Here is a 70,275-nt window from a genome sequence, read left to right as displayed (position 1 = left end):
AAGCACCTGGAGCAGGTATGTGACTCCTTCCCACTCCCCCTCACGCGTCGTGGTGCTAGAAGGGGACTTCCCCCCAGGGTCAGATTTTGCAGGGCATTTAGTCACCTGAGACGTAGCTAGGCACTTGGTGGGGTTTTCCAAAGCAGCTAAGCGAGTTAGGCACCTCCCATTGTGATCAGTGGCAGTTGGGAGCCTGACTTGGTTAGGTGCTTTTGAAAATCCCAGGAGGCACCTTTAAAAATCAAGCCTTAAGTGACTTGCCCAAGGCCATGCAGGGAGGCTGTGGCAGAGCAGGGAGTGGAACATAGGTTTCCAGAGTCCTACAGCAACCCCTTAACCACTGGAGCATCCTTTCCCATGAGATTAGGCCCTTCTCTCTGAGGGGCAGCCTGTGGGACCCCTTACTCTCTTTAACTCCCATTGGAGGAGCTAGGCATTTAAAAACTCCAGTGAGGAGATGAATTGTCTCACCAGTGGGAGTTAGAAGCTCTCATTGAGCCCACAAGAGAGCAGCCTCTGGTCGCTCATTCTCAAGAAAGAAAAGATTTAGGGTGTTTCCCCCTCCCCCCCCCCCCCCCAGGTGTGAGAAGGTGAAGTTCGAGAAACCAATGGCTGTGTCACAGGATGTGAGCGAGAGAATTGGCGTCTCTTCCCAAAGAAATGTTTGTCTACAGGAGGCTCTGAAGAAATTCAAAGGTAACTTAACAGTTATTTGGGCTCATGATATGGCGATGGCACATCGAGATGTGCCTCTGACTGTGGAAGGAGTTGGACTCTGGCCTATTAGTTCTCAGCTCGTCACAGCTAGACGTCTGTGGGTGGGATGGGGAGGGCTCAGGGCTGATGCCAGTTTGCCAAGCCTCCACTTGGATTGTCTCAGACCCAACCATGGGTGTCAAAATTGGCCACTCAGCATTTCAGAGACACACAATCGCCAGATGTTTTAGAAAATGTTGAATTTCACCTCCATGGCTGGGATTTTCCAAGGGACCTAGGGGATTTAGGCCCCATCTCTCTCTGACTGTCAATGGGAGTTGGCCACCACGTGGCCTCAGCCCTTTTGAAAATGCCAGACTCTGTACCTCAAGTTCCTCCATCTTGAAAAAGGAGGAAATAATGGCCAACCTACCTTGTTGTGCTAATTAGTGAATGCCACCGAGTGCTTTGAGATCGTTGGAGTAAGGCAGGAGATGGACGATATATTTTGGACGATGATTTCACTTTAGTTTGGTCTCACTGGAAAGGTCTCCCCATTCCGACCTGCCTCTCGTTCTGTGGTCTTTTCCTTTGGGCTGTCTCTCAGAATTACAGCACGGTTCCATGCCGTGCTGCGACAGCCGTGTCAGCCCCAGGATATTAGACAGGGTGGGGGAGGACATAGCTTTTATTGGACCAACTCCTGTTGGTGACAGAGACAAGCTTTTGAGTTACACGGACCTGAAGAAGAGCTCTGAGTAAGCTCCAAAGCTTGTCTCTCTCAATCACGGTTACATTAATTAACGGTAGAAATGTCACCAGAGTCAAGACAACATGAAATCACCTCTCTTCCAATCCTTCCTTTCTCTTGAGACCCAGCCCTATGAACTGAGCTCAAATGCAGAGAGAAAGGGTATGGGCTAGATTCACAAAAGGACTTGGGGTGAGGGGGTCTACTTGCCATTTTAGGCACCTCAGTCCCAGAATCAGACCACACTGGGATTCACAAAGACCCCCCACTCAGCTGCAACCAAACCTTGTAGGTGCCTAAAATTACTCATCACCTCTATTTTTGCGGTAAAAGTCCCCTAGGCACCTATGTTTCTGCCTCTGTGCATGCGCACTGCAGTTCCAGTCCAGCTACCAAGACAGCTAAGCCCCAGAGAGATACACGAACTGGGGAAAGAAAGGGGTTCCTCCTCCTAACTCACCTACAGGGCCACAATCTGAAATGCCTGCTCTGAGCTCGCTTACTGACTCGGGCCCTATATGTGAACTTACCCAAAAGAACCAGGCTCTAGGGAAAGAGGAGCTCCCTTATAATGTATAGTTCTGTGATTTGGGTACTGACCTGGGATGTGGGAGATCCCCAGTTCCAATCCTCTGTCCCCCTGAGGGGAAGAAGGGATTCCAACAGGGGTCTGATATAGGCCTCTCTGTTGCCCCTTTTGAATCTGATCCACTGTGTATAAATAATTGAGCAGCGGGACAGGCTTCTGGGCATCCCTCCCAAGAGCATGCTCTAACCACCTGGGACGTTCTCATGATTTCTCTCTGCCTCTGGCCCAATGAATTATTGATTATCCCCAGTGGAACCTCTCCCACAGGAGAGCATGTGGGCACCCAGTATCAGACAATCCTGCAGCCCAGAGATTAGGGCACTCCTTGAGAGGTGGTAGATCCCATTTCAAATCCCTGCTCCCTCTGCGGCACAGGCTTGACTTGAACCAGGGGTCTCCCAAAGGCCAGCTGAGTGTTCTAACCACAGGGCTAAAAGTTACAAGCGAGGTGGGTTTCCTTCCCCCGCCAGGCTTCTTGCCAAAAAAAATGGCACAGGTGCCGGTCATCAAGAGAGGGCTCGCAGCTGAGAATCCCACGCCGAGGGAGGCGCCTACGGTGCTGCCCAGATTCGGTCGCCGAACTCCCTGAGCGGGCCGGGGCTTAGCACACCCCCGCACCTTGGCATTTCCCACTGGCTGGCGTAAGCAGGGAGTCGCCTAGCATGCTGGCTTTTATGAAGCTCATTCCAAGGCGCATCTCTCTCCCCATTCATGGTGCAGATTGCCTGGGAGCCTGACTCTGGCTTTGTGAATCACAGTGACTTTCTAGGTGCCTAAGCGTTGGGTGTTGTGATGCTAAGCGTCAGCTTGCCTAAGTTTCTTTGTGAATCCAGCCCCGTTTTCATGAGGCTATTTTCCTACAAGAAAGGGGCAAATCACCTCTCCTCTGATCTTTTCTTCCTCTAGAGACCCTGCCCTATCAACTGAACTTTCTGATCTCCAAGGCAGAGAAAGAGGGTAAGTTTTCATAAGGATATTTTCCTACGACAATTATTAATTAAAATCTCCGGATTAATTTTTTAGAAGACACTTCTGAATTCAAACAAGAGAGGTTTCCACCAATACAGAGCTATGGATTCCAAGGTTAGAAGGAACCATTACATCATAATGGCCAGACTGGGTCAGACCAAAGGTCCATCTAGCCTAGTATCCTGTCTTCCGACAGTGGCCAATGCCAGGTGCCCCAGAGGGAATGAACAGAACAGGGAATCATCCAGCCCATCGCCCATTCCCATTTTGTGATGTATGAACGTGCACATACTATTTACAATTGGAAAGTAGGGTACATTTTTTAGGTCCAATAATCAGCCTTTAGGGCACACTCAGGTCACATTTTTCTGCTTCTCTCGGCAATTATAAGGACTAGAAGTTTGCTCAATTTTTATTTTTTATATGAAAGACAAGCTTCACTACTGGAAAACATCATTAACACAGAGTGCAGGTTGACCATCAGTGCCTTGTACTCTCCCAGAACATGAAAGGAACCCATATTTCAACCTCTGAAAACTGGGAAATAAAGAGTTAAGGAAGTGTCTCCCACCAGTTCCTGTGCTATACTTCCCTCTCACCCTAGCGTCAGGAGCATGGACTTGTGCTGGGCTCTATCCATCCCCAGCTGGTGGAAGGTCCCTTGCGGGGAGACCACGCTAAGGCCAGTACTGAACCAGGCAGAGAATCAGGACTGCAGCGGCAGTCAAAAAAGCAAACAGAATGTTGGGAATCATTCGGAAAGGGGTGGATAATAAGACAGAAAATATCATATTGCCTGTATATAAATCCCTGGTACGCCACATCTTGAATACTGCGTGCAGATGTGGTTGCCCCATCTCAAAAAAGATATATTGGAAAAGGTTCAGAAAAGGGCAACAAAAACTATTAGGGGTATGGAACAGCTGCCATATGAGGAGAGATTAATGAGATTGGGACTTTTCAGCTTGGAAAAGGGACGACTAAGCAGGGATATGATAGAGGTCTATAAAATCATGACGAGTGTGGAGAAAGTAAATAAAGAAGTGTTGTTTACTTCTTCTCATAACATAAAAACTAGGGGTCACCAAATGAAATTTCAGAGTAGCAGCCATGTTAGTCTGTATCCGCAAAAAGAAAAGGAGTACTTGTGGCACCTTAGAGACTAACAAATTTATTTGAGCATAAGCTACAGCTCACTTTGAGCTGTAGATCACGAAAGCTCATGCTCAAATAAATTTTAGTCTCTAAGGTGCCACAAGTCCTCCTTTTCTTTTTTCATATTTTTCAAATTAATAGGCGATAGGTTTAAACCTATAACGCGCTGCCCCTGGACCAGAGCATGAGGAAAGGGAGAGGTAGCACTACTGTGAGAGGGGAACCCCCATCGTCGCGCTCTGTTACCCCTGGGCCAGGAGATGGGGAAAGGTAGAGGATGGGGAAAGGTGACAGGTAGCAAGTTGCGATGGGAATGCTCCCTCTGGACTGCAGGATGGGGAAAGGCAAAGGCAGCAAATTGTTTCATGGCAGTAAAAGGGAGAATAGAGATGTCAGTAGCAACTACAGGTCGCAAATTGTGCAGGCAGCAGTTCGTAGCGTTGAACTAACAACTTAAAATGCCTTGTTCCAAAATTTTAAGTAACATTTAACTTTTAAACGCCTGAACAGCAAATGTAACTTTTCTTGTCTGCAGAGTGAACACTGGCATTTTTGTCTGTTTGAATAATCAAAGTGGTGCTTTCCATGCCTTCTTGGCTGCAAAGATTTGAACTGCTTCCTGCTGAAGGTCCACCGTCTGGGCCAGCTCATGCTCTGTTGAGATGGTTGCAAGGCCGACCAGCCTATCCTGTGTCATTGTGGAGCACAGATGTGTTTTTATTAACTGCAGCTTGGAGAAGGTGCGTTCTCCACTGGCAACTGCTACAGGAAGTGTTAGAAGTATGCGCAGAGCAACAAAAGCATTTGGAAAGAGGTGACTCATCTTCTTTGTGCACATATATTCCAGGACAGCCTTTGGAGTTGATCCTGCTGAAATGTATCTTGAAAGGGCTTTCAGTTCATCACCTAAATCACTCGCATCAATATCATCATGTGTCAACACTGTCTCTAGTGCCCTGCATTGCTGGTGTAGGTCTTCTTCAGGGACAGTGAGGAGTTTTGGAATATCATACAACATCCCAAACATACTGCTGTGTTCCTTCAGCTGCATGAAATGTTCTTCAACTGACCGTATTGCACAATCTAGCACCTGGTTAAAGAATTCAACTTTGAATTATTGTTTGGGGTCTCTGATGGGATTATCCCGTGCCTCGTCATCAAAATGTCTTCTTCTGTGGTGACTCCTATATCCTTGAATGGGTGGGAAAATAGCTTCAGTGTCAAGTTCCTCTAACAACTTCTCTGCACTTTTCAAACATTTTGAAATCCCTCATCTGAGCAATAAAACTGTAGGTATGACTTTGCTTTGTCCAGTTGTTCCATTGCTCCAGATATGTCAAGGTCAACACCTTGGAGTCTCTTGCTTACAACATTTATTTCAAACATTATGTCATGCCACAACACTAAGCTACACAGAAATTTGAAGTTATGTATGTTTCTGGTGATTCCATTTCCCTCTGCCACTGTTCTCCCACAAACAGTTCCTGTCATAGCATTATCCTCCATAATAGCAACTATGGCATCATCTATCTTCCCAATTTGGTGTTTGATAGGCTTTATCGCCTCCACTCAACTTTCCTATTGTGTGGCTGTCACGGAGTCCCTGGGTGATGCTCTGGAACTGCTCCCTACGAAGCCAGTCAGGACTCTGGGGAAGTCTCCTTTCTGGGAGCAGACTGTCTGCAGGACACACAGCTCACACAGCTTCCACCTTCCTGGATCTGACCTCAGAGCATTCAGCATCCTCTGCCACTCCGTGCGCTTCCCACAGCGAGTCCGCCCAGGCAGGCTCCTGGGGAAGCCAGAGGGTCCTGCACTCCAACTCCGCAGTCAGATGTGACTCTCAGCCAGCCAGTAAAACAGAGGTTTATTAGACGACAGGAACATGGTCTAACACAGAGCTTGTAGGTGCAGAGACCAGGACCCCTCAGCTGGGTCCATTTTGGGGGGCAGTGAGCCAGACAACCACATCTGTACTTCACTCCATGTCCCCAGCCAGCCTCAAAACTGAAACTCCCTCCAGCCCCTCCTCTTCTGGGCTTTGTCCATTTCCCAGGCCAGGAGGTCACCTGATTCCTTTGTTCTCCAACCCTTTAGTTCTCACCTTGCAGGGGGAAAGGGCCCAGGCCATCAGTTGCCAGGAAACAGGGTGTTGGCCATTCTCTGTGTCCAGACCCTGCACATACCTGCCCTCTAGGGCTCTGCAACGATCATATGCCCTTATCCCACCACCTAGATACTTAAGAACTGCCTAGGGGAAACTGAGGCACCCCCACAATATTCAGAGGAAACACTACGAACAGTCCCGCTTCGTCACAGTGGCACACAGTGGTTTCAGTATCAGAGAGGATGTTCCCAGATGTTGCTTCAAAATTTGCCATCGATGAGTTGATGCCGAGAAAAATACATAGACGCTTTGAATTACATTAAAAAATTCAGCAGCCTCACTAGAAGCTGATGCTGCATCACTGACCACCAAGTTCAATGAATAAGAACTGCATGGGACAAAAAAAGCTCGAGGGTTTAACTCTCGGATCCGTGTCTGTACTCCTCTGTTCTTTCCTCTCATGTTGGCACCATTATCGTAGCCCTGACCTCTCATGTCAGCTATCGCAATTCCCGTATCTTCCAGCTTTTTAAGAAGCACATCTGTCATACCAGCTCCTGTGGTATCATCAATGTCAATAAATTCTAGAAAATGCTCTCTGACAGTCACCATTGCAGGGACATTTTCACTAGGTTCTGTTGTTGTTACAAAACGCACCATTAAAGTCATTTGTTCTGTATGGCTGATGTCAGGTGTGCAGTCCAGAATAACAGGGTAATATCTTGCTGACTTCAGATCTGCCACCATCTTCTGTTTGACTTTTGTTGCCAGTAACTGTATGATCTCATGTTGAATTGTTTTTCCAAGGTAGTGGTGTGTACACGTTTCTTGGGTGGTGACTCTTCTTAGCTGCTCCTAGAATACAGCATCAAACTCAGCCATCAGCTCCACAATTTTAAGGTCAGTTAAGGTTAATTTCCATTGTTTGGCACATGCAGCTGATCTGAAGTGCCACGCAGTGCTCGGTTTTGGGTAGCAAGCATTCTCACAATGGCAATGAGCCTTTTCACAACATTTTGCCAGTAAAGAGACTCTGATGCAATCTTCTCTTGATGCTGATCATCTATGGTGGCCTTTAACCTTAGTCTCATCTCATGCTCTTTCCACCTATGGAATGCTCTCTGGTGATTTGCTGCCTTCTCATGGCATGCCAGATTTCTAGCCAGATTTTTCCAGTCCTTTGTTTCTGTAGAACCCAATGTGGCTGGAACATTAGACGGGAAGAGTTTGCAACAAAACCAGTATGCAGCATTCTGGGGTTTTGAGTACATAAGCCATGGCCTCTCCACTTTGTCACCATTGGGGATTTCACGCCAGTAAAGTGTTGGATGGAAACTTCTCTTTTCATTGTCTTTGGGGAACATGAAGTTTTTCACTTGTTGAGGCCAATGCAGTACAAGGAAGTCCCTTGGGTTACTGCTCAAGTGGGTCCACAGTCCTGGATCATCTAGACTTAAGGAACTAAACTCAGGAGCAGCTGTTTCTTGCGCCTCCACCACACTCTTCTCTGATCTACACTTTTCTTCTGGAATGTGCATGGTTACATCCATTTGAGATGGAGACAGGGATGCTGCAGTAGCTGCCAGGTCACCTGCACTCCGACTAACTGGAAGATCAGACATCTCCTCACCACTCACATCCTCACTGGGGCCGGAAGGCTCACCGTGAACATTTGTGTCTGTGTATCTCAGGAGAGCTCCTTCCTGCTTAGATAGAAAAGCTTCCTTCACTTTCTTTCTTTTTCTGAGTGCTGCCCCAGAGGGGGCGTTTTCTTCTTTCACTCATGACTGCTGTTCTGTGCCAGCTATAGTGGCCTTCAACACTCAGTTGAAGGGGACAAATAAGCAGGCTGGTAACAGGCCTGAGTGAGGGAAGATATCAGCGTCTTAAGGGCCTAACTGGCTCCTACTGTTTCAGTTGACTGCCTGTTCTCCCCAGGTGGGTTCAGGGAAGCAGCAGGAAACAGGAAGCTGCCTGAGAAGCTGGGGTTAATCAGTCCAGGCTCCTGGGGGTGCTAGAGAGGTACATAAGAGGCTCCTCCTCCTCTTTCTCCCTGCAGCTCCTGCTGCTTTCTGCTGTTCTCCTCACCTTTTCTCCTGCCTGCCTGTTCTGTCTCTTGTTCCCTCCTTCCTCCAGCACAGCACTCCCCCATCTCTGGGCATCTCGAGCAGAGAATACAGATGCCCCAGCACCAGACACAGTTTTCTACGCTCTGGGTCCTAGTGGTGCCTCCCCACAGTCTGGCACCTGAGGCGGCCGCCTCAGTTCGCCTCATGGTCAGGCCAGCCCTGGACCCTGACCACCTCCCATCCAGGGCTTAATTTGTCCCCCAGCTTGCTGGGTCTGAGGAAGGCTGCTGTGCAAAGTGATATTTGTATGTTTGTGAATCACTTTTCGCTGCCTCCCAGCTCGCTAGCAAGTCTCCTGCTGTGAGACGTGATATTAACAAACGTACAAACATCACTTTTCACAGCAGCAGACTTACTTGCTTGCAAAAAAAAAAAAAAAGCAACCAAAAAAGCAAAAGAAACAACAATTAAACAAAGACAAGAACATGCAAAGCACCTTACTTGTGTTTCTATTCGGTGCCACAAGTACTCCTTTTCTTTTTACTGTAAGGAGAGTGATCACTTAAGATGAGCTAATACCAGCAGGAGAGCGGGGGTCGGGGCGGGGGAGGAGAAAACCTTTTGAAGTGATAATCAAGGTGGGCCATTTCCAGCAGTTAACAGAAACGTCCGAGGAGCAGTGGGGGGTGGAGGGGAGGAAATAAACATGGGGAAATAGTTTTATTTTGTGTAATGACCCATCCATTCCCAGTCTCCATTCAAGCCTCAGTTAATTGTATCTAGTTTGCAAATTAATTCCAATTCAGCAGTCTCTCGTTGGAGTCTGTTTTTGAAGTCTTTTTGTTTGAATATTGCGACCTTTAGGTCTGAGATCGAGTGACCAGAGAGATTGAAGTGTTCTCCGACTGGTTTATGAATGTTATAATTCTTGACATCTGATTTGTGTCCATTTTTTCTTTTACGCAGAGACTGTCCAGTTTGACCAATGTACATGGCAGAGGGGCATTGCTGGCACATGATGGCATATATCACATTGGTAGATGGTAATGGCTGCTTTGCCGGGCTCACCTTTCTCCCTCCGTCAGGTTGGCCGATGGGGATAATGAGCCTGGAGATCTCATTCCCACTGCTCTGAGTGCTGCCCATGTGCACACGACCCAGCTCAGCTCTTCCTGTATCCCAGGAACGTCTTCATCTTCTGGGATCCTCATGGCAGCAGTGGGATGATTTAACGGAGTCCCTTAGTCATGGGGCCTTTCTCTCGCTTTTGTTTCAGAGCCAGCGTCCTGGAATCGTCTCCTGGTGCGTGGAGTGGTGGCAGTGGTGGGGGTGCTAGTCTTACTGTACCGATGTGGGTTTTGGAAAGGTAGAGGAAAAGTGTTTGCCTACTCGCAACTCGTCTTCAGGAAGCTGCTGACTCATCCCTCCCCGCAGCCTGGAAGTCGGCAGGATTCCCAGGAACCGGAGCTCCCCGCAGTGTGTGACAGGGACGGGGACCAGGCCCAGGGAACCAGAAACAGGAATCAAGACCCAGCCCTGGAGAATGGGGAAGGAGACCTGCTAATGGAGGACAGACGCTTCCCCCAGGAACCCAGAGGAAGGGGTCCATTAGGTGGGGACACGGGTGTGGCCCAGGAAACTGGAGCAGCGTTGCCAATCCTCCAGGGTGACCGGGAGTCTGCAGGAATTAAAGATTAATTTTGAATGAAAGATTATGTCATGTGATAAAATCTTCAGGAATACGTCCAATTAAAATTGGCAACCCTAAACCGGAGTGGGGGGAGGGGCCCATTAAATGGAGACAGACTTGGGCTCGGGAACCAGCGAGAAGAGCTGATCCCTCCTACGATGCCCCTCAATGGTGGGGACTAGACTGGGTGAAACTTTTCATCTAAACCTATTTGAGGTGAAAAATGCAGATTCAGCAGTTTGCGAATTCGTATCCGGTCTGCTGAATTGTTCACGTCCAGACCCTCCCCCCCGTTCTTCACAAGTCAAAGCATTTCGTTTAGACACTTTCCAAACAAACCATTTTGATTTTTCAGCTTGAAATAATTTTTTGTTTAAAAATGTCTTTCAGTTTTATTTTAAAAATTCAAAAAGTTACAACCCTTGAAATGTTCCTGGGTGGTTTTTTTTTTTTAAGCTTTTTGGTTCCTCAAAAATTTGGAAAAATGTTAGTTTTGTTCAGCCTGAAACCAGTTTTTTTCCATCTCTTTTTTTGGAATTGCCAGCGACCAAAAAATTCTGTTTGCCCAGCTCCAGGGGCGGGTGAGGATTTTGGCAGTTCTATTGTGGGTCTCTGAGTCTCCTTGTTGCTCAAAGTTTTCTTACTGTAATAAATTAATTTGGGATGAGGGCAGGATGGGCAAAAGCTTCCTAAAAGTGTGGGGGGGCTGCTGGCACCCAAACTGTGGCCCAGCCCCTCTGCCACCCCTTCTCCTCGAGGTCCTGCCCCCTCAAACTGCCCCTTTCCCTGGGGCCCCCCCTCACGCAGCCTTTCTCTCTGAGCTCCCACTTCACACCGCCCCTTGCCCCCAAACAACCCCCCACCCCCCCATTCCCTTCTCTCCCCACTCATCCAGTCGCTCACACTTATGGCCAGTAAAAAGTGGTGGGCCCTGGTCTCCCCTCTGGATGAGAGTGGATGAGAGTGGCACCCCTGGATGAGAGTGGGAGAGGATGAAGAACTCCTTTCAAATATAACTCCCCCCACCTCAAAAAAGCACAATTTGCCAGCAACAGCAAAACATGCACCTAACCAACCCGTGCCAGTTAGGCTGTGTTGTGTGTTACATTCCCGTCCTGGGGCAGTTTATGTCTTTGAGAATATGAACCCTGCAGGCCTGGGTGTTTCTCTGTGTAATGTGACCTCAGTGCTCCTCATGAGAGCCGTTGTTTGTAAATGTTTCAGTAGCAGACATATTTATTATTCATGTACATACAGACATTTATTCACAATTAGAACTGGTCAAAAATAGCAAGGGTGGAGAGGTTCATGAAAATTGAAGAAGAAACCACTCGCCCCCCTGCCCCCCCCCCCCGCATAGTCTTCAAACTTATTTGCAAATGTTTTTAATGATCAAAGTTTTGTTTAGTTTTGGTGGGAAAAACTCCACGTTCTCTCTCAAGTGGGCAGAGAAATCCAAAATGTTTTTTTTAAAAAGGGAACTTTGTTCAAATGGTCAATGTAATCCAAAGTGGCATTTTTAGTTCAAAGGTTGCATTGTCAGTGTAAAACCCTTTTGAACCAGCTCTATTACTGTATAAGAGGATGAGTTTATTTTTCGTGATGCATTGTTTGGGCCAAGTTCCGAGTGGCATTTCAGTTTTTGCACAGCTCTTCTCTTCTTGCGTCTGCACCTCTCATAAGCTGTGGCCTTAATCTTGGCCCTGGAAACACTTACGTGCATGTTTCACTTTAATTACTGCTGTGAATACTTCCATTTCAATGGGACAACTCTGAGGCCGGGTTTACGCTACAGCCCTATATCAGTGTAACTACGTCATTTATTTAATTTTCTTTCTTTCATATGTGAAAGTTCTTGAGAGGTTAAAGTAGGTAAAATACATGAACAGGTTGGGACAGTCCAAGTTTGTCCGTGCAAAGTGACAGCAGAGATGTGGGATCTGCTAGTTTTCCATAAGTCTCTCAGGGTTCCCCAGGATAACTTTGGGAATCTCTGTCTTGCATCGGGAATGTTCCCTGAAAGTGTCCAAACAGCTCAGAGATACAGAACCATTCCCTGGATCCATTCTTATAGCTGTCTTCCCCGGAAAAGAGTCTGGCAAGTGTTTCTGTCAGCTCATTGCTAAGTTATCTGTCAAAACACTAGAGTTTTCAGGTGCCTAAGTAGCCCCTGGAATCAGGGTGAAATTATCCTCCCCGCCACCACCAAAATTGGAAATGGTGCCCCGGAGTGCACGGTACCCTACCGTTCTTCCCCCATGGGAGCTGCATTAACAGGCAACTCTGCAAGTTATCTGCATGCCTCTGCACGTGACCCCCACGCCTCTCCATTTCCTTAGCCACATGTATCCTGTCCCCATGCTGGTGGCTAATTCAGAAAAAGAGGGAAAGAGCTCACCACTGCTACCACCTGAGGGATGTGTTGGGTTGAGATCAGCTGGTCAAAGCAGGCAATAGGGACAGAATCTGAGACTTGAAGCTCCTTGAGTGACCTCTGACCTTTCTAGACCTGCCCTTCAATCAGACACAGCGATTGTAAAGTTGAATGTGATTGTAACTAGACCCATTTTAAACCCTTCACCACACAAGAAAAAGCCCGTAGGTTTCATCATGAACTATTTATTTCTCCTCCCCTGGATTCCTGCACCCATCAGCCACCTTGGAGCTTTCCCTGGTCTGTCCCAGGCTGGGCTCACTTGATTGCAGGAGCTCAGCGGATGGTCCAGCTTTGCTCTTTCGCTTCCATTCTTCACGTCTTTGGATGGCTGCATTTGCAACTGAGCAGCCTGATGGAAACACTGAGTCCTCTGTCTCTGCAGGCAGGCCCAGCCGCCAAAGCCAAAGACTCCCTGAGAACAGGGGGAGGTTCGCCTGAACTCTTAGGAGTGGAGGCTGGGCCAATAGGGTAGGGTTACCATATTTGAACTTTCAAAACAGAGGACACTCCGGTGGCGGGGGGGGGGGAGTGGTAGCCCTGCCCACTATCTCCTCCCTACCACTTCCTGCCCCCTGACTGCCCACCACAGGACCGCCAACCCATCCAACCCCGCCTGCTCCTTGTCCCCTGATCGCCCCCTCCCAGGACCCTGCCCTCTATCTAAGCCTTCCTTCTCCCTGTCTCCAACTGACCCCTCCTGAGACCCCTCCACCCTAACTGCCCCCCTAGAACTCCACCCCCTACGTGTCCCCTGACTGCCCTGCCCCCTATCCGCACCCCCGCCCCCTGACAGACCCCCGGCTCTCCCACACCTATCCAACCACTCCCTGTCCCCTGACTGCCCCCGCAGAACCCCTGACCCATCTAATCCCCCATGCTCCCTGCCCCTGACTTCCCCCCAAACCTCCGCCCCATCCAACCCCCCCTGCTCCCTGTCCCTTGACTCCCCCATCCCCTCTCCATATGCCCACCCCCTGACAGGCTCCCCCCAGAACCCCTGACCCATCCAACCCCTCCCTGCTCCCTGGCTGTCCCTTGGGACCCCATGCCCCTTCTCCAGCCCCCCCAGCCCCCGTACCCTGCGGCTCAGAGCACTGTGTCTGGGGTGCGGAGCCAGACACAGTTCAGCGCTCTCCCGCAGAGCGTGCAGCTCCCCCCCCCGGCCTCCAGAGTGCTGCATTGGGAGGGAAATCCTGGACCTTTGGAGAGTTTGACAAATTCCTCCCGGAGGGCAATTTAAAACCCCAAAAGCCTGGACATGTCTGGGAAAATCTGGATGCATGGTAACCCTACCACAGGGACTCCAGGTTCGGCAGCTGCAGCCACCTGTATGGTGAATCCTCCGACTCATCGCCAAACAGCTCTTCCCCATTCTGCAACCTGGCCCCACGGTCTGACCGTGCAGGAGAACAGAAACCCTTTGGGACAGCAGGAGAGTCTCTTCAATGCCACACCGTCACCGTGAAACACGACTACGCTGCCCCCAGGAGTCTCTCAAGGAGCTGCCGGCTCAGTCACTGGGCACTCTTGCTGGGAGAGCAGAGCTGGAGAGCAGAAAAGGGCATTGGAGGAATTGAAGAAAAGTCAGTGTCATGGCTGGGTCATGGGCACCCAGACCTAGTGGTCAGAGGCAGAGTCCACACTCACAAGACAGGAGTCGAGAGTCAGCTGGGTCAGGACACGGGAAGAGCAGAAGCAAAAAACCAAATTGTGTTCAGAACCTCAAATCAGATGAGTCAACCCGAGTCCGGATGCCAGGAAATCAAGCCTGGGGAGTGGGAGCAGGAACAGCCAACAAACGGTCCAGAGCCGGGGAGGAGCGCGGCTGTTCAGACAGCTTCTTGTTCCTGCTGCTGGTTTAATGAGCTCCTGGGGGCCATTTAGCTGCCCTGGGACTCTGCCAATAGGAGCCTCAAACTGGGTCTGGACTTCGTCAGCCGAGCTTAAGCAGTTTTTCGTAGGCTTCCAGGTGGCGTCCTGGAGGGTGGCTGCTCCCAGAAACCCTGCAGACCCGGGTTAATGACCCATGGGTCATGACAGTGAGTGATCTCTCCCAGCTCAAACCTCCTGCATGAAACAGTCTCCAGGGTCCCGGATGCATCCTCTGAGAAGAAAAAAAACACAGTCATGAGGACAAATAGGCTATGGAACAGGAGCCCCCTCTTTGTTGCAACAGCCCCAAGTGCCCAGAAGAGTGGACAGTTCTTACCTCCAGGAGATGCCTGGGATCTTCCATCTAAGCCTCAAGGGGACCCCTGTTGCTTGGTCTGACAGGAGGAGATCATCTGTCCCCACTGCTCCCTGTGCTGGGCTGGCTGCAGCACACATCTGTGTAAGAGGCTGGGCCAGAGAGATGTTACAATCAGGGTCCAGGCACCCCAGAAGGAGAACAGAGGGTCTGAAACCAGAAGATGAAGCAATCAAATCAGCGGATTCGACAGAGAAGTTTTCTACCCTACAGGGACATCAAAGAAGGTCTGTTAGGAAAGCTGAGATGTTAGTCTGGAAACTGCTAAGGCAAAGGTTGTGACTTGTTAAGATTCAGTTTTAGTCATGACAAAGTGTGTTGTGTTTTGTTTCTCTCTTTGAAATTTGTCTCTTTCTCTTGCTTAGTATCACTTAAATCTCTCTTTGTCACTATGCTTCCCAAAGCACCTCAGTGTTGTGTGTTCCAGTGAAGTGTGAGTCTCCAGCCTACCTAACAGGCTGAGCTGTGCCCTGTCTCTCTGAAGGTAGCGAATAATTTCTGAGCAGTGCTGGGCCCAGAGTCCAAGGGCAGTTCACCAGACATCTCGTGTGAAGCCCAAAGAGACCAAAGGAGCAGGAGAGATTCCGGCCCCACTGACCCATGGGAACTTCCCACAGAAGAGGCTACCAGGGCTCAAGACACAGCCACTTTGGGTGTGTACCAGAGTTCACTCACCGCTAGATGCTGACCAGGCCTCGTGTCACCGCTTTCTCGCTGGGCTAGCAACCCCGCTGATACTCACTCTTGCACTTTGTTGGCTGGGAACTCAGCCCTCCAACCAGGTGACTGTCCTTTACTCCACTCCTTCCTGGGTCAAGCTCCTTGCAAACAAAGTCCAAAAATGTCTTGAACAGAAACAAGGCCTTCCACCCTCGTGGGGAGTTCTTCCTCAGCCTGATTTTGCTTCGGTCTGCCCTTCTTGGTTTTAGGGTCTTCTATGTCCCCTTCCTTAGGGACGGTGAGAGAAGCCAGTCCTACCCTGGACTCCAGGGTTTGGACCAAGGCCGTCTACTGAACAGCTCACTCTGCTTCTGTACTTTTGCTGCTGTTTTCGCTTGTGTCCCCTCAGGTGGGGCTCACTTGGTCATCAATTTGGCCTAGCCCCAGGCTAGGCAGCCATAGGCCAAGCCACCCTGTTAGATACCCTCCTCCTTCAAATCCGGTCCAGCCCAGCTGACAGCTTGGCTGAAGGGGATGGTGAAACCCCATTGCTGATCAGAAGGAGGTCAGAGTCTGTTCTCTGGGAGCTGAAGGTCCGTTTCTCCCGCTGCGGGAAGTGGAGCTGGAGAGCGGAGATGTTAGGTGAAAGACGTTAGGTGATGGAGTTGGAGACTGAGGGACGGGAGCCTCCTCCCAGAAATGCTCCCAGGAGAACAGGTTTGAGGAGCTCTCTGAGGAGCCTCTTGCTAGGAAAAAAACAAGGGTGGCACACTGATGGAGATGTCTCTGTCCCAGGAATGGGGGAAGCTCCCAGCCAGGCTATGCAGCAGGGATCCCATTTCTCCCCCAAGAAACCCATATGCCCAAAGAAGTCAATGGCTCTTACCTCCATGAGGGAGCGGGCTCTTCCCTCTCAGCCTCTTTGAGAACTACCACTGCTTGGTTTCCTAGGACAAGGGACCTGTCCCCACTGCTCCCTGAGGTGGTTCAGCTTCTGACTGCACCCATCTGGGAGGGTGTCACACACTCCAGGGCCTAGAAGATACGGGGGGAGGAGGCTCCTCTTCATGTCAGACTCTGAGAGCCCAGAGAAGGGCCAAAGGAAGAATAAAGGGCAGGAGATGAAGCTAGCCCAGAGCCTCTGTCCCATCCTCACCTCCTCAAATGTTGAGCTTCCTGAGCTTCAGTTGGGCAGACAGTCTGTTGCCCTGACACAAAGGTCCTTCTGCGCCATATGGGGCAGGAAGATCTCTGCCTGGGAGCACGGGGAATGGGATGGGGGTGAGATCAAGGAAAGAGGGGAGGGATGTGGGTGTGAGGGAAAGAGCTCCTGCCCCAGATGAAGGAATTTGGGGGGCCGAGGGAAGGACCCAGCTCCACAGAGAGGAGAGAGTCTCTGTGAGTGCCAGGGGCCTCCATTTCTGCTTCCACTAGTCCCCCATTTATAGTGAGACACAGCAGTACCTGCAGCAGGGAGCGGGACTTGCTGAACAGGGAGAGGAACCTTTAAGAGCATCAGATGAGCCACAGCCCTTGCAGCGCCTCGGGCATCTGGTGCAAGTGCCGGATGATGTGAAGCTGGCCCATGACCTTGGCTGTGACATCCTCGTGCTGCAGGGGAACGAGAACATGTCAGAGACTGAGACACTCCCCAGGAATCAGGGAGGATGAAGGGCACCTGGAACCAGCGCCATCATTTCCACCCAGCAGCTGCTCATGTCTGAGTGGTGGATTCACCCTCCTGACCCCCAGGATGGAGGCTTGCTGTCCTCTCTAGTGACCTCCAGTGCCAACCCCCCTCCTTGTCGGGTGAGCTCCTGCCACCTCCCCATCAGTGCCCCTGACAGCTGTTCCACCTCCAACACACCTGGGGACACCGCTCAAGTTCGGAGAACCCTCTCCTCCACCCCCACCTCCATCCCCACCCAGGTAGGGCAGAGAGGGGGCTCTAGAAGGGTGGCGGGGGGCAGGAGGGATTCTGGCAGCAGTGACGTGGGATGGGGAGAGCTTGAGACCTTTCCCCAAGTCACCCCAGTGACAAAAGCTGATGGCAGCCCTGGTGAACGGGGCAGGTCAGCAACCCCTGCTGACTGAATCCTCCCAATCTCTTGAGAGCGGGTCCAGCCCTACCAGCAGCAAGACCAGCTTCCCACGCCCATGTGCCTCAGCCCTTCCTGCTCAGTCGCCATCACCAGTCAGTCCTTGGCCTCCCAGGCTGCCAGGGAAGGGAGCAACTCTCAATAGTGGCTCGGGTGACATGGACACTAGGCCATGGGGAAATGGGTGCAGCTCTGTGGGGCAGGAAAGGTTCACAGAGGGCACTTAGGGGACTCTCCTGTCCTTCCCAGGAGTGGTAGCAGAGCACCACATCCTAAGAACAGAAGTCCTCATAGTCCAGAAGTCCCCACTAGGCTCCTTGCTACCAGGCCAGCGAATGCCGATAGGATGGGAATGGGGCCCTGGGCCCCACCCCAAGCTCCTCAGTCGATTGCAGCTGCTTACTGTGTCCCCCATCAGTTGCTGGGCTTCCCCCAGGAGGGAGTAGACAAGCACCAGCCCAGCCTGGCTGATACGCAGCAGGGGGTCGTGGATGGCCAGCACTGCTGTCCGCAGGAAGGATCTTCTCTGCTCGATGGAGAAAAATTTACCAAAGACCTAAAACCAAGAGGACACAAGGATCAAGCAGATTGCCCAGAGCCAGCCTCCAAGTCCTGGCAGTACAATGGTGTCTAGTGCCCCAAAGGGTGGGGAAGAGAGCTGCTGTGACCAAGGCACTTCATTCCCCAGGAGGCTTTCAGGGTCCCAGGGCTCAGGGAAGCCCCTTTATTAAAAGGTCGCAGATGCTGAGGGACCAAAGCCTCCGGTGGCTCTTTCGGGAAGCCAATTTATGGCAGGGGCCAGGATGGGCTGGAAATGGATCTCTAATGTGTGTGAGCAGGCCCACTCTGCTGTGCAGGGCACAGAGACGACAGGGGACCCTGTCTTGCTTCCAGCAGAGAGATCTCCTGCACCTCAGCGGCTAGAGGAGTTTGTGTGTGCTGTTGTGGGGGGGAGGGGGTTGGAGCTGACAGACCAGAGGTCTCTTCCCCCAGCTAAGTAATTTCTCTAGTTGCTGTCTATGGCCTCTGCAGCTCCTTGGTTTCTTCAAGTGAAATCCAACCTGCAGCCTGACAAGGACAAGGAGACTCATGGCCCAGTCCCCGTCCCAGATGCTCCTCGGAGACTTTTCTTCTGCTGCAGCAATTCAGCTTGTGGGAGGCGGGACAAGCTCACACAGTCTCTCTCACGGGGCGTCTGTGGAGGAGCGTTCTGTAGATGCCCTTGTCGATCCAGGAGCCATTCCAAGGCCTCCTCTGTGATGTTGTGGAAATCACCCATTTCACCTTTGACTCCAGTCTGGGGGCCCTGTGTTCCGGTGTGTTCGAAGGTTTGGATATTCTCACCACAGTTGTGAGACGGGGGTGGGAGGTGTCTTTGATTTTCTACTTGTGCAGCAAGGAGCCGCAACTTGGCTCAGTGACAATGTGCTTCTTTGGAACAGTGGCTGAGGTCCAGACACTCTGCCATTCCCTGGCCAGGTCTGGAGACATGAGGGGGGCCCATGTGGTCCATATTGGCTCTGGAGCTCACTATGTCCCCTACCCAGTTCCCAGGTTGGGGCATTCTGCTTCCTGACCGGCAATGGAATTGGGCAAACCCCACCTCCTTTCTCTGCTTCTACAGGGTGCAGGGAATGAAACAAGGGTCTGATCAAGCAATCGTGACTGGCTGAGCCAGTGCTCTCCTCTCAGACACTTGGGGATCAGCCAGGGGGACAAGGAGCAGAGAGACACCCAGAGCCATAATCCTATCTTAACTCACCCACGGGAGATTCTCCTCAAATCACGGCAACTAGCGAGGTTCCAATGTGGGACCTTTAGCACCAGCCTGTCCCACTGGCTGCTGGATGAGGAACTCTGAGCTGGAAATAAGGAGTGGGCTCTTTTCCTGTCTCCAGGAGGCATCCACTACAGGGAACCCAGCCAGCCCCACTCCCTGAGCTGTGTCATGCCCTGGCACAGTACCCTTACCTCCCCCACTCTGGCTGTGTTCTTGTAGCCCAAGAGCCTGCTGTCCTGGTGCCAGTCATAGCACCAGAGATCTTCCGCCTCATGTATGGTCAGGCCTGGAAGAGAGAGAGAGAGAGAGAGACTTTTCTCCTCATTCTGGTTGCAGTTTCCATGTCCTTCCAAGCCCATTGGTGGCTGCACAGTGGAGTGGAGAAGAACAGAGGCAGAGAGAGACTTGTCCTCCGGCTGGGGTCAGTCTGAGAGAAATGGTCTGGGGTCCCATTATCAACCTGTGGTCACTCTCAGTCCCCTGTTGGGTTCCGTCTCCCAGCTGGGTTCCTTACCCCTCTGTTGGAGCAGCAGCTGGTAGAGCCGGTAAGTCCCCTCCCTGGCCTGCCGGCTGATGTCCTTGTCTGGATCACTGACAAATAGAGCCAGCTGGGCCACATGGTGACCCATCCGAGGGAACTCGGCTGAGATCTAAGGGAAGGGAGAGCAGAGGGGACTCCATCAGCATTTTCCTCTCAGCTCCCTGTCCCCCCTGGGCCAGAGGGCTCCTTCCTCTTAGCCCCTCTGCAGGAGATGCTGGGGGACAGGAGCTTGAGATCGACCCTTCATTTGCTCTGCTGCCAAGGGAGCCCGCACCTGCTTTGGGATGCCAAGCAGGGGCTGGAGCATGGTCCCCTTAAAGGCCCAGGGACAACACTGAACCAGGACAAGAAGAACTTGACTCAAGCCTAGCTCAGTCCTGCTCTGACTCTGCCTCCCCATGAAGAACCCTCCTAAGCCACAGCCCCGGCAGCAGCAGCAGCAGATCCTGCAGCCCACTGGAGCCAGCCCGCCTCCCCCTGGAGCCAGCAAGCTGGGCTCGGAGCTCACTTACGTCAAACTCAGGGAGGGTGACTGTGTATCTCAGCAGGGCTGTGCTGCTCCTGATAGCCCTGGCTCGCTCCTGCGACACCCTGGACACGACCCAGAGGTTGACATGCTGTGGGGAAAGGAGGCAGGTCAGACTCAGTGGCCAGCTGCACCTGCTTTGCAAATGAGCCCCATGCCCCCAGCCCCAGGGGCCTGAGACATTCTGCGCGTGGGGGAATAGCTGAGTCATTGATGGCAGAGCTTTAGAAGGGGATTCTTTCCCCCAGGACGCAGCTTGTACCCTTCAGGTCACAACTTCTCAGCTTCTCTCTAGATTGGGACAATGTTCGGGGTCAGGGCTGGTACCATCCTCCCAGAACTCCTGATTCCTGAACAGTTCACCAGAAAGGAGACTGAACCCTCAGCCCTTCCTTGCTACGCAAATCCTTGGGGGGATGTAGGGAGTGACTGAGAGCACAATCCCCCCAGGAATTTCAGAGCAGATCAGAGGAAAGGGCTGATTCCCTGGGCTCCTCCTGTTTCTCTAGGAAGGAGCATGTGCCTCTGCTCTGAGAACCATCTCCCGAATCTCATGGGCTCTGTGTGTTGGAGGGGTGGGGGAAGGGTGGGTTTTCAGACTCTCACTCCCCAAGACAGCCAGGAGCCCTGTGCTTAGTGCTCAGCAGAACCAGGCAGAGCTCTGGCTTGGAGTCCCAGCTCCTTCCTCTGTCCCTCAAGAAGGAAGGACCTGACACTACATTGCACTGACCTCCCCAACCAAGGACGGCCCACTGGGGACCCAGCTAGGAGGACAGAGTAGAAAATGGATCTTCCAGTCTCTCCTTACCAGTCCCCCTAAGAGTTAAGATAAAATGGGGCTCACCTCCAAGATGAAGTGGAGCCTATCTGTGTCTGGGGACTCTGCCAGCAGGTTCCCCAGCATGGCTTCCAGGACCTCTGGGATGACTTTGTGGAGAGCCTGCAAAGCATGGGTCAGAGTTAGGGAACCTGGGCCTACACCTGCCACAGGATGGGAAGTGGGCTCTCTGGGAAGCACTGGGGAGACTCCCAAACACATCTCCTGGCCTCTCTCCTTCACATCGCACTGCAGGCAATTTGCAAGAATTGATGACCTCTGGACCTTTGATCCATGAGCTTAGCAGGTCTCTGCAGAGGGCCTTGTAGGCAGAAGAGTATGAAACAGCCAAGTTGCTTTGGATGGAAGCTGGGCTTCTGGGCAAAACACGGCTTATGAAAGAAAGAAAGAAAGAAAGAAAGAAAGAAAGAAAGAAAGAAAGAAAGAAAGAAAGAAAGAAAGAAAGAAAGAAAGAAATCCCCCAGGGAGGGATAATCTCTTCCCTGCTGGAGGGAAGGATCCAATCCTGCAGCTTGTTCCATCTCCGCTGCCCCATCCCTAAAGCTGGAGCTCCAGCGAATCAAGGGAGCAGGGACCAAGGACTACTCTGGAAGAGGAGGAGGATGGAGGACGAGGAGGTACCTGGATGCCGGTGGCGTCCTTTTCCGTGCCCAGGGTGAAGACGGAGTGAAGGGCAGCTCGCAAGAGGTGGGTCTCTAGGGCTGGCTCCAGGGCAGGTTTCATGGTGCTGGCAAGAGAGAGGAGCTGGTATTAGACTGTGCAGTACAGGGGTGGGACTGTCGCCAACACGGACACCAAGCCACAGGGATAGAGGCACAGGCTGGCGAGAATGGAAACTGAGGCACTTAGCTCGGGAATGACAAGGCCAAGGCGTCCCAGACAGACAGTGGCAGGACAGGAATAGCTCCTGTTCCCTGGAGCCTGCTGCCCCTCCTGTATCTGAGCCCAGGAGTGAGACCCTCCCCAAGGCCCCTGTCATGGAGAGAGTGAACCTTCCCACCCCACCATCTCTGCTAGAGGCCCCACTCTGGGGAGGTGACCTGGGAGGGACAGTGACGGTGACTCCCAGCCTTGGGCCTGAGCAGCACTGGGGTGAGGGGAGCCGGCGGGGTGGGGGGGTGGGGCTGTCTCGGTACCAGAGGTAGCCCACTGCAGCCAGGGAGTGAGCGAGGACGGCGCTGGGTGACGAGTCATCGGGAAGCTCCTCGATGAGCTCCTGTGAGAGGTGAAAGAGACAAAGGAGCATGTGAGATTAAGGCCCGACTGACACCTCCCAGTGAGGAGATGACACAGCCAGTGCCCCACATGGCCAGCAGGATCCCCCACCACCTCCCGCTCCTCCGATTCCTTCCTGCCAATCAAACTTGTCCCCCTTCCCGGATTCCTGGCCAGCTCACTCCCAATCCCCTTCTCTCCTCCTCCCTGTCAAAACTGCCCCCATTCAGCCCCATCCCGACGACCGAGCTGGAACCATGTGATTCCTTGTTCCCAACTCTCAGCTGCCCTCCAGCCCCACAATTCCCCCCCTGCCCACGACTGACCAATCTCACAATTTCTCCCTTCTCTTCTCCCAAGTCTTCAGCCCCAGCAATCCTTGTCCTCTGCTGCCCCCTCCAACACCACCCGGCCCCCACCCATTAGCCCGGCCATACCCCTGCCAATCCCATGTCTCTCTCCTCCCTCCAGCTGCCATATGGCGTGTCTCACTCACCACGATCCTCTTCACCACAGCCGCCTTGCAGCAGCGAGGCTCCAGCGTGTCCTCCCCTCTCTCCTGTGCAGCCAGACATGCGGGGTAGATGGCCTGAAGGAACAGGAGCTGCTGCCCCTCATCCTGGACCCACTGGGAGTGGGGTATAGTGAGAGAGAACCTGTTAGCTTGGGACCTTCCTGCCCCACCCAAACCAGCTCCAGGGCTCAGGCCTCAATGGGGGATTGTGGGGACCCGCCTATTGTCCAAATCCCCCACCACTCCTACACAAGCAGGATCAGGAACTGGGACAGTGCCTGTGGGGGGAGACGACCTTGGCTGTTGTGGGACAAACACCCCCATCTTGGGGTCCCACATCATGGATGTAAAAGGGCCCCATTAGGGGTGGTGGATCAGGAGGGACAAGACCCTCGGCAGGGGGTGGGGATGCTGGGAAGGGACAGGGCAATCTTGGTTCCAGCCCAGGTGGGCAACATTTGTACCTTATCTCTGCACTGGAGCTGCTCTCGGATGAGCTTGAGAGCAGCTTCATCTTTGGCCACGTCCACCCCTTCCTCCTGCTCCGAATCCAGGGGGGTCCCTGCACCAGGGAGGGAAGGACAGGGGCGTGGTGGGCAGAGCAGGATTCAAGACCCCCCTTCCCACCTCAGGCACCCAGGGAAGATGGGGCCCGAAACCTCCCTCTCAGGGATGCCTTCAGCCCCCAACAGCTTCAGAAGCCCAGAGCAGAGCCCCCCCTCCGCTGGCCAGGACTCCAGGGGAGGTGACGATTCCCCCGGCCCCGGAGCAGCAAGGACCAAAGTGGCAGCAGCTCTTCACGCCCCCACCCCCAGGTCCCCGTGCGGAAGGGGCAGCTGTGTGACGGCTGCTGCTCTCAGTGGGGTTCGCGGGGCTCAGGCCAGACACCTGGGCTGGGGACCCCCCCCCGTATCCCTGGGAAAGCATCAGGGCCCAGGGTGTTCACATCCCGTCCTCACCCCTCCCGGAGCCCAGCCTGGCTCCTCACCTGGAACAAAGCAGTGGCCTCCATCGGCCTGGCTGCTGCCAGAGGCCCAGGTGCTGCCGCTGTCCCAGGCTGAGCTGCCGGTGCTGGGACAGGGACCTTCCCCCTCCTGGCCGGCGGGGGCTGGAAGGTCCTCAGAGACCGGGCAGGGCGATGCCTCCTGATGGGAACGAGGGCTGGGCTCCTGGGGCCGCTGCTGCCCACACAACAAGCCCCAGAGCCACCCTGCCCGGCGCCCCTCCTGGGCTGGGTCCTGTCTGCCAAACCGCAGCCTGGGCCAGCTCCACTGGGGCCTGGTTGGGGCCTCTCCCAGCTCGGCGCCTGCACCGGGAGCCGGGGTCCTTTTCCAGAAGGCCGGGCACTTCCGCCGTCTGGCCTGGACGGGACCTGCTTCCCCGCCAGCGGGGACGCAGGGCTTGCTCTGCCCCTTGGGAAGGTGGCAGCTGCTTCCCTCAGGCTCTGGGGCCACCTGCAGAGCCTTCCTCCGCAACATCCGCAGGAGCCTGGCCATCCTGGAACCGAGCGGGGAGCAGGGGTGAATCTGGGCTCAAGGCAGCCTTTCACTCATGGGCCTTTTCTGTCCCTCCTCCTCCCTGCTCCAACCACAGCCGCCCCCTCTGCCCCTACAGGAGTGCAGGGAGTGCCATCTACACACACAAGCAGGAGTTCATTGCATGATCTGCTCCCAACGTTCCCCCTCATAATCCCTGCTGCTGCAATATCCAGGAAGTCTCATCCTTTTCGAGCAGTGGGGTCAGTCCCAAACACCACCGGTTCCTCTGGACAAGCAGCCCGCTCCTGTCGTCCCAGGCCACTCTCCCACCCAGGCTAGAGAAGGAACAGAACCCAGGAGTCTGGACTTCTCCTGGGAAACCATTCACCACGTCAAAGTCACAAAGAGCCTAGGCACAGGAAGACCAGGGCCTTCCTCGTTCCCCATTGATTTCCAGGCTCAGCAGCTCACAGGGAGACTCTCAGCCTGGGGAACAGTGTCCCACAAGGGAAGGGCTGGGAGCCCCATTGCTGGAACCTTTCCAAACACACTGGAGATGGCTCTGGAGAAGCCCCTGCCTGGCCTAAGAGTGAGGGGCTCTTGGGGGCTGTTTGCAAAGGAAATCCCCCTTTGGAGATAGTCTCTCCCCGTTTCTGCCTCTCCCCAGACAGACAGGGGAAGCCACCGAGGAACCCGAATGCCACTCACTTGCTCTCAGTGATGGGATGATGGATGGCGGATGTTCAGGGTCAGCAGACGTCCCTCGCCCTCCTCCTCACTCTCCAAGCCCAAGGCAGGCTGGAGAGGGTGGTGACCTCAGGAGTTACCCTGCCCAGCCAGCAGGCAGGGTGATGACACGAGGGCGATCGACTGGCTGTGAAAACAAGAGTCTGTCTGATTGCCAAGGGACGGAGAAACTCAGCCAGCAGCAGGGGGGTGCAGAACACGGCCCTAGGGTGGAGGTGACAGCGCCTCCGGGATCCTGACATCCCAGCACTTTACACACCTTCCTGGAGCCTCCCAAACCCACTGGGCTGTAGCCATGGGACCCCAACCCTACTGATGGCAAACGGGCCTCAGCTACCGGCTCAGGGCCACACTGAGTGTCAGAGCCATGGATGGACCCCTTCACTAACCACTGCCGCACACTCCCTCCCACAGCTGGCAATTGCAACCAGGCCCTAATGTCTGGTCCCCCTGACTTTGAGAGAGAGGGTCACTCCTGCTTCCATTGCTGCCTATTGATCTGTGGGACTTTGGGCAAGTTGCTCCCCCTCTCTATGGCTCTCTGGGACTCACATCCCTGAATGGGCTTTAAAAAAAACAATGGTTAAAGTTTGGCCCCAACTAGTTCTTGTTTCTCAAGACTAGCCATTTTAGCAAAGTTTAGAATTCTTGACATTCATCACCTGGAAACATCCCTTTCTCCTTCGCAGATGGCCTTAACATCCCTTATCTCACCCAGGCTCCCTGCTGCCTGGAGTTAGAGAATTGACCCTGTTCCCATTGGACCTACCCAAGGTGTCACACAGCAAAGCGGTGACAGAGCCAGAAAGAGAAGACAACAGTCCTGACTCCTGTTCAAACAAACAGACAACAACCCCCCAGAGGCAGGATAAAGCCCAGGAAATCAGGTGTGAACATTTTCATGGAAACCATTTTCTGTCAGAAAATCCATTCAGACGAAACCACTTTGTTTCTTGAAATCATAAGAAGTAGGATGAAATTTCTTTGCAAAAATATTTGTTTGCAAAATAAGAGCATCTCCTGTTTGTCACAGTGCATTAAACTGTCTCGTCGTTCACAAAGGGGAGACACTATGATCTAGCAAAAAGAAAAAGGAGGACTTGTGGCACCTTAGAGACTAACGAATTTATTTGAGCATAAGCTTTCGTGAGCTCCAGCTCACTTCATCGGATGCATCTGTATCTCACGAAAGCTTATGCTCAAATAAATTGGTTCGTCTCTAAGGTGCCACAAGTCCTCCTGTTCTTTTTGCGAATACAGACTAACACGGCTGCTACTCTGAAACCAACTATGATCTAGAAAATTAGATGAGATGCTTCAGTCTGAGCTAAGTAGTTGCTGCTCTTCACAATTTCAAAAGAATAAAATACAAAACCAATAGAATATTAGGTCATAATCGGATATGGCTCAGTGTGATAGGACACCCCTAGTCTGCACTGCTCCGAGTGACACTCTTCAGTGGATCCCCAGCATCCACCCATGGCGAGGTAGGTGGGAGAGGATTGTTATTCGTTCTTGACAGAAGGAGAAACGAAGGCTGAGAAAGGAGCAGGGACTTGTCTTAGCTGATGCAGCCAGTCAGTAGCAGAGTTGCTCTCAAATGAGCTACAGACCAACAATGGTTCATAGTAATTATTCAGCAAGTATTTGAGAAGAATTGGAATGTTGGAGAGGATCACGAACTGCTCCGAGACAATGAATGGAGAGCAGCATCCACATTGGTCAAACATTTAACTGGTTGTGACTTATTTGCTTGGTCATAAAAGAGAACAACAAAGACTAGAGTTTCCTCCCTGTCAATAGCTCCCTCCTCAGCCAATCAAGGTTGAGACTTTGAGGGGTGGGAGGCTAAGGGTTCTCAACAAATAGCCCAAAGAATGGCCCTGGTTACCCCCGAGGGAATCACTCTCGGAGCACTATTCCAGTCTCACCTCTCTGTGTGGGCCTCCCACAACACCCCCCCCCCCCCCCGTCCGGCCCCCGCTCCACACACAGAGCTCCTGGTGGTGGGAGGAGAGCAGAGGAAAAGAAAAAAGGAAGCAAGAAGAGAAAAGTAGGAGGGACAGAGAAAAAGGGAAAACAAAAAGGAGAAACCCCAATGTCCCCAGTGATTCTAAGGGACAAAGTCCTAGGTCGGAAATAAAATACTGCCCCCACAATCTAATGTTTTCCTTGCCCAAAAATCAGCCGGCACCTGATGGATCAGACTGAACAGGTTCCAAACCTCTCCGAGGCTCTTACCTTCTATATAGGGACGTCTGCTTTCGAGTAAAACCACTAAAAGAAAAGGAGAAAACTCCGAAGAGGGTCCTCCTTGCTCTCACGAATGTGAAAGTGAATGCTCTCTCAGTCCTCCAGGAGAGACCTCGAGAAGGAGACGTGCTGAAGCAAAGCCACAGGGATCTCCGAGGTTGCCCCTGTCCTGCACCCCTGTCCTGCCTGGCTGATGTCAAGATCTCTCTGTGAGATCATCGCCTCCCCACCACCTTTGTCCAATAGGCTGAGGTCCTGCCAAAGGCCCTTGTGATGTCAATGCCACACCCACCCCTCCCTTGCAGTGCTGATGTCCTGCCCCTGTCCAGCCACACTGGATGTTTGAGCTGCTTCCCCTGGATCATCCCACTCAATGACTCTTCCTTGTGAGGTGACACCGACTACACAGTCGAACACAGAGGTTCTTCCCCAGGCCGCAATTAGGTTTTCACAAGTTAGTTGACTTTATGGCCAGAAGGAACCGTTAGAGCATTTAATCTGATCCCCTGCGTATCCTAAGGCCTCCTGTATGTCAGAAGAGCTGGGCTTTTCTTTTACTCAGCGTTTTCCAGAAAGGCATCTAGTCTTTATTCAAAGTGATCAAGAGATGGAGAAGCCATCATTTCTCTTGGTTCTTTGTGCCAATGACGAACCACCCTCTTACAAATTTGGGTCTTATTGTCATTATACTTTTTCTGATTTCTGCTTCCATCCATGGGGTCTTGTCATGCCTCTGCTACATAAAAAGAGCCATTTACACTCAACATTTTCTCTCCATGAAGTCAAGCAACTCACCTCTCCTTCTTCTTTTGTATATACTAAACAGATTGAGCTTTTTCAATGTCTCATTAGAAGGCATCATCCCCATCACTCACTTACAAATCTTTTCTGTACCCTCTCCAATTGTTTTAACATAATATTCAAAATGTGGACACAAGAACTGGATTCAACATTCCAACATCAGTCTCACCAATGCTCTTTCACTTCCCTTTCCATCCTCACTACTCTATCCAGCCAAGAATGGCTTTCACCTTTTTTAACACAGTTTCACACTGACAGATCATGTTGAGGAGCTCGAAATCCTTTTCAGGGTCAATGCTTTCCAGCGGATTGTCCCCCATTCTGTAGGGTGCCACCTGACTCCTTTGTAACTGGAGCTATGGGGTTGCATTTGGCTTTATAAAAACCTAATTCTTTAGTAAGTGTTTTAGAAGAACTAGCCCATTAGAGAGAGAATCGTGAATTACTCAAAGACAATGAATGGAGAAAAGCGGAAAGAGCAATCAAATACATGTTTGGTTACAGCCTATTTCCTTGGTCTTAAAAGAGGGTAACAAAGACCTGAGCCTCCTCCCTCACAATAGCCCCAAGCTCCCCCAATCAGCATTGAGACTCTGAGAAGCAGAAAGCTGAGAGTTCTCACCAGATGTCCCGGGTCACCACCGGAGGGAGTCACTCTTAGAGCACCATTCCAGCCACTTGTCTTTGGGAGGGCCTCCCGCAATGAGAGTTGGAATGCAAAACCCCCCCCGCCTCCCCTCCATCCCCAACTCCACATGCACAGACAGGTCCTGGTGGTGAAAGGAAAGCAGGGGAAAGGGACAAAGATGCAAGAGAAGACGAGAAAAGAGGGAGAGACAGGAAAAGGGAAAACAAAAAGGAGAAACCCCAACGTCCCCAGTAATTCTAAGGGACAAAGTCCTAGGTCGGAAATAAAATACTGCCCCCACAATCGAGGCTTTTCCTTTCCTAAAAATCAGCCGGCACGTGATAGATCAGACTGAACAGGTTCCAAACCTCTCCGAGGCTCTTACCTTTTCTATAGGGACGTCTGTTTTCGAGCAAAACCACTACAAGAAAAGGAGAAAACTCCGAAGAGGGTCCTCCTTGCGCTCACGAACGTACAAGTGAATGCTCTCTCAGTCCTCCAGGAGAGACCTCGAGAAGGAGACGTGCTGAAGCAAAGCCACAGGGATCTCCAAGGTTGCCCCTGTCCTGCACCCCTGTCCTGCCTGGCTGATGTCAAGATCTCTCTGTGAGATCATCGCCTCCCCACCACCTTTGTCCAATAGGCTGAGGTCCTGCCAAAGGCCCTTGTGATGTCACTGCCACACCCACCCCTCCCCTGCAGTGCTGATGTCCTGCCCCTGTCCAGCCACATTGGATGTTTCAGCTGCTTCCCCTGGATCACCCCACGCAATGAGCGTTCATTGTGGGCTCAAGCCCAACACAGTAAAACATCAAAGGCTTCTCCCCATGCTATGCTCAGTTTTTCATACATGAGCAGACTTTATGGACAGAAGAGACAATTAGAGCATGTCATCTCACCCCCTGCATATCACATGCTTTCTGGAGAGCAAAGTAGCTAGTTTTTGACTACACACATTCCAGAAAGGCATCTCGTCTTCATTAGAAGACATCAAGTGGTGGGGAATTCCCACCACTTCCCTTTCTAGTTTGTTCCTTTGGTGATTCATCCTCACGGTTGAATATGTGTGCCCTCTTTCGGATACGAATTGGTCTCTTTTGAGTTTCCAGCCACTGTTATGCTTTTCTCGGCTAGATTAATGAGCCCTTTCATACCCGATATTTTCTCTCCGTGAAGTCACGTCAACACTTCAATGACGTCACCTCCCGATCTTTTTTATCATCTAAACAGGCTGAGCTCTTTCAATAGCTCATTTACAGGCATTTTTCTCCAGCCCACAAAACGTTTCATTGCTTTTTGCTGCCCCATCTCCAATATTTCCAAATCTTTTTTCAAAGGTGGACGCCAAAACTGAATGCAGGACTCCATGATCCGTCTTCCTCATGGTGTGTCACCTCCCTATGCTCCTCACTGCTCTTTTCATACATCTAATGATGGCTTTAGCCCTGTTCACCACAGCATCCCCCTGGGTGCTCATGTTGAATGGCTTGCCTAGCATGGCCCTAAATCCTCTTCACAGTCAGTGCTTTCCTGGATACACTTCCCCACTCTGTAGGTGTGGCCTGCATGCTTGTCGCTAGCTATAGGACCCTTCATTTGGTTCTTTTCCAACTTGTTTTCTTTGAATGGCTCCAGCTTATCAAGGGATCCGATTGCTCTGTGTCACTGCCCTCTCCTCATCCTTAATTACCACTCTGCTACTATTTTATCACCCACCAATGTTAGCAGCAGTGATTTTTTATTTGGGTTGCAGTTCTATTTTGGGGGGGAGGGATAGCAGTTCTATTTGGGGGGAGGGATAGCTCAGTGGTTTGAGCATTGGCCTGCTAAACCCAGGGTTGTGAGCTCAATCCTTGAGGGGGGCCATTTGGGTCAAAAATTGGGGATTGGTCCTGCTTTGAGCAGAGGCTTGGACTAGATGACCTCCTGAGGTCCCTTCCAACCCTGATATTCTATGATTCTTTGAGATTTATTTTCAAGAATTAGTCCTTGAGAGCCTCTTCGTATCCCTCGTGCTCAGAACCTGCTCCGCACAGCACAGCGAGAAAAAGCCGCCCAGCCCAGCTGTGCCCTAGGGGCTAAGCACAGAACAAACATAGGGAGCTTGTGTCATCCACAGCTTCTGAACAACATGTGGGGGTCATCAGCTTACAAATACACTCTAGACCGGTAGCGTAGACAGGCCCCAAATGTATCTAAGTGTCCCGCCTTGAAAAACAGGAGAGGAAAAAACATAACCTTGAGTAACTTTATTTTATAGTCGTGGAAACTGAGGCACACAGAAGCAAAGAGATTCGCTCATGGTCAAAAAGCCAGGAAGAGAAAATGGCAGATCTGCTGATAGTCAGTCCTGGGCCCTAGCCGTGTTTGTCCTGGTCTCTCTGCTTCAGCTCCAGTAACAACCTGAGTCGAGGTTTTCTTCTTCTCCGTGTCCTTTAACTTCACGTCACTGGAGAAGAAAGATTGTTTCTGACCAGCTGGCTCTAATGCTTGGAGATGTCTTTCCAGAAGTCGTGATCTGGCTCAGTCCCACGTAGTAGGTTTTCTGGAGGAAGCACTCGGTGACGTTCTAGGGCTTGTGTTACACAGAAGATGGACAGAATGGTCCTTTCTGACCTTCAATTATTTCTTTCGCTAGGAGGATAACGCTGGACATTTTCTCTCATTCACTTTCCTTTGGAATAATTTCAATCCAGTCCAAAGGATTTCCTCTTCCATTGTGTCTTCAGCACCTTTCCTAGCAAACAGTTACTGTTCGAGCACAGGTTTCCAGTTTCAGGCTGTCCCAGGGTGAGATAGCCATGAAAGGGGAAGTAGCTCAACTGAACCTATCCCCAGGTGAAGGGAATAAGTGCAGGGGTCACATGAGAAGGAGCAGCATGTAACTAGGATCCAAGCCTGTTGGACGATATAAGAACAGCCTGTGCTCGGCCAGGAGAGAGACCCACAATGGGAACAGGCCTGGGAGGGGCTTGGATAGTCCTTTCAAGTCAGTTTCGGTACACAGTAGGGCATGGAACAGCCAAGCTGCTAGGGTTGGGAGCTGAGCCTATCATTGTCACTATCATTGACCCCATTTTAGAGGTGTGGAAACTGAGGTCCAGAGAGGGGTCTGGCCTTAAACCTGAATCTGAGCCCGGGTTTACTATGTGGTGTAGAATCTGTCGACTGTGTGGTTCTTCCATCTTCCTCAGAGACACCTGGGGCCGACTGCTGCTGGAGACAGGATTCTGGTGTAGTTGGGCCCTGGATTTGATCCAGCCTGGATCAGCGTCACTATGTTCCAGTGACAAAATTGAGGCAGCAGACTGAGTAGCCCCATTATAGACACTAAACCAAAGCAAAATCGGAGGTGGATTTAAGCAACTTTTTACACATCAGTTTCATTCCTCTCCTCAGACAGACAAGGTTTAATTTCTGCCTACGTTCCCCACCCCTCCAAATCACCCAAAACAAGCCAATCTGCTTTGGGTCGGCACCGGTCCATGTCCATCATGCCAGTGGCCGACCGCTAGTACAGCCGTAATAACACCGGACCCCCAAAAGACCCCCCTCAACAGCGCACCACCCCACCAGAAATGCCCCAAGCATCACTGGCCAACAGCGGTGGTGCTGTGCACGCCACTCCCTCCCCCCACAACCCCCAAACCCAGCCTGGCCACTCCCCAGTCCTCCCCAGCCCCAACTTGGCCCAAGCTGTGCTGCAGCCCCCCCCAGCTTTGCAACCCCCTGTCACCCACTGCCTGCGTCCCCCCTCCCCCATGCAGGTGCAATACCACCACCAGAAATGCACCAACAGAAAGATCACTGACCACAGCCCACTGTTATCAGCTCACCCAACCCCCCGAGCAGTCCAGGCAGGAGGCAGGCGGTGGGGAGAGAGTAGGCACTGCAGGGCACGGACACACACACACGCATCATGCAACACTCTCACCGCGAGGACCTCACTTAGGGAAGACGAACCCAACCCACAGCTGACTGAGCTGGATTCCAGGTTCCCTCCTTCATCTGTAATGCCCTATCGGGCCGACCTGTCGCACTGGCCTCTCCCCCATTGGCCCTGGGAACTGTCAGTCTCAGAGTCCTGGTTTCTTCCCCTCTCCTTGCTTTGGGTGTTGGGGGAGGGATTGGGCAACAGGGAGCCAATCATGTTCTCCGGCAGGACATTTAAAAAAAAAAAAAAAAAAAAAAAGCAGCCAAAAAAGCCCCCAAAGAAGCCACGTGAAAAACGCCCAGTTGGGGTTAAACCACATCTTAGATCCCTGTGACACTGTCTGCAGGGAGCCATGGCTGCAGTGAATCCTCTGAAAAGCTTGCAAGATGAAGCAACTTGCTCCATCTGTCTGAGTTTTTATAAGGATCCCGTGTTTTTAGATTGCTGGCACGGTTTCTGCCAAGCCTGCATCACCCAGTGCTGAGAGGGATCGGATACAGCTGTCTCCTGTCCTCAGTGCAGAGGACTTTCCCCAGAGGACCCTCAGGCCGAACAGACAACTGGGGAACTTTGTGGAAATAGCCAAGCAGCTGAGTTTCCAAACAGCAGCAGGAGAAGGTTGGTGCAAGGCGCACCAGGAGCCTTTCAAACTCTTCTGTAACCAGGACCAAATGCTCATCTGTGTGATCTGCAGAGAGTCCCGGGCTCACCGTACTCACAGGGTGGTCCCCACAGAGGAGGCTGCCCAGGCCTACAAGGTAGGAATCTGCTGTGCAGGGTAATTACTTCGGTTTGGGCATGTTTGCAATTTGTATTACAATAGCTCCTAACGGCACCGAGATCAGGGCCCTTGTTGTGCGAGGCTCTGTACAAACACACAGAGAGTCTAAACCAGTGGTCCCCAAATTTTTCCCCTCAGGCTCTCCCTTACCCTGGCTATGGCCCCCCACCCGCAGCTGCAGTTGGGAACTGTGAGTGGGGCCACAATCAGAGGCTGGGGCCACAGCTGTGGGGGTGTCTTGGGGTTGGAAGTGGGGCTGGGCCGGGAGTCGGGGGCTCAAACTGGGTTTGGGAGCAGAGCCAGGGTCAAGACTGGGGCTGGGAGTGGAGCTGGGGTAGGAGCCAGGGCCAAGGGGGCCATAGCAGATCTGAGTGGCACTCCCTTCCTGCCCCTTGTGGGGGCTGGTCTTGGCCCTGCCATGCTCCCTCAAATGTTCCTCTGTGCTCCAGTTTGGGGACCACTGATGTAAACAGTCAAGGTAGACAAAGGCTCTGGATTCTGAAAGGTACTTAAGGTGTCTATACCCCAGATTTAAGTGGATAAATCTGGAGTTTAGGCACCTAAATGCCAGTTTTAGGCTCCACTGCAATCCCCAGAATTCCTGTAAGAGCCCAAAAAGAAAAGGAGTACTTGTGGCACCTTAGAGACTCACCAATTTATTTGAGCATAAGCTTTCGTGAGCTACAGCTCACTTCATCGGATGCATAAAAGTGGAAAATGCAGTGAGGATGTTTTTATACACACAGAGCATGAAAAAATGGGTGTTTATCACTTCAAAAGGTTTTCTCCCCCCACCCCACTCTCCTGCTGGTAATAGCTTATCTAAAGTGATCACTCTCCTTACAATGTGTATGATAATCCACTTTTATGCATCCGATGAAGTGAGCTGCAGCTCACGAAAGCTCATGCTCAAATAAATTGGTTAGTCTCTAAGGTGCCACAAGTCCTCCTTTTCTTTTTGCGAATACAGACTAACACGGCTGCTACTCTGAAACCTGTCATTATGGAGGAGCCCAGACTCACTCAGTGCCTGTGTATTCAGGGTACAACTTCTTTCAGTGCCTGTGTTTCTGTCTCTGGGCATGTGCACAGCTGCCCCCCATGGCATCTGGCTGCCTGTCTCCTGGCCACACCCAGAGCAATCCATGAGCTGGGGAAAACCAGGCATTCTGCTTCTCTCCTCTACGGGGCCTGATCTGGTGGGCATGCTCGGAGACAAATCAAAGGAGTGGGAGGGAAACAGAGGCACAGAAGCGGCAGTGACTTAACCAAGCCCACAAAGCAGCTCAGTAGGAGAGCCAGGAATTAAACCCTGGCCTCCCCATGCCCATCCTAGTACCCTAGCCACTCGACCACACCGCCTCTCATCACTCCTGTCATGCAGTTCTGTACCGTCACATTACCAACATCTCAGCACAGCTGCAGACTGGAGGCGTAGCGCCCCAGCTTGAGCATTTCACAGCTGATGACCGCTGCTTTCAGGCGAGCCACAGGAAAATAACACATGGTCAGCAGTGTTCTCAAGGAGTTTGTTCTCTGCTACTTTCTGTCGCATAAGGTGCCCTGAAAGATTTCTGTTTAAGAAACAAAGGTTAATCTGCGTAACTTTTTCCTCAAGGAAAAACCAGGATGATGAATTCCCGTTTTCCCGGGTTTGCTGAAGGATGGTCACTTCGCTGCTCCTGAAGCAGAAATCATGGGCGACGGGTATGACGGGCCAGGGGAGGCACAGCCCTGCGTGGCCCCCTCCACCCCCAGACTCCCTCTTGCTTCCTGCCGGGGATCTGCAGCTCTTCCCCCATGGCTGGTCTGGGGGGGCCTCTGGCAGAAGGGGCTGGACTGGGGGTTAGCCTCCCTGAACCAGTGGCTCACGTCCTGCCCATACAACCTTTGAAGTTTTGCAACATTCTAGGGCCCATGAAGCCCAAGTGGATTGGAACCTTAAAAAGCCTGTTGGACAGAGCAATCCCCTCGGGGCAGAATCCGCTGTGCTGTACGCCACGCTAGCTGTAAGGACGAAGTGGGCTCTAGTAGTGCCACAATAAGATTAAAGGAAGAAAATGGCTGATTCCCAGGACCATGTTGAACAAGCCCTTTCCCCCATGCCGAACAATCGAGCGCAATATTTATGCACCTTGTGAGTGTGTTGGATTTTTAACCAGGAGTCTCTTTCTCCCAAGTGTTCATTAGGCACCGGAGTTTAATGTACTATTTTTTTTTTAAAGTGTGTGTGTTAAACATTCTTACCAAAACTCCCTTCCCTTTAAGTTGCTCAGCTTTAACTCTCTGATGTCCAGCTTTCTTCATATAGTTTTCTCTGTCATTGCCTGGGAGCAGGGCACCCTACCCTACACTGCTGCAAAATGGATACGACTTCAACCCTTTGCCCTGCAGCACTTGGAGGATTCGCTGGAGGCAAAGGGCTGTTCTAGACAGAGTCCCTAAGTCTCTATATTAGGTCTGGTGCCCCCAAGGCCTCTCTCTTCCCTGGCAGCATGACATATACAGCATAGAAGGAAAGTAAGCAGGGCTGACAATGGGGCCTGAGATGCCCAGCTGCCATGAAATGAATGGGAGCTGTGCTTTTAAATCCTCTCTGTGGCTCTGCAACACCTCACCCCCGGTGAATTACAGAAGAAGATCCTTCGAGCACATTTTCAAGAGCACCAACTGACTTTAGGGCCGAAGTCCCATTTGCAAAGGAGATTTAGGCCCGAATCCCCAAATGCACTTGGGTGTTGTGATGCTCAGCGCTGCAATGCCTAACTTTTAGGCACCTAGAAAATCACTAAGGACATAAGAACGGCTGCACTGAGTCAGACCAGTGGTCCATGTAGCCCAGTATCGTGTCTTCCAACAGTGGCCAATGCCAGGTGCCCCAGAGGGAATGAACAGAACCCGGCAGTTATCAAAGGATTAATTCCCTGTTGCCCAGTCCCAGCATCTGACAATCAGACAAGCCCTTACAGTTGCCGGCCTGTAATTGCCAGGATTTCCTCTGGAGCCTTTTTAAAAAAGCTGGCTTTCCATCAGCTATCCTCCAGTCATCTGGTACAGTTTGGAACAACAAATCCTGAATTAGGCATGTGGGGGGAGAGAGGCATCCACAAAAGCCAGCGTGCTAGCTGGGGAGACTAGCCCTCCGGAGATACTGATGAGAGGGGTGTGTCCTAAGCCCCAACTCCCTCAGAGTTTGGTGTAGGAATGGGCCTGTCTCTGATCCACACCTGGGAACCCCTCTCCTGGAGTCGAGTGGCTTAGCTACCTAAGCTGTTTCATGCAAGATGGAGTTCTGCACCTGTGTTGCTCCGCACAACGTGGCCAGGGAAGAGGTTGAAGACTTTCTTCATAACTGTTAGCCTGGGGGTAGGGCACTCACCTTGTATGGGGAGACTCCAGTTCAAGTTCTCCCTCTGCCTGGTGAGGAGAAGAGATTTGAGTCTCCCACCTCTCAAGAGTCAATTGTGACATTGCCATGAGCACCGTCCTGGGGCAACTTGAGAGGGAGATGGAAAGTCAATGGTAGTTCAGAACCCAACTTCATGAGACTTCTTTGAAAATCCCAGCTTCAGATCATGAAATCAGCACTGCACTGTATATAAATTGCACAGAGGACAGACTCCTTAGCAGGTTGACCTTCCCCTCCACCCCCAACATTGTTTTTCTTGCCTCAGGAACAAATTCAAACCCAGTTGAACACACTGAAGCAAGAGAGAGGAGAACTTCTGGAGTGGAAACAGGATGCAGAGACGCAAAGCCAGGAATATCTGGTAGGTCCCCATTGTTATGGTCCAGAAGTTACATCAGTCAGGGGTGATATTTCTCTCTGTGGGGAGAGTGTCAGCCCTTGTCTACACGCAGCACTGCTTTGATTTAGCTCTGGCTACATCTACATGGCACACCGCTGGGGGCATCCTGTAGGGTATGTGTAGCTACACAGCACAGTGAGAAACAGGCTGTGTCCACACTGTCATGTGTAGCTACATGTGTGAATAAAAGACTCCAGCAGGGGGAGGCTGCGGAGCGGCCGGAGCCTTCCTCCACTCCCTGGAGCCTTTTCCTGTGGTGGGGAAAGGCTCTGGCACTGGGGAAGCAGCAGGACACTCAGTGTAGATGGGGGAGGCCCTGCTTGGGGGTGTATAGAGCCCTGTGTGTAGGGTTTATACCCAGAGGGTTCAGGCATATTGCGACTCTACTTGCTTAAGCCATGCCTCGCCATCTACACTGCTATTTATGCCCATGTTAGCGGGTGCATATAGTGTAGGTCCTCTACACACCACCACAACATTTGTGTAGTACAGATGTACCTCAAATCACTTTTTAATGTAATGTCTTTGTTCTGGTGCAAGGCCCTCACAGGCAAACATTTTGAACCTAGTTTAATTTGACCCTAGTGTGGTGTGTAGGGTTCACCTTGTCCAGTTAAACTGAGATAAAATGTGCTAACTGGGAGCAAGGTCAAGCTCAGATCAGGGTAAGCTGTGATGTATTGGGGACCGAGAGACTTTGTCCGTTGGACCATATGAACTGGAACCATAAACTCACTGAACGTTAAATCTCACAAAATGAGGGTCAATCCATCCTCATGATTGTGTCCACCCATTATATACCACACCTGAACATAGCCATTCTATGAACAACGTACCCTCATGTCTCAATGTCTGTACTTTGACCCCTTAACCTCTTACCCCCAATCGGGGATATTGCAGAGTATGGATTCCTTACGCCACTCGATCTGAAACCGAACTTCGCTCCTCTTGATAATCCGTACATTATTCCCTGGTATCCAGAAACGTCTGCTCCAGGGGTTCTCAAACTGGGGGTCGGGACCCCTCAGGGGGTCGCATGGTTATTACATGGGGGGTCGTGAGCTGTCAACCTCCACCCCAAACCCCGCTTTTCCTCCAGCATTTATAATGATGTTAAAAATATTCAAAAGTATTTTTAATTTATTCGGGGGGTCGCACTCAGAGGCTTGCTATGTGAAAGGGGTCGCCAGTAAAAAAGTTTGAGAACCACGGTTCTACTCTGTACCGTTCACAGTTTTTTTAAACATCATCTTGATAACCTCAAGCACTTTGTCTCTTGTTGAGAGACCCTTGCAGGGTGTGATCATGTTTATCTTTGTTTATCATCCCTCTGGGCTCATTCCTCCACTGGCTTCCAGTTTCAACTCAAAGCACTGATCTTATTCCCCACACATCCAGCTACAAACACTGATTTCAGGGGAGATTTTCAAAGGCACGTATGGTGATTAGGTGCCTAATTCATATGGACTGTCAGTAGGACTTAGGCACCCAGTGGCTATTTTGTATCTCAGAAATCTTCCTCCTGAATCTCCACCAGGCACAACTGGTTTCCTCTGGGACAGTGTAATTAACAGAATGCCAGATGAAACATGCAAAAGCTGGAGAAGAAGCATTTTGCATGGTGTGTTTTGTAACTGGTGTTTTATGTGGATAACCAGCAGAACCCTTTCCTTCTTCAGTCTTCTCCACAACTCTCTGCCAATGTATTTCTGATTCTGAGTCAGACCTCCCCCCTTCCAACCTTTCTGCTATTGGAAGATTCTAGATGATCAACAGAATATACTAAGCCACTCAGACCTGAAAACTCATCATTTTAGAGAGATTGGGTGCCATTTTCAGAAGTGCCTAAGTGATTTCGGAGCCTAGGGTTAACAATTTTGCAAGTGGTTAAGGGCGAGATTCTCAAAGGTATTTAGGGGCTTAAAATGCAGGGAGAGCTGTCCTATTTTCAAAAGTCACTTTCAAAGAAACTTAGGCTCCTTAGCATCCAAAGTGACCTTTTGAAAATGGGAACTGGAGGCGTACGTCCCGAAGGCACTTCGGAACATGTTGTTCATTCAGGCCAGCTGAGAGACTGTCAGGCATATTCTCCTGAAATCTCAACCATGTGTTTGTAGTACGTTGATATGAAAAGAGGGCTCTAAGAACTGTTCCTATCAGGGACATGGGGAGAGTCTGGGATGTCCAACTTTCTCATTTGTGAAAACCGGATGCTGAGCACTGGAACCTGCCCTGTGCCCTGCCGCCACTTTCCCTCGAGGTCCCGCCCCCCACTCCTCTGTCCCTCTCCCACTGTCACTTGCTGCTCTCTCCACCTCCCTCCCCCTGCCAGCTGAGCAGAGCTCTAGGGGTGTGGTGGAGGTGACTGGGGCAGGGTGGGAGAGGGAGAGCCACGCTCCAGGGGTGGAGGGGTGATTGGAGCAGGATGGGGGAGATGCCGGTACTTTTCTCCCCCCCATGGAGCCATCCCTGAGTGCTCCTCCAGGCTCCAGCAGCATCTGCTGCTCCTCTCGCCCTCTGGTGGTGGAAGCCAGTTACTGTGGGTAACCGGACTTCTCATGTCCAGTCAGCAGTGCTGACCGGACACTGCCAGGTTTCCCTTTTGACTGGACTTCCCAGTTGAAAACTGGACATCTGGCAACCCTTATCCTTGATCTGTCCTTTCCTGTTTCTGTCCCTTCATTATAGGGAAAGATAGAAGCTGAGAGGCAGAAGATCATGTCTGAATTTGAGCAACTGCGGCAGTTCCTGGATGAGCAAGAGCGACTCCTGCTGGCCCAACTGGAAGAGCTGGACAAGGAAATTGTGAAGATACAGGATGAAAATGTCACCAAACTGTCTGAAAAGATTTCCCGTCTCGGTGACTTGATCAGTGAGATAGAAGAGAAGTGTCAGCAGCCAACAAGTGAATTCCTGCAGGTGAGACAGTTAGAGACACCCAGATCCCTGCCCAGGGAAGGGAGAGATTCTGATTGATTAGCTTTGGAGTTTATTAAGTTCTTGGAGAGGTCCTACTTCACAATGGAGACTGTCAGTGTGTCCTTTAGCGAAGTGAGGGAAAACAAAATGTGACATTTCTAATATTTCCAATGTGGAAACAGTTTTGCTGTTTTAAAGGCAGATGGTTCAGGCCTTTTTGAGACATCCTGTGTAAGCCCCTTCATTTTCAGTTTAAACCAATTTTTACCAAAAAATTTCTGGGTTTTACAAAAAAGTATTATTGAGGTTTTTCTGATTTTCATCCTACTTTTTTATCATTCAAATATATACAAAAAACTTGTTTTATTAAGAAAATACAATACATTGCATGAGATCTCTGTATTCCGATAATACATTAGTCTGTGTGTATATGCAAAGCTGCCCGCTGAAGAAAGAGCGTATTGTTCTAGCAGATGCACACAATAAACCAACAGGCACGCACGCAAGCTCTGAAGTGCGTGTGCGTCTGAACCTACTGATAAATCACACGCCCACCAAGTACACATTTCAAACTGTTAGTAGACAATGGGTTAAAGATTTGACGCACTAAAATGGGAAGAAAATGAAAATCTACATCAGAATACATTTCAGAACACAAGGAAGTATTCAAAAGGGCTAAAGAAACAACAACAGGAGAGAAGGATGAAGTTGAGCGTATGCGCTGCAAATGGTGTGGCCCAATTATCGAAGGTGAATATTTATAGACTAATCGTTCTAAGCAAAGCTTTTGATACGGTCTCCCACAGCATTCTGGCCAGCAAGTTAAAGAAGTATGGGCTGGATGAATGGACTATAAGGTGGATAGAAAGCTGACTAGATTGTCAGGCTCAACAGGTAGTGATCGATGGCTCCATATCTAGTTGGCAGCCAGTGTCAAGCAGAGTGCCCCAAGGGTCAGTCCTGGGGCCGGTTTTGTTCAATATCTTCATTAATGATCTGGAGGATGGTGTGGATTGCACCCTCAGCAATTGCACCTGCAGATGACACTAAACTGGGAGGAGGGGTAGATATGCTGGAGGGTAGGGATAGGATACAGAGGAACCTAGACAAATTAGAGGATTGGGCCAAAAGAAATCTGATGAGGTTCAACAAGGACAAGTGCACTTAGGACAGAAGAATCCCATGAACTGCTACAAACTAGGGACCGAATGGCTAGGCAGCAGTTCTGCAGAAAAGGACCTAGGGGTTACAGTGGACGAGAAGCTGGATATGAGTCAACAATCTGCCCTTGTTGTGAAGAAGTCCAACGGCATTTTGGGCTGTATAAGTAGGGGCATTGCCAGCAGATTGAGGGATGTGATCATTCCCATCTATTCGGCATTGGTGAGACCTCACTTGGAGTACCGTGTCCAGTTTTGGGCCCCCCGCTACAAGAAGGATGTGGAAAAATTGGAAAGAGTCCAGCGGAGGGCTACAAAAATGATGAGGGGGCTGGAGCACATGACTTATGAGAAGAGGCTGAGGGAACTGGGATTGCTTAGTCTGCAGAAGAGCAGAATGGGGGAGGATTTTTTGATAGCTGCTTTCAATTACCTGAAAGGGGGTTCCAAAGAGGATGGATCTAGACTGTTCTCAGTGGTAACCAGATGCCAGAACAAGGAGTAATGGTCTGAAGTTGCAGTGGGGGAAGTTTAGGTTGGATATTAGGAAAAACTTTTTCAGTAGGAGGGTGGTGAAGCACTGGAATGGGTTACCTAGGGAGGTGGTGGAATCTTCTTCCTTAGTGGCTTTTAGGGTCAGGCTTGACAAAGCCCTGGCTGCGATGATTTAGCTGGGGAGTGGCCCTGCTTTGAGCAGGGGCTTGGACTAGATGACCTCCTGAGGTCCCTTCCAACCCTGATATTCTGTGATTCTACACCAGTAACCTGTTTGTTCAAATGAAACGTTTTATTTGGGGATTACAGATATATTGTTTTCTTAAACTCAGGGGGGCCCTTGTGCTTTGAGTTCTGTTTTAGTTCTGCAGCAAACCACAGGGATGAACAGAATTCAAAGCATTCATCTACTGAATACTTTTTCTCCCTGTCTTTCCATCCACCAAAACAAACCCCGATATTTAACCAGAAAACTTAATAGTTTTCTGCACTGATTTGCACCTGTTTTTATTGTGGTAATAAACACTGATAAAATCCCAGGAAAAATTAACTAAAATAAAAACTGAAAATGAAGGGCCCTAACGATATGAAAGCAATAAAAGGCACAACTCCACTTTCTAGGAAGTGAGAGATTAGGAAAGCAAAGTTCTTTGCAGGGCCTATTAAGAAATGAGAATGAATCCAGCTTCCAGAACTGCTGAGCAGAATTGCATACATGGAGAAAGGCAAACGCTCTGGACACAGCAGTTGCATGTGGCAGTCAAGGATTCATGCGTCTGATCAGTCTGTTTGAGCAAATGCCATAGAATTTAGAAGGAGAAAACCCACAGTCATGGTGTGTGCTTAGGGGTCCCATTCCATCGAAATCTGTGAATGGACTTTTGAAGTTGCTAACTGCAGAGAACTGCATCTCGAGCTCAACTAGGGATGGCAAAGCAAGTCCCCTGCAGAGCAGAAGCGATCCGCATCTTGTGGCACTTGGGACTGAACTCTTTCTCTTTTCTAGGACATCAAAAGCACCTGGAGCAGGTATGTGACTCCTTCCCACTCCCCCTCACGCGTCGTGGTGCTAGAAGGGGACTTCCCCCCAGGGTCAGATTTTGCAGGGCATTTAGTCACCTGAGACGTAGCTAGGCACTTGGTGGGGTTTTCCAAAGCAGCTAAGCGAGTTAGGCACCTCCCATTGTGATCAGTGGCAGTTGGGAGCCTGACTTGGTTAGGTGCTTTTGAAAATCCCAGGAGGCACCTTTAAAAATCAAGCCTTAAGTGACTTGCCCAAGGCCATGCAGGGAGGCTGTGGCAGAGCAGGGAGTGGAACATAGGTTTCCAGAGTCCTACAGCAACCCCTTAACCACTGGAGCATCCTTTCCCATGAGATTAGGCCCTTCTCTCTGAGGGGCAGCCTGTGGGACCCCTTACTCTCTTTAACTCCCATTGGAGGAGCTAGGCATTTAAAAACTCCAGTGAGGAGATGAATTGTCTCACCAGTGGGAGTTAGAAGCTCTCATTGAGCCCACAAGAGAGCAGCCTCTGGTCGCTCATTCTCAAGAAAGAAAAGATTTAGGGTGTTTCCCCCTCCCCCCCCCCCCCCCAGGTGTGAGAAGGTGAAGTTCGAGAAACCAATGGCTGTGTCACAGGATGTGAGCGAGAGAATTGGCGTCTCTTCCCAAAGAAATGTTTGTCTACAGGAGGCTCTGAAGAAATTCAAAGGTAACTTAACAGTTATTTGGGCTCATGATATGGCGATGGCACATCGAGATGTGCCTCTGACTGTGGAAGGAGTTGGACTCTGGCCTATTAGTTCTCAGCTCGTCACAGCTAGACGTCTGTGGGTGGGATGGGGAGGGCTCAGGGCTGATGCCAGTTTGCCAAGCCTCCACTTGGATTGTCTCAGACCCAACCATGGGTGTCAAAATTGGCCACTCAGCATTTCAGAGACACACAATCGCCAGATGTTTTAGAAAATGTTGAATTTCACCTCCATGGCTGGGATTTTCCAAGGGACCTAGGGGATTTAGGCCCCATCTCTCTCTGACTGTCAATGGGAGTTGGCCACCACGTGGCCTCAGCCCTTTTGAAAATGCCAGACTCTGTACCTCAAGTTCCTCCATCTTGAAAAAGGAGGAAATAATGGCCAACCTACCTTGTTGTGCTAATTAGTGAATGCCACCGAGTGCTTTGAGATCGTTGGAGTAAGGCAGGAGATGGACGATATATTTTGGACGATGATTTCACTTTAGTTTGGTCTCACTGGAAAGGTCTCCCCATTCCGACCTGCCTCTCGTTCTGTGGTCTTTTCCTTTGGGCTATCTCTCAGAATTACAGCACGGTTCCATGCCGTGCTGCGACAGCCGTGTCAGCCCCAGGATATTAGACAGGGTGGGGGAGGACATAGCTTTTATTGGACCAACTCCTGTTGGTGACAGAGACAAGCTTTTGAGTTACACGGACCTGAAGAAGAGCTCTGAGTAAGCTCCAAAGCTTGTCTCTCTCAATCACGGTTACATTAATTAACGGTAGAAATGTCACCAGAGTCAAGACAACATGAAATCACCTCTCTTCCAATCCTTCCTTTCTCTTGAGACCCAGCCCTATGAACTGAGCTCAAATGCAGAGAGAAAGGGTATGGGCTAGATTCACAAAAGGACTTGGGGTGAGGGGGTCTACTTGCCATTTTAGGCACCTCAGTCCCAGAATCAGACCACACTGGGATTCACAAAGACCCCCCACTCAGCTGCAACCAAACCTTGTAGGTGCCTAAAATTACTCATCACCTCTATTTTTGCGGTAAAAGTCCCCTAGGCACCTATGTTTCTGCCTCTGTGCATGCGCACTGCAGTTCCAGTCCAGCTACCAAGACAGCTAAGCCCCAGAGAGATACACGAACTGGGGAAAGAAAGGGGTTCCTCCTCCTAACTCACCTACAGGGCCACAATCTGAAATGCCTGCTCTGAGCTCGCTTACTGACTCGGGCCCTATATGTGAACTTACCCAAAAGAACCATACTCTAGGGAAAGAGGAGCTCCCTTATAATGTATAGTTCTGTGATTTGGGTACTGACCTGGGATGTGGGAGATCCCCAGTTCCAATCCTCTGTCCCCCTGAGGGGAAGAAGGGATTCCAACAGGGGTCTGATATAGGCCTCTCTGTTGCCCCTTTTGAATCTGATCCACTGTGTATAAATAATTGAGCAGCGGGACAGGCTTCTGGGCATCCCTCCCAAGAGCATGCTCTAACCACCTGGGACGTTCTCATGATTTCTCTCTGCCTCTGGCCCAATGAATTATTGATTATCCCCAGTGGAACCTCTCCCACAGGAGAGCATGTGGGCACCCAGTATCAGACAATCCTGCAGCCCAGAGATTAGGGCACTCCTTGAGAGGTGGTAGATCCCATTTCAAATCCCTGCTCCCTCTGCGGCACAGGCTTGACTTGAACCAGGGGTCTCCCAAAGGCCAGCTGAGTGTTCTAACCACAGGGCTAAAAGTTACAAGCGAGGTGGGTTTCCTTCCCCCGCCAGGCTTCTTGCCAAAAAAAATGGCACAGGTGCCGGTCATCAAGAGAGGGCTCGCAGCTGAGAATCCCACGCCGAGGGAGGCGCCTACGGTGCTGCCCAGATTCGGTCGCCGAACTCCCTGAGCGGGCCGGGGCTTAGCACACCCCCGCACCTTGGCATTTCCCACTGGCTGGCGTAAGCAGGGAGTCGCCTAGCATGCTGGCTTTTATGAAGCTCATTCCAAGGCGCATCTCTCTCCCCATTCATGGTGCAGATTGCCTGGGAGCCTGACTCTGGCTTTGTGAATCACAGTGACTTTCTAGGTGCCTAAGCGTTGGGTGTTGTGATGCTAAGCGTCAGCTTGCCTAAGTTTCTTTGTGAATCCAGCCCCGTTTTCATGAGGCTATTTTCCTACAAGAAAGGGGCAAATCACCTCTCCTCTGATCTTTTCTTCCTCTAGAGACCCTGCCCTATCAACTGAACTTTCTGATCTCCAAGGCAGAGAAAGAGGGTAAGTTTTCATAAGGATATTTTCCTACGACAATTATTAATTAAAATCTCCGGATTAATTTTTTAGAAGACACTTCTGAATTCAAACAAGAGAGGTTTCCACCAATACAGAGCTATGGATTCCAAGGTTAGAAGGAACCATTATATCATAATGGCCAGACTGGGTCAGACCAAAGGTCCATCTAGCCTAGTATCCTGTCTTCCGACAGTGGCCAATGCCAGGTGCCCCAGAGGGAATGAACAGAACAGGGAATCATCCAGCCCATCGCCCATTCCCATTTTGTGATGTATGAACGTGCACATACTATTTACAATTGGAAAGTAGGGTACATTTTTTAGGTCCAATAATCAGCCTTTAGGGCACACTCAGGTCACATTTTTCTGCTTCTCTCGGCAATTATAAGGACTAGAAGTTTGCTCAATTTTTATTTTTTATATGAAAGACAAGCTTCACTACTGGAAAACATCATTAACACAGAGTGCAGGTTGACCATCAGTGCCTTGTACTCTCCCAGAACATGAAAGGAACCCATATTTCAACCTCTGAAAACTGGGAAATAAAGAGTTAAGGAAGTGTCTCCCACCAGTTCCTGTGCTATACTTCCCTCTCACCCTAGCGTCAGGAGCATGGACTTGTGCTGGGCTCTATCCATCCCCAGCTGGTGGAAGGTCCCTTGCGGGGAGACCACGCTAAGGCCAGTACTGAACCAGGCAGAGAATCAGGACTGCAGCGGCAGTCAAAAAAGCAAACAGAATGTTGGGAATCATTCGGAAAGGGGTGGATAATAAGACAGAAAATATCATATTGCCTGTATATAAATCCCTGGTACGCCACATCTTGAATACTGCGTGCAGATGTGGTTGCCCCATCTCAAAAAAGATATATTGGAAAAGGTTCAGAAAAGGGCAACAAAAACTATTAGGGGTATGGAACAGCTGCCATATGAGGAGAGATTAATGAGATTGGGACTTTTCAGCTTGGAAAAGGGACGACTAAGCAGGGATATGATAGAGGTCTATAAAATCATGACGAGTGTGGAGAAAGTAAATAAAGAAGTGTTGTTTACTTCTTCTCATAACATAAAAACTAGGGGTCACCAAATGAAATTTCAGAGTAGCAGCCATGTTAGTCTGTATCCGCAAAAAGAAAAGGAGTACTTGTGGCACCTTAGAGACTAACAAATTTATTTGAGCATAAGCTACAGCTCACTTTGAGCTGTAGATCACGAAAGCTCATGCTCAAATAAATTTTAGTCTCTAAGGTGCCACAAGTCCTCCTTTTCTTTTTTCATATTTTTCAAATTAATAGGCGATAGGTTTAAACCTATAACGCGCTGCCCCTGGACCAGAGCATGAGGAAAGGGAGAGGTAGCACTACTGTGAGAGGGGAACCCCCATCGTCGCGCTCTGTTACCCCTGGGCCAGGAGATGGGGAAAGGTAGAGGATGGGGAAAGGTGACAGGTAGCAAGTTGCGATGGGAATGCTCCCTCTGGACTGCAGGATGGGGAAAGGCAAAGGCAGCAAATTGTTTCATGGCAGTAAAAGGGAGAATAGAGATGTCAGTAGCAACTACAGGTCGCAAATTGTGCAGGCAGCAGTTCGTAGCGTTGAACTAACAACTTAAAATGCCTTGTTCCAAAATTTTAAGTAACATTTAACTTTTAAACGCCTGAACAGCAAATGTAACTTTTCTTGTCTGCAGAGTGAACACTGGCATTTTTGTCTGTTTGAATAATCAAAGTGGTGCTTTCCATGCCTTCTTGGCTGCAAAGATTTGAACTGCTTCCTGCTGAAGGTCCACCGTCTGGGCCAGCTCATGCTCTGTTGAGATGGTTGCAAGGCCGACCAGCCTATCCTGTGTCATTGTGGAGCACAGATGTGTTTTTATTAACTGCAGCTTGGAGAAGGTGCGTTCTCCACTGGCAACTGCTACAGGAAGTGTTAGAAGTATGCGCAGAGCAACAAAAGCATTTGGAAAGAGGTGACTCATCTTCTTTGTGCACATATATTCCAGGACAGCCTTTGGAGTTGATCCTGCTGAAATGTATCTTGAAAGGGCTTTCAGTTCATCACCTAAATCACTCGCATCAATATCATCATGTGTCAACACTGTCTCTAGTGCCCTGCATTGCTGGTGTAGGTCTTCTTCAGGGACAGTGAGGAGTTTTGGAATATCATACAACATCCCAAACATACTGCTGTGTTCCTTCAGCTGCATGAAATGTTCTTCAACTGACCGTATTGCACAATCTAGCACCTGGTTAAAGAATTCAACTTTGAATTATTGTTTGGGGTCTCTGATGGGATTATCCCGTGCCTCGTCATCAAAATGTCTTCTTCTGTGGTGACTCCTATATCCTTGAATGGGTGGGAAAATAGCTTCAGTGTCAAGTTCCTCTAACAACTTCTCTGCACTTTTCAAACATTTTGAAATCCCTCATCTGAGCAATAAAACTGTAGGTATGACTTTGCTTTGTCCAGTTCTTCCATTGCTCCAGATATGTCAAGGTCAACACCTTGGAGTCTCTTGCTTACAACATTTATTTCAAACATTATGTCATGCCACAACACTAAGCTACACAGAAATTTGAAGTTATGTATGTTTCTGGTGATTCCATTTCCCTCTGCCACTGTTCTCCCACAAACAGTTCCTGTCATAGCATTATCCTCCATAATAGCAACTATGGCATCATCTATCTTCCCAATTTGGTGTTTGATAGGCTTTATCGCCTCCACTCAACTTTCCTATTGTGTGGCTGTCACGGAGTCCCTGGGTGATGCTCTGGAACTGCTCCCTACGAAGCCAGTCAGGACTCTGGGGAAGTCTCCTTTCTGGGAGCAGACTGTCTGCAGGACACACAGCTCACACAGCTTCCACCTTCCTGGATCTGACCTCAGAGCATTCAGCATCCTCTGCCACTCCGTGCGCTTCCCACAGCGAGTCCGCCCAGGCAGGCTCCTGGGGAAGCCAGAGGGTCCTGCACTCCAACTCCGCAGTCAGATGTGACTCTCAGCCAGCCAGTAAAACAGAGGTTTATTAGACGACAGGAACATGGTCTAACACAGAGCTTGTAGGTGCAGAGACCAGGACCCCTCAGCTGGGTCCATTTTGGGGGGCAGTGAGCCAGACAACCACATCTGTACTTCACTCCATGTCCCCAGCCAGCCTCAAAACTGAAACTCCCTCCAGCCCCTCCTCTTCTGGGCTTTGTCCATTTCCCAGGCCAGGAGGTCACCTGATTCCTTTGTTCTCCAACCCTTTAGTTCTCACCTTGCAGGGGGAAAGGGCCCAGGCCATCAGTTGCCAGGAAACAGGGTGTTGGCCATTCTCTGTGTCCAGACCCTGCACATACCTGCCCTCTAGGGCTCTGCAACGATCATATGCCCTTATCCCACCACCTAGATACTTAAGAACTGCCTAGGGGAAACTGAGGCACCCCCACAATATTCAGAGGAAACACTACGAACAGTCCCGCTTCGTCACAGTGGCACACAGTGGTTTCAGTATCAGAGAGGATGTTCCCAGATGTTGCTTCAAAATTTGCCATCGATGAGTTGATGCCGAGAAAAATACATAGACGCTTTGAATTACATTAAAAAATTCAGCAGCCTCACTAGAAGCTGATGCTGCATCACTGACCACCAAGTTCAATGAATAAGAACTGCATGGGACAAAAAAAGCTCGAGGGTTTAACTCTCGGATCCGTGTCTGTACTCCTCTGTTCTTTCCTCTCATGTTGGCACCATTATCGTAGCCCTGACCTCTCATGTCAGCTATCGCAATTCCCGTATCTTCCAGCTTTTTAAGAAGCACATCTGTCATACCAGCTCCTGTGGTATCATCAATGTCAATAAATTCTAGAAAATGCTCTCTGACAGTCACCATTGCAGGGACATTTTCACTAGGTTCTGTTGTTGTTACAAAACGCACCATTAAAGTCATTTGTTCTGTATGGCTGATGTCAGGTGTGCAGTCCAGAATAACAGGGTAATATCTTGCTGACTTCAGATCTGCCACCATCTTCTGTTTGACTTTTGTTGCCAGTAACTGTATGATCTCATGTTGAATTGTTTTTCCAAGGTAGTGGTGTGTACACGTTTCTTGGGTGGTGACTCTTCTTAGCTGCTCCTAGAATACAGCATCAAACTCAGCCATCAGCTCCACAATTTTAAGGTCAGTTAAGGTTAATTTCCATTGTTTGGCACATGCAGCTGATCTGAAGTGCCACGCAGTGCTCGGTTTTGGGTAGCAAGCATTCTCACAATGGCAATGAGCCTTTTCACAACATTTTGCCAGTAAAGAGACTCTGATGCAATCTTCTCTTGATGCTGATCATCTATGGTGGCCTTTAACCTTAGTCTCATCTCATGCTCTTTCCACCTATGGAATGCTCTCTGGTGATTTGCTGCCTTCTCATGGCATGCCAGATTTCTAGCCAGATTTTTCCAGTCCTTTGTTTCTGTAGAACCCAATGTGGCTGGAACATTAGACGGGAAGAGTTTGCAACAAAACCAGTATGCAGCATTCTGGGGTTTTGAGTACATAAGCCATGGCCTCTCCACTTTGTCACCATTGGGGATTTCACGCCAGTAAAGTGTTGGATGGAAACTTCTCTTTTCATTGTCTTTGGGGAACATGAAGTTTTTCACTTGTTGAGGCCAATGCAGTACAAGGAAGTCCCTTGGGTTACTGCTCAAGTGGGTCCACAGTCCTGGATCATCTAGACTTAAGGAACTAAACTCAGGAGCAGCTGTTTCTTGCGCCTCCACCACACTCTTCTCTGATCTACACTTTTCTTCTGGAATGTGCATGGTTACATCCATTTGAGATGGAGACAGGGATGCTGCAGTAGCTGCCAGGTCACCTGCACTCCGACTAACTGGAAGATCAGACATCTCCTCACCACTCACATCCTCACTGGGGCCGGAAGGCTCACCGTGAACATTTGTGTCTGTGTATCTCAGGAGAGCTCCTTCCTGCTTAGATAGAAAAGCTTCCTTCACTTTCTTTCTTTTTCTGAGTGCTGCCCCAGAGGGGCGTTTTCTTCTTTCACTCATGACTGCTGTTCTGTGCCAGCTATAGTGGCCTTCAACACTCAGTTGAAGGGGACAAATAAGCAGGCTGGTAACAGGCCTGAGTGAGGGAAGATATCAGCGTCTTAAGGGCCTAACTGGCTCCTACTGTTTCAGTTGACTGCCTGTTCTCCCCAGGTGGGTTCAGGGAAGCAGCAGGAAACAGGAAGCTGCCTGAGAAGCTGGGGTTAATCAGGCCAGCCTCCTGGGGGTGCTAGAGAGGTACATAAGAGGCTCCTCCTCCTCTTTCTCCCTGCAGCTCCTGCTGCTTTCTGCTCTTCCCCTCACCTTTTCTCCTGCCTGCCTGTTAGGTCTCTTGTGCCCTCCTTCCTCCAGCACAGCACTCCCCCATCTCTGGGCATCTCGAGCAGAGAATACAGATGCCCCAGCACCAGACACAGTTTTCTACGCTCTGGGTCCTAGTGGTGCCTCCCCACAGTCTGGCACCTGAGGCGGCCGCCTCAGTTCGCCTCATGGTCAGGCCAGCCCTGGACCCTGACCACCTCCCATCCAGGGCTTAATTTGTCCCCCAGCTTGCTGGGTCTGAGGAAGGCTGCTGTGCAAAGTGATATTTGTATGTTTGTGAATCACTTTTCGCTGCCTCCCAGCTCGCTAGCAAGTCTCCTGCTGTGAGACGTGATATTAACAAACGTACAAACATCACTTTTCACAGCAGCAGACTTACTTGCTTGCAAAAAAAAAAAAAAAGCAACCAAAAAAGCAAAAGAAACAACAATTAAACAAAGACAAGAACATGCAAAGCACCTTACTTGTGTTTCTATTCGGTGCCACAAGTACTCCTTTTCTTTTTACTGTAAGGAGAGTGATCACTTAAGATGAGCTAATACCAGCAGGAGAGCGGGGGTCGGGGCGGGGGAGGAGAAAACCTTTTGAAGTGATAATCAAGGTGGGCCATTTCCAGCAGTTAACAGAAACGTCCGAGGAGCAGTGGGGGGTGGAGGGGAGGAAATAAACATGGGGAAATAGTTTTATTTTGTGTAATGACCCATCCATTCCCAGTCTCCATTCAAGCCTCAGTTAATTGTATCCAGTTTGCAAATTAATTCCAATTCAGCAGTCTCTCGTTGGAGTCTGTTTTTGAAGTCTTTTTGTTTGAATATTGCGACCTTTAGGTCTGAGATCGAGTGACCAGAGAGATTGAAGTGTTCTCCGACTGGTTTATGAATGTTATAATTCTTGACATCTGATTTGTGTCCATTTTTTCTTTTACGCAGAGACTGTCCAGTTTGACCAATGTACATGGCAGAGGGGCATTGCTGGCACATGATGGCATATATCACATTGGTAGATGGTAATGGCTGCTTTGCCGGGCTCACCTTTCTCCCTCCGTCAGGTTGGCCGATGGGGATAATGAGCCTGGAGATCTCATTCCCACTGCTCTGAGTGCTGCCCATGTGCACACGACCCAGCTCAGCTCTTCCTGTATCCCAGGAACGTCTTCATCTTCTGGGATCCTCATGGCAGCAGTGGGATGATTTAACGGAGTCCCTTAGTCATGGGGCCTTTCTCTCGCTTTTGTTTCAGAGCCAGCGTCCTGGAATCGTCTCCTGGTGCGTGGAGTGGTGGCAGTGGTGGGGGTGCTAGTCTTACTGTACCGATGTGGGTTTTGGAAAGGTAGAGGAAAAGTGTTTGCCTACTCGCAACTCGTCTTCAGGAAGCTGCTGACTCATCCCTCCCCGCAGCCTGGAAGTCGGCAGGATTCCCAGGAACCGGAGCTCCCCGCAGTGTGTGACAGGGACGGGGACCAGGCCCAGGGAACCAGAAACAGGAATCAAGACCCAGCCCTGGAGAATGGGGAAGGAGACCTGCTAATGGAGGACAGACGCTTCCCCCAGGAACCCAGAGGAAGGGGTCCATTAGGTGGGGACACGGGTGTGGCCCAGGAAACTGGAGCAGCGTTGCCAATCCTCCAGGGTGACCGGGAGTCTGCAGGAATTAAAGATTAATTTTGAATGAAAGATTATGTCATGTGATAAAATCTTCAGGAATACGTCCAATTAAAATTGGCAACCCTAAACCGGAGTGGGGGGAGGGGCCCATTAAATGGAGACAGACTTGGGCTCGGGAACCAGCGAGAAGAGCTGATCCCTCCTACGATGCCCCTCAATGGTGGGGACTAGACTGGGTGAAACTTTTCATCTAAACCTATTTGAGGTGAAAAATGTAGATTCAGCAGTTTGCGAATTCGTATCCGGTCTGCTGAATTGTTCACGTCCAGACCCTCCCCCCGTTCTTCACAAGTCAAAGCATTTCGTTTAGACACTTTCCAAACAAACCATTTTGATTTTTCAGCTTGAAATAATTTTTTGTTTAAAAATGTCTTTCAGTTTTATTTTAAAAATTCAAAAAGTTACAACCCTTGAAATGTTCCTGGGTGGTTTTTTTTTTTTAAGCTTTTTGGTTCCTCAAAAATTTGGAAAAATGTTAGTTTTGTTCAGCCTGAAACCAGTTTTTTTCCATCTCTTTTTTTGGAATTGCCAGCGACCAAAAAATTCTGTTTGCCCAGCTCCAGGGGCGGGTGAGGATTTTGGCAGTTCTATTGTGGGTCTCTGAGTCTCCTTGTTGCTCAAAGTTTTCTTACTGTAATAAATTAATTTGGGATGAGGGCAGGATGGGCAAAAGCTTCCTAAAAGTGTGGGGGGGCTGCTGGCACCCAAACTGTGGCCCAGCCCCTCTGCCACCCCTTCTCCTCGAGGTCCTGCCCCCTCAAACTGCCCCTTTCCCTGGGGCCCCCCCTCACGCAGCCTTTCTCTCTGAGCTCCCACTTCACACCGCCCCTTGCCCCCAAACAACCCCCCGCCCCCCCATTCCCTTCTCTCCCCACTCATCCAGTCGCTCACACTTATGGCCAGTAAAAAGTGGTGGGCCCTGGTCTCCCCTCTGGATGAGAGTGGATGAGAGTGGCACCCCTGGATGAGAGTGGGAGAGGATGAAGAACTCCTTTCAAATATAACTCCCCCCCACCTCAAAAAAGCACAATTTGCCAGCAACAGCAAAACATGCACCTAACCAACCCGTGCCAGTCAGGCTGTGTTGTGTGTTACATTCCCGTCCTGGGGCAGTTTATGTCTTTGAGAATATGAACCCTGCAGGCCTGGGTGTTTCTCTGCGCAATGTGACCTCAGTGCTCCTGATGAGAGCCGTTGTTTGTAAATGTTTCAGTAGCAGACATATTTATTATTCATGTACATACAGACATTTATTCACAATTAGAACTGGTCAAAAATAGCAAGGGTGGAGAGGTTCATGAAAATTGAAGAAGAAACCACTCGCCCCCCTGCCTCCCCCCCCCCCCCCCCGCATAGTCTTCAAACTTATTTGCAAATGTTTTTAATGATCAAAGTTTTGTTTAGTTTTGGTGGGAAAAACTCCACGTTCTCTCTCAAGTGGGCAGAGAAATCCAAAATGTTTTTTTTAAAAAGGGAACTTTGTTCAAATGGTCAATGTAATCCAAAGTGGCATTTTTAGTTCAAAGGTTGCATTGTCAGTGTAAAACCCTTTTGAACCAGCTCTATTACTGTATAACAGGATGAGTTTATTTTTCGTGATGCATTGTTTGGGCCAAGTTCCGAGTGGCATTTCAGTTTTTGCACAGCTCTTCTCTTCTTGCGTCTGCACCTCTCATAAGCTGTGGCCTTAATCTTGGCCCTGGAAACACTTACGTGCATGTTTCACTTTAATTACTGCTGTGAATACTTCCATTTCAATGGGACAACTCTGAGGCCGGGTTTACGCTACAGCCCTATATCAGTGTAACTACGTCATTTATTTAATTTTCTTTCTTTCATATGTGAAAGTTCTTGAGAGGTTAAAGTAGGTAAAATACATGAACAGGTTGGGACAGTCCAAGTTTGTCCGTGCAAAGTGACAGCAGAGATGTGGGATCTGCTAGTTTTCCATAAGTCTCTCAGGGTTCCCCAGGATAACTTTGGGAATCTCTGTCTTGCATCGGGAATGTTCCCTGAAAGTGTCCAAACAGCTCAGAGATACAGAACCATTCCCTGGATCCATTCTTATAGCTGTCTTCCCCGGAAAAGAGTCTGGCAAGTGTTTCTGTCAGCTCATTGCTAAGTTATCTGTCAAAACACTAGAGTTTTCAGGTGCCTAAGTAGCCCCTGGAATCAGGGTGAAATTATCCTCCCCGCCACCACCAAAATTGGAAATGGTGCCCCGGAGTGCACGGTACCCTACCGTTCTTCCCCCATGGGAGCTGCATTAACAGGCAACTCTGCAAGTTATCTGCATGCCTCTGCACGTGACCCCCACGCCTCTCCATTTCCTTAGCCACATGTATCCTGTCCCCATGCTGGTGGCTAATTCAGAAAAAGAGGGAAAGAGCTCACCACTGCTACCACCTGAGGGATGTGTTGGGTTGAGATCAGCTGGTCAAAGCAGGCAATAGGGACAGAATCTGAGACTTGAAGCTCCTTGAGTGACCTCTGACCTTTCTAGACCTGCCCTTCAATCAGACACAGCGATTGTAAAGTTGAATGTGATCGTAACTAGACCCATTTTAAACCCTTCACCACACAAGAAAAAGCCCGTAGGTTTCATCATGAACTATTTATTTCTCCTCCCCTGGATTCCTGCACCCATCAGCCACCTTGGAGCTTTCCCTGGTCTGTCCCAGGCTGGGCTCACTTGATTGCAGGAGCTCAGCGGATGGTCCAGCTTTGCTCTTTCGCTTCCATTCTTCACGTCTTTGGATGGCTGCATTTGCAACTGAGCAGCCTGATGGAAACACTGAGTCCTCTGTCTCTGCAGGCAGGCCCAGCCGCCAAAGCCAAAGACTCCCTGAGAACAGGGGGAGGTTCGCCTGAACTCTTAGGAGTGGAGGCTGGGCCAATAGGGTAGGGTTACCATATTTGAACTTTCAAAACAGAGGACACTCCGGTGGCGGGGGGGGGGGGAGTGGTAGCCCTGCCCCCTATCTCCTCCCTACCACTTCCTGCCCCCTGACTGCCCACCACAGGACCGCCAACCCATCCAACCCCGCCTGCTCCTTGTCCCCTGATCGCCCCCTCCCAGGACCCTGCCCTCTATCTAAGCCTTCCTTCTCCCTGTCTCCAACTGCCCCCTCCTGAGACCCCTCCACCCTAACTGCCCCCCTAGAACTCCACCCCCTACGTGTCCCCTGACTGCCCTGCCCCCTATCCGCACCCCCGCCCCCTGACAGACCCCCGGCTCTCCCACACCTATCCAACCACTCCCTGTCCCCTGACTGCCCCCGCAGAACCCCTGACCCATCTAATCCCCCATGCTCCCTGCCCCTGACTTCCCCCCAAACCTCCGCCCCATCCAACCCCCCCTGCTCCCTGTCCCTTGACTCCCCCATCCCCTCTCCATATGCCCACCCCCTGACAGGCTCCCCCCAGAACCCCTGACCCATCCAACCCCTCCCTGCTCCCTGGCTGTCCCTTGGGACCCCATGCCCCTTCTCCAGCCCCCCCAGCCCCCGTACCCTGCGGCTCAGAGCACTGTGTCTGGGGTGCGGAGCCAGACACAGTTCAGCGCTCTCCCGCAGAGCGTGCAGCTCCCCCCCCCGGCCTCCAGAGTGCTGCATTGGGAGGGAAATCCTGGACCTTTGGAGAGTTTGACAAATTCCTCCCGGAGGGCAATTTAAAACCCCAAAAGCCTGGACATGTCTGGGAAAATCTGGATGCATGGTAACCCTACCACAGGGACTCCAGGTTCGGCAGCTGCAGCCACCTGTATGGTGAATCCTCCGACTCATCGCCAAACAGCTCTTCCCCATTCTGCAACCTGGCCCCACGGTCTGACCGTGCAGGAGAACAGAAACCCTTTGGGACAGCAGGAGAGTCTCTTCAATGCCACACCGTCACTGTGAAACACGACTACGCTGCCCCCAGGAGTCTCTCAAGGAGCTGCCGGCTCAGTCACTGGGCACTCTTGCTGGGAGAGCAGAGCTGGAGAGCAGAAAAGGGCATTGGAGGAATTGAAGAAAAGTCAGTGTCATGGCTGGGTCATGGGCACCCAGACCTAGTGGTCAGAGGCAGAGTCCACACTCACAAGACAGGAGTCGAGAGTCAGCTGGGTCAGGACACGGGAAGAGCAGAAGCAAAAAACCAAATTGTGTTCAGAACCTCAAATCAGATGAGTCAACCCGAGTCCGGATGCCAGGAAATCAAGCCTGGGGAGTGGGAGCAGAAACAGCCAACAAACGGTCCAGAGCCGGGGAGGAGCGCGGCTGTTCAGACAGCTTCTTGTTCCTGCTGCTGGTTTAATGAGCTCCTGGGGGCCATTTAGCTGCCCTGGGACTCTGCCAATAGGAGCCTCAAACTGGGTCTGGACTTCGTCAGCCGAGCTTAAGCAGTTTTTCGTAGGCTTCCAGGTGGCGTCCTGGAGGGTGGCTGCTCCCAGAAACCCTGCAGACCCGGGTTAATGACCCATGGGTCATGACAGTGAGTGATCTCTCCCAGCTCAAACCTCCTGCATGAAACAGTCTCCAGGGTCCCGGATGCATCCTCTGAGAAGAAAAAAAACACAGTCATGAGGACAAATAGGCTATGGAACAGGAGCCCCCTCTTTGTTGCAACAGCCCCAAGTGCCCAGAAGAGTGGACAGTTCTTACCTCCAGGAGATGCCTGGGATCTTCCATCTAAGCCTCAAGGGGACCCCTGTTGCTTGGTCTGACAGGAGGAGATCATCTGTCCCCACTGCTCCCTGTGCTGGGCTGGCTGCAGCACACATCTGTGTAAGAGGCTGGGCCAGAGAGATGTTACAATCAGGGTCCAGGCACCCCAGAAGGAGAACAGAGGGTCTGAAACCAGAAGACGAAGCAATCAAATCAGCGGATTCGACAGAGAAGTTTTCTACCCTACAGGGACATCAAAGAAGGTCTGTTAGGAAAGCTGAGATGTTAGTCTGGAAACTGCTAAGGCAAAGGTTGTGACTTGTTAAGATTCAGTTTTAGTCACGACAAAGTGTGTTGTGTTTTGTTTCTCTCTTTGAAATTTGTCTCTTTCTCTTGCTTAGTATCACTTAAATCTCTCTTTGTCACTATGCTTCCCAAACCACCTCAGTGTTGTGTGTTCCAGTGAAGTGTGAGTCTCCAGCCTACCTAACAGGCTGAGCTGTGCCCTGTCTCTCTGAAGGTAGCGAATAATTTCTGAGCAGTGCTGGGCCCAGAGTCCAAGGGCAGTTCACCAGACATCTCGTGTGAAGCCCAAAGAGACCAAAGGAGCAGGAGAGATTCCGGCCCCACTGACCCATGGGAACTTCCCACAGAAGAGGCTACCAGGGCTCAAGACACAGCCACTTTGGGTGTGTACCAGAGTTCACTCACCGCTAGATGCTGACCAGGCCTCGTGTCACCGCTTTCTCGCTGGGCTAGCAACCCCGCTGATACTCACTCTTGCACTTTGTTGGCTGGGAACTCAGCCCTCCAACCAGGTGACTGTCCTTTACTCCACTCCTTCCTGGGTCAAGCTCCTTGCAAACAAAGTCCAAAAATGTCTTGAACAGAAACAAGGCCTTCCACCCTCGTGGGGAGTTCTTCCTCAGCCTGATTTTGCTTCGGTCTGCCCTTCTTGGTTTTAGGGTCTTCTATGTCCCCTTCCTTAGGGACGGTGAGAGAAGCCAGTCCTACCCTGGACTCCAGGGTTTGGACCAAGGCCGTCTACTGAACAGCTCACTCTGCTTCTATACTTTTGCTGCTGTTTTCGCTTGTGTCCCCTCAGGTGGGGCTCACTTGGTCATCAATTTGGCCTAGCCCCAGGCTAGGCAGCCATAGGCCAAGCCACCCTGTTAGATACCCTCCTCCTTCAAATCCGGTCCAGCCCAGCTGACAGCTTGGCTGAAGGGGATGGTGAAACCCCATTGCTGATCAGAAGGAGGTCAGAGTCTGTTCTCTGGGAGCTGAAGGTCCGTTTCTCCCGCTGCGGGAAGTGGAGCTGGAGAGCGGAGATGTTAGGTGAAAGACGTTAGGTGATGGAGTTGGAGACTGAGGGACGGGAGCCTCCTCCCAGAAATGCTCCCAGGAGAACAGGTTTGAGGAGCTCTCTGAGGAGCCTCTTGCTAGGAAAAAAACAAGGGTGGCACACTGATGGAGATGTCTCTGTCCCAGGAATGGGGGAAGCTCCCAGCCAGGCTATGCAGCAGGGATCCCATTTCTCCCCCAAGAAACCCATATGCCCAAAGAAGTCAATGGCTCTTACCTCCATGAGGGAGCGGGCTCTTCCCTCTCAGCCTCTTTGAGAACTACCACTGCTTGGTTTCCTAGGACAAGGGACCTGTCCCCACTGCTCCCTGAGGTGGTTCAGCTTCTGACTGCACCCATCTGGGAGGGTGTCACACACTCCAGGGCCTAGAAGATACGGGGGGAGGAGGCTCCTCTTCATGTCAGACTCTGAGAGCCCAGAGAAGGGTCAAAGGAAGAATAAAGGGCAGGAGATGAAGCTAGCCCGGAGCCTCTGTCCCATCCTCACCTCCTCAAATGTGGAGCTTCCTGAGCTTCAGTTGGGCAGACAGTCTGTTGCCCTGACACAAAGGTCCTTCTGCGCCATATGGGGCAGGAAGATCTCTGCCTGGGAGCACGGGGAATGGGATGGGGGTGAGATCAAGGAAAGAGGGGAGGGATGTGGGTGTGAGGGAAAGAGCTCCTGCCCCAGATGAAGGAATTTGGGGGGCCGAGGGAAGGACCCAGCTCCACAGAGAGGAGAGAGTTTCTGTGAGTGCCAGGGGCCTCCATTTCTGCTTCCACTAGTCCCCCATTTATAGTGAGACACAGCAGTACCTGCAGCAGGGAGCGGGACTTGCTGAACAGGGAGAGGAACCTTTAAGAGCATCAGATGAGCCACAGCCCTTGCAGCGCCTCGGGCATCTGGTGCAAGTGCCGGATGATGTGAAGCTGGCCCATGACCTTGGCTGTGACATCCTCGTGCTGCAGGGGAACGAGAACATGTCAGAGACTGAGACACTCCCCAGGAATCAGGGAGGATGAAGGGCACCTGGAACCAGCGCCATCATTTCCACCCAGCAGCTGCTCATGTCTGAGTGGTGGATTCACCCTCCTGACCCCCAGGATGGAGGCTTGCTGTCCTCTCTAGTGACCTCCAGTGCCAACCCCCCTCCTTGTCGGGTGAGCTCCTGCCACCTCCCCATCAGTGCCCCTGACAGCTGTTCCACCTCCAACCCACCTGGGGACACCGCTCAAATTCGGAGAACCCTCTCTTCCACCCCCACCTCCATCCCCACCCAGGTAGGGCAGAGAGGGGGCTCTAGAAGGGTGGCGGGGGGCAGGAGGGATTCTGGCAGCAGTGACGTGGGATGGGGAGAGCTTGAGACCTTTCCCCAAGTCACCCCAGTGACAAAAGCTGATGGCAGCCCTGGTGAATGGGGCAGGTCAGCAGCCCCTGCTGACTGAATCCTCCCAATCTCTTGAGAGTGGGTCCAGCCCTACCAGCAGCAAGACCAGCTTCCCACGCCCATGTGCCTCAGCCCTTCCTGCTCAGTCGCCATCACCAGTCAGTCCTTGGCCTCCCAGGCTGCCAGGGAAGGGAGCAACTCTCAATGGTGGCTCGGGTGACATGGACACTAGGCCATGGGGAAATGGGTGCAGCTCTGTGGGGCAGGAAAGGTTCACAGAGGGCACTTAGGGGACTCTCCTGTCCTTCCCAGGAGTGGTAGCAGAGCACCACATCCTAAGAACAGAAGTCCATGAAGTCCAGAAGTCCCCACTAGGCTCCTTGCTACCAGACCAGCGAATGCCGATAGGATGGGAATGGGGCCCTGGGCCCCACCCCAAGCTCCTCAGTCGATTGCAGCTGCTTACTGTGTCCCCCATCAGTTGCTGGGCTTCCCCCAGGAGGGAGTAGACAAGCACCAGCCCAGCCTGGCTGATACGCAGCAGGGGGTCGTGGATGGCCAGCACTGCTGTCCGCAGGAAGGATCTTCTCTGCTCGATGGAGAAAAATTTACCAAAGACCTAAAACCAAGAGGACACAAGGATCAAGCAGATTGCCCAGAGCCAGCCTCCAAGTCCTGGCAGTACAATGGTGTCTAGTGCCCCAAAGGGTGGGGAAGAGAGCTGCTGTGACCAAGGCACTTCATTCCCCAGGAGGCTTTCAGGGTCCCAGGGCTCAGGGAAGCCCCTTTATTAAAAGGTCGCAGATGCTGAGGGACCAAAGCCTCCGGTGGCTCTTTCGGGAAGGCAATTTATGGCAGGGGCCAGGATGGGCTGGAAATGGATCTCTAATGTGTGTGAGCAGGCCCACTCTGCTGTGCAGGGCACAGAGACGACAGGGGACCCTGTCTTGCTTCCAGCAGAGAGATCTCCTGCACCTCAGCGGCTAGAGGAGTTTGTGTGTGCTGTTGTGGGGGGGAGGGGGTTGGAGCTGACAGACCAGAGGTCTCTTCCCCCAGCTAAGTAATTTCTCTAGTTGCTGTCTATGGCCTCTGCAGCTCCTTGGTTTCTTCAAGTGAAATCCAACCTGCAGCCTGACAAGGACAAGGAGACTCATGGCCCAGTCCCCGTCCCAGATGCTCCTCGGAGACTTTTCTTCTGCTGCAGCAATTCAGCTTGTGGGAGGCGGGACAAGCTCACACAGTCTCTCTCACGGGGCGTCTGTGGAGGAGCGTTCTGTAGATGCCCTTGTCGATCCAGGAGCCATTCCAAGGCCTCCTCTGTGATGTTGTGGAAATCACCCATTTCACCTTTGACTCCAGTCTGGGGGCCCTGTGTTCCGGTGTGTTCGAAGGTTTGGATATTCTCACCACAGTTGTGAGACGGGGGTGGGAGGTGTCTTTGATTTTCTACTTGTGCAGCAAGGAGCCGCAACTTGGCTCAGTGACAATGTGCTTCTTTGGAACAGTGGCTGAGGTCCAGACACTCTGCCATTCCCTGGCCAGGTCTGGAGACATGAGGGGGGCCCATGTGGTCCATATTGGCTCTGGAGCTCACTATGTCCCCTACCCAGTTCCCAGGTTGGGGCATTCTGCTTCCTGACCGGCAATGGAATTGGGCAAACCCCACCTCCTTTCTCTGCTTCTACAGGGTGCAGGGAATGAAACAAGGGTCTGATCAAGCAATCGTGACTGGCTGAGCCAGTGCTCTCCTCTCAGACACTTGGGGATCAGCCAGGGGGACAAGGAGCAGAGAGACACCCAGAGCCATAATCCTATCTTAACTCACCCACGGGAGATTCTCCTCAAATCACGGCAACTAGCGAGGTTCCAATGTGGGACCTTTAGCACCAGCCTGTCCCACTGGCTGCTGGATGAGGAACTCTGAGCTGGAAATAAGGAGTGGGCTCTTTTCCTGTCTCCAGGAGGCATCCACTACAGGGAACCCAGCCAGCCCCACTCCCTGAGCTGTGTCATGCCCTGGCACAGTGCCCTTACCTCCCCCACTCTGGCTGTGTTCTTGTAGCCCAAGAGCCTGCTGTCCTGGTGCCAGTCATAGCACCAGAGATCTTCCGCCTCATGTATGGTCAGGCCTGGAAGAGAGAGAGAGAGAGAGAGACTTTTCTCCTCATTCTGGTTGCAGTTTCCATGTCCTTCCAAGCCCATTGGTGGCTGCACAGTGGAGTGGAGAAGAACAGAGGCAGAGAGAGACTTGTCCTCCGGCTGGGGTCAGTCTGAGAGAAATGGTCTGGGGTCCCATTATCAACCTGTGGTCACTCTCAGTCCCCTATTGGGTTCCGTCTCCCAGCTGGGTTCCTTACCCCTCTGTTGGAGCAGCAGCTGGTAGAGCCGGTAAGTCCCCTCCCTGGCCTGCCGGCTGATGTCCTTGTCTGGATCGCTGACAAATAGAGCCAGCTGGGCCACATGGTGACCCATCCGAGGGAACTCGGCTGAGATCTAAGGGAAGGGAGAGCAGAGGGGACTCCATCAGCATTTTCCTCTCAGCTCCCTGTCCCCCCTGGGCCAGAGGGCTCCTTCCTCTTAGCCCCTCTGCAGGAGATGCTGGGGGACAGGAGCTTGAGATCGACCCTTCATTTGCTCTGCTGCCAAGGGAGCCCGCACCTGCTTTGGGATGCCAAGCAGGGGCTGGAGCATGGTCCCCTTAAAGGCCCAGGGACAACACTGAACCAGGACAAGAAGAACTTGACTCAAGCCTAGCTCAGTCCTGCTCTGACTCTGCCTCCCCATGAAGAACCCTCCTAAGCCACAGCCCCGGCAGCAGCAGCAGCAGATCCTGCAGCCCACTGGAGCCAGCCCGCCTCCCCCTGGAGCCAGCAAGCTGGGCTCGGAGCTCACTTACGTCAAACTCAGGGAGGGTGACTGTGTATCTCAGCAGGGCTGTGCTGCTCCTGATAGCCCTGGCTCGCTCCTGCGACACCCTGGACACGACCCAGAGGTTGACATGCTGTGGGGAAAGGAGGCAGGTCAGACTCAGTGGCCAGCTGCACCTGCTTTGCAAATGAGCCCCATGCCCCCAGCCCCAGGGGCCTGAGACATTCTGCGCGTGGGGGAATAGCTGAGTCATTGATGGCAGAGCTTTAGAAGGGGATTCTTTCCCCCAGGACGCAGCTTGTACCCTTCAGGTCACAACTTCTCAGCTTCTCTCTAGATTGGGACAATGTTCGGGGTCAGGGCTGGTACCATCCTCCCAGAACTCCTGATTCCTGAACAGTTCACCAGAAAGGAGACTGAACCCTCAGCCCTTCCTTGCTACGCAAATCCTTGGGGGGATGTAGGGAGTGACTGAGAGCACAATCCCCCCAGGAATTTCAGAGCAGATCAGAGGAAAGGGCTGATTCCCTGGGCTTCTCCTGTTTCTCTAGGAAGGAGCATGTGCCTCTGCTCTGAGAACCATCTCCCGAATCTCATGGGCTCTGTGTGTTGGAGGGGTGGGGGAAGGGTGGGTTTTCAGACTCTCACTCCCCAAGACAGCCAGGAGCCCTGTGCTTAGTGCTCAGCAGAACCAGGCAGAGCTCTGGCTCAAAGTCCCAGCTCCTTCCTCTGTCCCTCAAGAAGGAAGGACCTGACACTACATTGCACTGACCTCCCCAACCAAGGACGGCCCACTGGGGACCCAGCTAGGAGGACAGAGTAGAAAATGGATCTTCCAGTCTCTCCTTACCAGTCCCCCTAAGAGTTAAGATAAAATGGGGCTCACCTCCAAGATGAAGTGGAGCCTATCTGTGTCTGGGGACTCTGCCAGCAGGTTCCCCAGCATGGCTTCCAGGACCTCTGGGATGACTTTGTGGAGAGCCTGCAAAGCATGGGTCAGAGTTAGGGAACCTGGGCCTACACCTGCCACAGGATGGGAAGTGGGCTCTCTGGGAAGCACTGGGGAGACTCCCAAACACATCTCCTGGCCTCTCTCCTTCACATCGCACTGCAGGCAATTTGCAAGAATTGATGACCTCTGGACCTTTGATCCATGAGCTTAGCAGGTCTCTGCAGAGGGCCTTGTAGGCAGAAGAGTATGAAACAGCCAAGTTGCTTTGGATGGAAGCTGGGCTTCTGGGCAAAACACGGCTTATGAAAGAAAGAAAGAAAGAAAGAAAGAAAGAAAGAAAGAAAGAAAGAAAGAAAGAAAGAAAGAAATCCCCCAGGGAGGGATAATCTCTTCCCTGCTGGAGGGAAGGATCCAATCCTGCAGCTTGTTCCATCTCCGCTGCCCCATCCCTAAAGCTGGAGCTCCAGCGAATCAAGGGAGCAGGGACCAAGGACTACTCTGGAAGAGGAGGAGGATGGAGGACGAGGAGGTACCTGGATGCCGGTGGCGTCCTTTTCCGTGCCCAGGGTGAAGACGGAGTGAAGGGCAGCTCGCAAGAGGTGGGTCTCTAGGGCTGGCTCCAGGGCAGGTTTCATGGTGCTGGCAAGAGAGAGGAGCTGGTATTAGACTGTGCAGTACAGGGGTGGGACTGTCGCCAACACGGACACCAAGCCACAGGGATAGAGGCACAGGCTGGCGAGAATGGAAACTGAGGCACTTAGCTAGGGAATGACAAGGCCAAGGCGTCCCAGACAGACAGTGGCAGGACAGGAATAGCTCCTGTTCCCTGGAGCCTGCTGCCCCTCCTGTATCTGAGCCCAGGAGTGAGACCCTCCCCAAGGCCCCTGTCATGGAGAGAGTGAACCTTCCCACCCCACCATCTCTGCTAGAGGCCCCACTCTGGGGAGGTGACCTGGGAGGGACAGTGACGGTGACTCCCAGCCTTGGGCCTGAGCAGCACTGGGGTGAGGGGAGCCGGCGGGGTGGGGGGGTGGGGCTGTCTCGGTACCAGAGGTAGCCCACTGCAGCCAGGGAGTGAGCGAGGACGGCGCTGGGTGACGAGTCATCGGGAAGCTCCTCGATGAGCTCCTGTGAGAGGTGAAAGAGACAAAGGAGCATGTGAGATTAAGGCCCGACTGACACCTCCCAGTGAGGAGATGACACAGCCAGTGCCCCACATGGCCAGCAGGATCCCCCACCACCTCCCGCTCCTCCGATTCCTTCCTGCCAATCAAACTTGTCCCCCTTCCCGGATTCCTGGCCAGCTCACTCCCAATCCCCTTCTCTCCTCCTCCCTGTCAAAACTGCCCCCATTCAGCCCCATCCCGACGACCGAGCTGGAACCATGTGATTCCTTGTTCCCAACTCTCAGCTGCCCTCCAGCCCCACAATTCCCCCCCTGCCCACGACTGACCAATCTCACAATTTCTCCCTTCTCTTCTCCCAAGTCTTCAGCCCCAGCAATCCTTGTCCTCTGCTGCCCCCTCCAACACCACCCGGCCCCCACCCATTAGCCCGGCCATACCCCTGCCAATCCCATGTCTCTCTCCTCCCTCCAGCTGCCATATGGCGTGTCTCACTCACCACGATCCTCTTCACCACAGCCGCCTTGCAGCAGCGAGGCTCCAGCGTGTCCTCCCCTCTCTCCTGTGCAGCCAGACATGCGGGGTAGATGGCCTGAAGGAACAGGAGCTGCTGCCCCTCATCCTGGACCCACTGGGAGTGGGGTATAGTGAGAGAGAACCTGTTAGCTTGGGACCTTCCTGCCCCACCCAAACCAGCTCCAGGGCTCAGGCCTCAATGGGGGATTGTGGGGACCCGCCTATTGTCCAAATCCCCCACCACTCCTACACAAGCAGGATCAGGAACTGGGACAGTGCCTGTGGGGGGAGACGACCTTGGCTGTTGTGGGACAAACACCCCCATCTTGGGGTCCCACATCATGGATGTAAAAGGGCCCCATTAGGGGTGGTAGATCAGGAGGGACAAGACCCTCGGCAGGGGGTGGGGATGCTGGGAAGGGACAGGGCAATCTTGGTTCCAGCCCAGGTGGGGAACATTTGTACCTTATCTCTGCACTGGAGCTGCTCTCGGATGAGCTTGAGAGCAGCTTCATCTTTGGCCACGTCCACCCCTTCCTCCTGCTCCGAATCCAGGGGGGTCCCTGCACCAGGGAGGGAAGGACAGGGGCGTGGTGGGCAGAGCAGGATTCAAGACCCCCCTTCCCACCTCAGGCACCCAGGGAAGATGGGGCCCGAAACCTCCCTCTCAGGGATGCCTTCAGCCCCCAACAGCTTCAGAAGCCCAGAGCAGAGCCCCCCCTCCACTGGCCAGGACTCCAGGGGAGGTGACGATTCCCCCGGCCCCGGAGCAGCAAGGACCAAAGTGGCAGCAGCTCTTCACGCCCCCACCCCCAGGTCCCCGTGCGGAAGGGGCAGCTGTGTGACGGCTGCTGCTCTCAGTGGGGTTCGCGGGGCTCAGGCCAGACACCTGGGCTGGGGACCCCCCCCCCCATATCCCTGGGAGAGCGTCTGGGCCCAGGGTGTTCACATCCCGTCCTCAGCCCTCCTGGAGCCCAGCCTGGCTCCTCACCTGGAACAAAGCAGTGGCCTCCATCGGCCTGGCTGCTGCCAGAGGCCCAGGTGCTGCCGCTGTCCCAGGCTGAGCTGCCGGTGCTGGGACAGGGACCTTCCGCCTCCTGGCCGGCGGGGGCTGGAAGGTCCTCAGAGACCGGGCAGGGCGATGCCTCCTGATGGGAACGAGGGCTGGGCTCCTGGGGCCGCTGCTGCCCACACAACAAGCCCCAGAGCCACCCTGCCCGGCGCCCCTCCTGGGCTGGGTCCTGTCTGCCAAACCGCAGCCTGGGCCAGCTCCACTGGGGCCTGGTCGGGGCCTCTCCCAGCTCGGCGCCTGCACCGGGAGCCGGGGTCCTTTTCCAGAAGGCCGGGCACTTCCGCCGTCTGGCCTGGACGGGACCTGCTTCCCCGCCAGCGGGGACGCAGGGCTTGCTCTGCCCCTTGGGAAGGTGGCAGCTGCTTCCCTCAGGCTCTGGGGCCACCTGCAGAGCCTTCCTCCGCAACATCCGCAGGAGCCTGGCCATCCTGGAACCGAGCGGGGAGCAGGGGTGAATCTGGGCTCAAGGCAGCCTTTCACTCATGGGCCTTTTCTGTCCCTCCTCCTCCCTGCTCCAACCACAGCCGCCCCCTCTGCCCCTACAGGAGTGCAGGGAGTGCCATCTACACACACAAGCAGGAGTTCATTGCATGATCTGCTCCCAACGTTCCCCCTCATAATCCCTGCTGCTGCAATATCCAGGAAGTCTCATCCTTTTCGAGCAGTGGGGTCAGCCCCAAACACCACCGGTTCCTCTGGACAAGCAGCCCGCTCCTGTCGTCCCAGGCCACTCTCCCACCCAGGCTAGAGAAGGAAGAGAACCCAGGAGTCTGGACTTCTCCTGAGAAACCATTCACCACGTCAAAGTCACAAAGAGCCTAGGCACAGGAAGACCAGGGCCCTCCTCGTTCCCCATTGATTTCCAGGCTCAGCAGCTCACAGGGAGACTCTCAGCCTGGGGAACAGTGTCCCACAAGGGAAGGGCTGGGAGCCCCATTGCTGGAACCTTTCCAAACACACTGGAGATGGCTCTGGAGAAGCCCCTGCCTGGCCTAAGAGTGAGGGGCTCTTGGGGGCTGTTTGCAAAGGAAATCCCCCTTTGGAGATAGTCTCTCCCCGTTTCTGCCTCTCCCCAGACAGACAGGGGAAGCCACCGAGGAACCCGAATGCCACTCACTTGCTCTCAGTGATGGGATGATGGATGGCGGATGTTCAGGGTCAGCAGACGTCCCTCGCCCTCCTCCTCACTCTCCAAGCCCAAGGCAGGCTGGAGAGGGTGGTGACCTCAGGAGTTACCCTGCCCAGCCAGCAGGCAGGGTGATGACACGAGGGCGATCGACTGGCTGTGAAAACAAGAGTCTGTCTGATTGCCAAGGGACGGAGAAACTCAGCCAGCAGCAGGGGGGTGCAGAACACGGCCCTAGGGTGGAGGTGACAGCGCCTCCGGGATCCTGACATCCCAGCACTTTACACACCTTCCTGGAGCCTCCCAAACCCACTGGGCTGTAGCCATGGGACCCCAACCCTACTGATGGCAAACGGGCCTCAGCTACCGGCTCAGGGCCACACTGAGTGTCAGAGCCATGGATGGACCCCTTCACTAACCACTGCCGCACACTCCCTCCCACAGCTGGCAATTGCAACCAGGCCCTAATGTCTGGTCCCCCTGACTTTGAGAGAGAGGGTCACTCCTGCTTCCATTGCTGCCTATTGATCTGTGGGACTTTGGGCAAGTTGCTCCCCCTCTCTATGGCTCTCTGGGACTCACATCCCTGAATGGGCTTTAAAAAAAACAATGGTTAAAGTTTGGCCCCAACTAGTTCTTGTTTCTCAAGACTAGCCATTTTAGCAAAGTTTAGAATTCTTGACATTCATCACCTGGAAACATCCCTTTCTCCTTCGCAGACGGCCTTAACATCCCTTATCTCACCCAGGCTCCCTGCTGCCTGGAGTTAGAGAATTGACCCTGTTCCCATTGGACCTACCCAAGGTGTCACACAGCAAAGCGGTGACAGAGCCAGAAAGAGAAGACAACAGTCCTGACTCCTGTTCAAACAAACAGACAACAACCCCCCAGAGGCAGGATAAAGCCCAGGAAATCAGGTGTGAACATTTTCATGGAAACCATTTTCTGTCAGAAAATCCATTCAGACGAAACCACTTTGTTTCTTGAAATCATAAGAAGTAGGATGAAATTTCTTTGCAAAAATATTTGTTTGCAAAATAAGAGCATCTCCTGTTTGTCACAGTGCATTAAACTGTCTCGTCGTTCACAAAGGGGAGACACTATGATCTAGCAAAAAGAAAAAGGAGGACTTGTGGCACCTTAGAGACTAACGAATTTATTTGAGCATAAGCTTTCGTGAGCTCCAGCTCACTTCATCGGATGCATCTGTATCTCACGAAAGCTTATGCTCAAATAAATTGGTTCGTCTCTAAGGTGCCACAAGTCCTCCTGTTCTTTTTGCGAATACAGACTAACACGGCTGCTACTCTGAAACCAACTATGATCTAGAAAATTAGATGAGATGCTTCAGTCTGAGCTAAGTAGTTGCTGCTCTTCACAATTTCAAAAGAATAAAATACAAAACCAATAGAATATTAGGTCATAATCGGATATGGCTCAGTGTGATAGGACACCCCTAGTCTGCACTGCTCCGAGTGACACTCTTCAGTGGATCCCCAGCATCCACCCATGGCGAGGTAGGTGGGAGAGGATTGTTATTCGTTCTTGACAGAAGGAGAAACGAAGGCTGAGAAAGGAGCAGGGACTTGTCTTAGCTGATGCAGCCAGTCAGTAGCAGAGTTGCTCTCAAATGAGCTACAGACCAACAATGGTTCATAGTAATTATTCAGCAAGTATTTGAGAAGAATTGGAATGTTGGAGAGGATCACGAACTGCTCCGAGACAATGAATGGAGAGCAGCATCCACATTGGTCAAACATTTAACTGGTTGTGACTTATTTGCTTGGTCATAAAAGAGAACAACAAAGACTAGAGTTTCCTCCCTGTCAATAGCTCCCTCCTCAGCCAATCAAGGTTGAGACTTTGAGGGGTGGGAGGCTAAGGGTTCTCAACAAATAGCCCAAAGAATGGCCCTGGTTACCCCCGAGGGAATCACTCTCGGAGCACTATTCCAGTCTCACCTCTCTGTGTGGGCCTCCCACAACACCCCCCCCCCCCCCCGTCCGGCCCCCGCTCCACACACAGAGCTCCTGGTGGTGGGAGGAGAGCAGAGGAAAAGAAAAAAGGAAGCAAGAAGAGAAAAGTAGGAGGGACAGAGAAAAAGGGAAAACAAAAAGGAGAAACCCCAATGTCCCCAGTGATTCTAAGGGACAAAGTCCTAGGTCGGAAATAAAATACTGCCCCCACAATCTAATGTTTTCCTTGCCCAAAAATCAGCCGGCACCTGATGGATCAGACTGAACAGGTTCCAAACCTCTCCGAGGCTCTTACCTTCTATATAGGGACGTCTGCTTTCGAGT

At 51.7% G+C, this 70,275-nt stretch overlaps 2 protein-coding genes across 2 annotated transcripts in view; both read left to right on the top strand.

The window, feature by feature from the left end:
* The window catches only part of LOC142068970 (E3 ubiquitin-protein ligase TRIM15-like), a 9,354-nt gene extending 3,154 nt beyond the window's left edge, over positions 1-6,200 (top strand). Inside the window, exons 3-6 of the mRNA XM_075119089.1 lie at positions 1-15; positions 581-696; positions 2,943-2,993; positions 4,696-6,200. The exon at positions 1-15 is cut by the window's left edge and continues 8 nt beyond it. Coding sequence (XP_074975190.1) covers positions 1-15; positions 581-696; positions 2,943-2,993; positions 4,696-4,700 — 187 coding nt within the window. The 3' untranslated portion in view covers positions 4,701-6,200. The remainder of the gene's footprint in view (positions 16-580; positions 697-2,942; positions 2,994-4,695) is intronic.
* A 33,808-nt stretch (positions 6,201-40,008) lies between these two features.
* On the top strand, positions 40,009-49,103 carry LOC142069105 (E3 ubiquitin-protein ligase TRIM15-like). The gene is made up of 5 exons (XM_075119486.1): positions 40,009-40,234; positions 42,896-42,918; positions 43,484-43,599; positions 45,846-45,896; positions 47,599-49,103. Exons 1-5 carry the CDS (start codon positions 40,034-40,036, stop codon positions 47,601-47,603), a joined length of 396 nt encoding a protein of 131 aa, XP_074975587.1. The 5' UTR covers positions 40,009-40,033; the 3' UTR covers positions 47,604-49,103.
* The last annotated feature ends 21,172 nt before the right edge of the window (positions 49,104-70,275 follow it).

The sequence above is a fragment of the Caretta caretta genome, chromosome 14 (assembly GCF_965140235.1).
Source record: "Caretta caretta isolate rCarCar2 chromosome 14, rCarCar1.hap1, whole genome shotgun sequence".
Taxonomy (NCBI): domain Eukaryota; kingdom Metazoa; phylum Chordata; order Testudines; family Cheloniidae; genus Caretta; species Caretta caretta.
The sequence above is the reverse complement of the archived record's forward strand: the minus strand, read 5'-3'. Positions and strand labels throughout refer to the sequence as shown.

Excerpts from the sequence above, each read along its gene's own strand:
- LOC142069105 (XM_075119486.1), top strand. The coding sequence starts at position 40,034 with ATGTCTGAATTTGAGCAACTGCGGCAGTTCCTGGATGAGCAAGAGCGA. Across the intron at positions 40,235-42,895 it reads CAACAAGTGAATTCCTGCAG|GACATCAAAAGCACCTGGAG; the intron begins GTGAGACAGTTA and ends TCTCTTTTCTAG. Across the intron at positions 43,600-45,845 it reads GGCTCTGAAGAAATTCAAAG|AGACCCTGCCCTATCAACTG; the intron begins GTAACTTAACAG and ends TTCTTCCTCTAG.